At 41.7% G+C, this 72089-nt stretch overlaps 2 protein-coding genes across 2 annotated transcripts; one reads left to right on the forward strand and one right to left on the reverse strand.

Moving 5' to 3' along the window:
- Positions 1-4643: 4643 nt before the first annotated feature.
- Positions 4644-16736, forward strand: LOC121869668. Its single transcript, XM_042371205.1, has 4 exons — positions 4644-5078; positions 6931-7591; positions 8773-8848; positions 13145-16736. Exons 1-4 carry the CDS (start codon positions 5013-5015, stop codon positions 16188-16190), a joined length of 3849 nt encoding a protein of 1282 aa, XP_042227139.1. The 5' UTR covers positions 4644-5012; the 3' UTR covers positions 16191-16736.
- Positions 16737-26448: 9712 nt separating this feature from the next.
- Positions 26449-36101, reverse strand: LOC121869495 (bestrophin-2-like). Its single transcript, XM_042370850.1, has 9 exons — positions 35992-36101; positions 34698-34869; positions 33911-34054; positions 33234-33472; positions 31902-32135; positions 30835-31032; positions 28889-29057; positions 27917-27990; positions 26449-26609 (listed from the first exon to the last, which is right to left on the reverse strand). Exons 1-9 carry the CDS (start codon positions 36022-36024, stop codon positions 26577-26579), a joined length of 1296 nt encoding a protein of 431 aa, XP_042226784.1. The 5' UTR covers positions 36025-36101; the 3' UTR covers positions 26449-26576.
- Between the last annotated feature and the right edge of the window lie 35988 nt (positions 36102-72089).

Here is a 72089-nt window from a genome sequence, read left to right on the forward strand (position 1 = left end):
GTGCAAGCGAAAACATGTTGAGGTCGGTTCGTAAGAAGTTCGTTAACCGAATTGAAGATCCTTATGGAAGGCAGTTCGTTAATCGAAATTACGTTAACCGAGGTGTTCGTTAAACGAGGGGTCACTGTAATGTATTCCTATATGGCAACTCATCCACTTCCATGGTTACTGTAGTCCAGGTGTGTGGAACATTTAATACAACATACAGTTTAACTTATACTGACATTCTCCAGTCATATGGTAACAAAGTAATTCAATATTGTCAAGGAAATAGCTAATTTAGGCCTACCAAATTAAGTACGAAATGTCTCGCATTCAGGCCTACCAACCCTCGTGAGATAACGGGAATGTTCAGTATGAAAATCATGGGGCCCCCACCTGTACGGTAGTTGTTTTACCGAGTGTACATTGCTATTTTATATTATCCATTTCTAAAATAGAATTTTAAGATACATTATTGAGATTGACAACCTTATCTATTGTTTATTTGTAATTTATTGAAACAAAAAGTAATATTTGTAATAAACATGAAGCATTGATAATTGAAATTTTATATAGTACAATACTGTACTACAAGTATATAGACCACATGTAAAATACATTACAGTACTGTACTGCTATTTTCAACATGTGAAACACAATTTATTAAAGTTTGGATGAGGCAGCTTAGTAGTTGAAGAAAGAATAAACCGAGAGGAAATTGAAGAAATATAGAGGTAGTGGTTAGTGGGCCGACCATCTAGCTGAACTAAGTGTGTGGGTGTAAGATAATTTTTAATTTACATTTGTACTGTACATATTCAGACGTGTGGGCGTATGTTAGTACATGTTCAGGTAGTTTAAAGAGCCTGTACATACCCAGTACCTGCCAACAGGGGCTCTGTACATAGTAATACAGTAAGTCTTCGCTTAACGTCGTCCCGCTTAACGTTGTTTCGGTACTATGTTGCTGAACTTTAGAGACCCAATATTCGTTTAACGTCCCAGTGATCCGATACTACGTCATTTTGCGTCGTCACGGACTACTTTCTATGGCGCATCACCTTCTCTTGTCTGGCCGCGCTACGCTCTCTCGGCTCGGTGCGCTGCCCTCGCTCGCAGAACGTCACAGCATCCCCAAGCGACGCCAAGCCAGTCTCTGTTACGACTTCACATCATTCATGTGTACTTAAGTGCTTTTGCTCTAAAACTGTATTCCAACCATTCGAAATGGCTTCCAAGTGCCCAACAAGTGCTACTGATGCTAGTGTAGTGAAGAGGCAACGTAAGACCATTACCCTTGCTAAGAAATGGATGTATTAACCCGATTTGATAAAGGGGAATGTGCTGTGGACATAGCCGCTGTGCTTGGTCTAACCCCCACAACGGTGCGTACTATCTGGACTAACGCTGACAAGATTAAGGTTATTGCTGGAAGTGGTTCTTCTCTGAGTACTACTCAACCCCCCCCCCCCTGCCTCCTTTTCATCATAAAATTCCTTTACTGTATTTTTTCTTTAATGCAATATTGTATCAGGTGTTTTTGTATTGTAAAAAGTAATTACTATTGACCTCAAAATATCTTCTTAATATCAAGTGCACAGTAGGTAGTAGACAGCTATCAAACAGGGAGGTACTACCACTTGGGAAGATATTGGAAGCATAATGTGTTGCCTAATGGTAGACTCTGCTGCCATATGGCATCACAAAAATTTTTACCAAGTCCCAGGTTGCTGATCTGACTTTCTGCCTCATTTACACACAATTGCAGGATCTCAATTGTTTCTCTTACTTTGATAACACAACATACATATATTGTTTCTCACTGTTATTCTTTTTTGTAATTATTATTATTATTATTATTATTATTATTATTATTATTATTATTATTATTATTTTGCCCCCAGGCCCTGATGTGCGTCATTGACCTGTGCCCTGGTGGGCTATCTCGTTTAAAAAAATAATGGCCTCAAAATATCCATGATTTTGGTCAGATTTAAAAAAAAATGGTGGGGGGGGGGGCAGCTGGGTGGGCTCGCTGTGCTTGCCATGTTCCCCCCACCCACAACTTCTTGAATATTCCTGGATCCACCCCTGGATTAGTATAACACCACTCAACCATGGCAGTGATCACACCATTTGACTCCAGGTAACTTTCTAGAAAAAATTAACTTTCCCTATCTCTTATCTGGGTTGCTATTGACATCTGTTCTAATGCACTTGTAGTAAGATAGATATTAAGTAAGATCACCAAACAAGTCAGCATTGGTTCAGTATGTATAGTACAATATATACTGTAGACAATAACACCCTATTGAAATTTTGAAAAGATTTGTGGAGTTGCCATATACAGGTATAGAGGAAAGAATACTAACTTAACCCAACCTGACCTTACCCTGTGGAGGTATGGGTTTGGGTTCACACTCAGGATGGGTTGGAGAAAGGAAACTCACAATGTGCTCTCTGTATACATGTTGTATTGGATGTACAATGCAGCTTGGTGCTGGGAAGTGGCAGCGTGGTTGCAAGCGTGATGTAGAGAGAGCTGGTTGGTGAGGGTGCTCAGAGGAGGACGGCTTGTGGGTCGCCATGCTCGCCGGCGGGAGCGAGGACCGCCAGGCAGCGGCGGAGGAGGAGGTGTAGCTTGCTGCGGCTGTAACTAGAAGAGGAGAGAGGTCACCACGAGGTCAGGTCTTAAATAGCGGGGGTAGGCGTGGCTTAGTAGTTGACCTCCGTGATGTATGGCAGCGCTGGTTGACCCAGACCATGAGGCACACACTGTGGAATTCGCGGGGCTGCTACTCAGCGACACACAGCGTTTGTAGGGGAGAAATCCACTACAACCCAACGTGTGTGTGTGTGCGCTCCTGGTCTATACAGTTTTTTCTGTGGAAAAACACCATTAGAAATTTATGTACAGTACACTGTATACCGACATTGTCTATACATTACACATGCTAAACTGTATACTATACCTGTATAGTCTTAATATGTTAGTGTCGGAGAAAAAACCCTCAGACAAAGCCCTCTAGCACAAATAATAATAAGCATTTTGTATTTTTATTATACGTATACAGTTTATGAACCTAACCTAACCTATTTTGCACTGTAACGGGGGATTTTGTCCTACAGTACTTTACATTTTAACTGGGGGAGCTTTTGTCCTGACTCCCTTAATATACATGCCAAACCAATATTAAATCTTTATTATGATTTTACTTAAAAATAATTATTGTTCCTATCATTATACGTTGAAGTGTAGAGGGAAAAGGAATACTGTACTGTATAGTATACAGATTACAGTAAAAACTTATATATTGTACTAATGTCTAGGCTCACACGTATGAATATTCATCTGTTGACTCAAGGAACTATTACAGAGCTAAAGGAAGATTTTAATCATATACGTTTATGAAACATTGTTGTCTCATACGTTTTGCGACATGTTTTCAGTGTTGCCAATTGTGAGGGTAATCTAATCATCATATATTTGTGAATCCAACAGTGTTATTACCTCATGAAGTACACATATTTGTACGTCTATTAAATATACTTCTTCGATATATTGAAATATCAAGAAAGTGGATTACGTGTGCCAAAAGAATTTATTGGTTATACAAATTGTCAGAAGTGCCCGCAGTTTCCAGTTTAGCGCTTTTTTGTTTTTTGGCCTAATCTACCGCCAAAATTTCAAGTATTATAAAAGAAGATCTTAAAGTAAAATAGGAAGAAATGGTGAACGGTGTTACACAGCTCAGCTCCTCTTATGAAATGTTTTGTGACAAGAAAAACTGTCTTCTAATATCTTAGAGCATATCCTTTCTTTTATCCTCTTCACCACTGATCAGCTCGTAGCCGCTTGGGCGATCGGTCACGTCTCTCACGCACTGTTGGCAAGTACTAGTTGAACTTCAGCGTGTAAATAAGCAACTTGAAACTGAATTACCGGATCCAACCAAATTGCTAAGTGACCTTGTTCATCTTGTTGAAAGAAAGGAGATTTAGTACATAACTAAAATCCACATCCGTACCTAGGACACGAGTTTGAAAAGCAGATGTCACAGTGCAAGTTTCCGGATGAAATCACACGCATTGAGTTCCATTTTTTTTAGAAGCTTCATCACGTATTATGGAAACAAAACAGACAGGGATGCAACAGAAGAAAATTCCTTAAGTGACCTCTCTTGAATTAGCTTTGACAGTGGTCCATTCCAGCGCTGATGTGGAAGGCATCTTTAGTCATGAGTATTGTCGAGTCAAAACTTCAAAACAGTACTTTGCATCAAGTTTAAATACAATGCTATCAAGTGTAGACTAAGAAGGCATGGAAGTTGTTGTTAATTTTTATGATTATTAACTGCCGATCAGTGGTGAAAAAAATAAAAGTAAAGACATATGAGTCATCACAACCACAACAGGATCCTCGCATGAACTGCAACAAGCTGAAAGTGACCTAGGACAAGATAAAGACATCGAGGAGGAGATGCAGATTGGGATCAAGCAGATGTGGAATACTGATGAGTAGTATCACATCATTTGAATCAGTAATATTTGTATAATTTACCACAACTACAGTAATTCCTGGCACTTTTATTAGCTTCATTTATAAGTTTAGCGCTTTTTGAAAGGAATCTAGCGCCATGTGAAATTTTCAGTTGGCAACTATGAGTAGCTTTCGTTGGACTTGGAAACACTGGAGAAATTGGTCAATAAAGGCGCATAATTTGATCAACGAAGAACAAACACGCAAAGGAAAAAGAGAAGGAACACGTGACTGGTGCTGGTCATGTGGCACAAGGCACTGTAAGTTATGGAGACGAAGAAGATATGAGTGAAAATTAAGCCCGAAGAACAAGAAACGCAGTTCCTCCCGAGCCCTGACACATGGGTGCTGACGCTGGCCATCATCACTGCTATTACTTTGGCGTAACGAAAGACAAGTATTACTGGTTCCTGAACTAGTGTCTTAAGATCCAGTGATTTTGTCAGGTATTATGTTGAGACCCCGATGACAGGTTCTTCACGACCGACCCATGGATGTGGAGGTCGACCCGAGGATGGAGGTCGACCAGAGGATGGAGGTTGACTGCATACAGGAGGTAGGTAAATTATCCTACAATGACCCACTTAGTACAGTTCTCGGTTTAATATTCCGTGTGGTGGAACCCCTCAGCTAGGAAGTAAGGTTAGGTAGGTTTCTTGGTTAGGTTGGTGAGGTCTATTAACAATGCTTCTGCTGCTTGTTTTTCTTATCAACTAAGGTTAAGTTTGGTTTGTTTTAGAAATAACTACTTTTTAACACATTTGCACAAACTACGAAAGTGTCCACTATAAAACACACTGAAATTATAGTGTTTTTAAAATTATTTTCTATGAGAAATGGGTGGTGGGTCAGTTATCAATTATTATCTTTGCAAATCCTTGTAATATCTTCAAATTGCCTGTATAGTACTTGCCAACGGTGCGTGCGTAACAGCGACGTGACCGACCGCCCAAGTGGCTAACAAGCTGATCGGTGGTGAAGAGAATAAAAGTAAATGCCCTATCTATGAATAGAGGTTAAGGAAGGTAATTTTACCCACAGTTGATTATAGGAAATGAAAAGAGGAAAAGATTAAGGCATAATATTTTATGAGATACAGTACTGTACAGTATATGACAATGAGGCATGTGAGGGCATGGACCAACTGAATAATTATTTGTAGTAGAGTATTATACTGTACAGTAGTTGATACTGTAACTGAAGCAATTTACCTGAGTACAGTACAGTACAGTACAGTATGTTATACACTCTGAATCTGTGGAAAGGTTTGAAAAAATGTACATATAAACAGTAGAGCACACAAGACCAGAAATTTTATTTATAAAGCTCATAAAAAGTGTAACCACTAAGATGTTGCAGCTGAACCCAAAGTGATCATGGAACTCAGGAGCTGGAAACACAGGGTAATTAAGCTTATTCTAGAATGTCATCTGTCAGGATCTGTGAAAATAATGCAAAATTAAGTAGGAAAGTTTGTTTATTATAATTTAAAAAACAAAATTCTGAAGCTGTTGGTTGTTTGTTTATATGGAACATTTTGAAACGAAATGCTCAGAATGTACTGAAGGTGACATCATCAGGAGGTAGCACATAGACATACCTGTTCTGTACTGTATTAGTGTTGGGAGAAAACATGCAAAAATAGTACAGGGTACTGCATAAATTGAAAATCATAATCTGCATACTGTAGTTGGAAATCCATAACCCAAGTCATCTTCAACCTGGGGAGTGTCATGTGTTTTAATGATCAATCTGTCAGTCAGTCACTAATTCCCTGTTAAGGCAAGAAGTGAATTCAAACTTTGCTTAACCTTTAATGTTATAAAGTTTGGTACTTTGTTAGCCAGACTATTTGGCTGATGTTTTGTTAACTCTGACTCTTGGGTAAAATTTACCCCCTTGTAGTGGTGAGGACCTTGTTCCACTCTGAGCCTTGTGTGAGTATTTATGTGGCCTGTTCTTTTTTCCTACTCAGTGCCTCAGTTATAAGATCAGTTACCTTTCTTCCTGCTGCAGCTGGCCAAACTGGAGACGAACAGAAAGTAACTAAAGGCTTTACTTGCTTTGGCAGTACCTGTATAAGATCCATTTGATTGTGTGACAAAAATACAGTATACAGTACAGAAGGCTCAAGTGACAGTGCTTTTTTAATTGACTTTCATTGCTACAGTTGTGAAACTATACTTAATGTATCTGTGTTTGCTTTTTTCTTTAATCTTTTTTTGCATATTGAGTATTATTATTATTTTACAGTATTTGTTCATTAATTATTATTATTATTAATTTTTTTTTTAAATAAACTAACTATTGGTACAGTATTACTGTTATTCCTGTGATTAATGTACTAAATTGAACAATCAGAGACAGGGTTTTTGAATAGATATTGATATATTTGTGCTTTCTTACAGGGAGATAAGGGGCTGAGACGTTTACTTCCTCTCTACCAATTTCTGCAGAGCTCTTGCTTGAAAGCTGCTGTTGACATCTTTGTACGTGGTTTCAAAAGTGCCCAGTATGTTCAAGACAATCTGAATACACAAGTTATGCCTGATATGAGACTTATGGATCTATTTCATCAGATGAATAATAAAACTAAAACTAATGACAAAAAGAAAGGAAAGAACAAGGGTGGAAAAGATCCTCAACCACAGCAGCCTCATATACAGATGAGGAAATCAAAACAGTTCACCAATATTAGAGAGAATGGTGACATCCTATCGCAGGTTACAGTGAAGGATTTACTGGTGCCCAACCATGAAAAGTGCAAAATCCTCCATGAGTTGGATCTGATTTTCATTTTGAATGTGATAATCAATGAAATGTTACAGTATAAGCTCAGTGATTCTTTGCTGGAATCCCTAATCCAGATAAAAGACACTAGGACTGTCCTCTTTCATCCACGATATAATTTCAGTACGAAAAATTTTGATGAATGTCTGGAGAAATTAAATAAAGCAATGAAAGTCTTATATAATCATCTGGATTACTCAAAAGAACAACTTGAAATTGACGTGCTTCATTGCCGCCAGGAAGCACAAATGGACGATCAGATAGTCGACAATATTGTAGGTATGTATTGGATAAACTTTTATGTAAGCTGCAGGTTAATAGTCATTTAAGAGTAAAGCCATGAAAATTAATGCAGTTTATGCTGGAAGCTGACTGTGTTTTGTCCCTCTTGTGCATTGTATTCTTTTTTAATCCTCTGTTGCTCATTGTGGGCAGTTACTCTCACCCTCTCATTGAGGGGGGGGGGGGATTACAGTGCAGGTTCATTACTGTATTGGTAATAAAATATAGATGAGAAGTCAAATACAGGTATATTGCTTATTTAATATACCTGTCAGCACTGTACTAATAAAAGTTGTAACCAGATTTTGCATAAAATTTTCGCCATTTAATTAATTTTGCCACCCTCTGAAATTTATCTTGCAGACATCCATGCCTGATCAGTAAAGGTGAGGGGAATATAGACTCGGTATTTGTTCACCTAACTTGAGTTCATAATTAAGAAATATTACATACCCAGTACAGTAAGTCCTCTTTTAACGTTATGGTTCCGTTCCGGAAACAATGTTAACGGAATCAATTTTTCCCATAAGAAATAGATAAATTATGGGAGTTACGTTTCCCAGCCTCCCACTACCCCATAAAACACATTACGTATACAGAAGTTCAATGTCATTTTTATAGAAAATGGTATACAGTATATATAAATAAACTAAATCATTTTGTATTGTACTCAGTGATGGACGGAGGTGTCTGGTGGGTAGTGGAGAGGAGGAGGAGGAGGGTGGCTCCTCCTTCCGGTTTAAAACCTCCATTTTAGTAGCAAGGCTAATGGTCTTACGTTGCTTCTTCACAACACTGGCGTCAGTAGCACTTGATGGGCGTTTGGAAGCCATTTCGATGGTTATAGTACAGTTATAAGAGTAAAAACACACGCACGAACGCTGTGGTAACCTAACAAAGACTGGGGACGCCGTCTGCGGGTGAGAGTGTAGCGCGTCAAGATGTGATGCGTCGTACAAAGTAGCCCTTGATGGCTTTATACTGAATCGGCGGGATGTTATGCAAATCATGAGTATCTAAAGAATAGCGACGTTATAACGAAAGAACGTTATCAGGGGCAACGTTAAGTGAGGACGTACTGTAGGATATAGATAATTGCATCTTGTATTTTCTTGAAATTAGATTTTTACTTTGTCCTAATTTTCTTTTTCTTTATTTTATTTATTTACTTTTTACAGAGAAGCTCCGTTTTGAAATCCACAAGAAGTATGCACCGCCTCAGAACTACATTGTCCCCAATATTTCTCGGATACAGTAAGTTAATTTAAGTTTACTTTCCTTGTTTGAGTTTTTTAGGGTTGAAAATAATCTTTATTAGACTTACATTCACTCTTATTGCTGCAACATAGATTCTCTCTTTATTCACTGTCATATATTCACTCTTACTGCTGCAACATAGATTCTCTCTGTATTCACTGTCATACATTCACTCTTACTGCTGCAACATAGATTCTCTCTGTATTCACTGTCATACATTCACTCTTACTGCTGCAACATAGATTCTCTCTTTATTCACTGTCATACATTCACTCTTATTGCTGCAACATAGATTCTCTCTTTATTCACTGTCATACATTCACTCTTACTGCTGCAACATAGATTCTCTCTGTATTCACTGTCATACATTCACTCTTACTGCTGCAACATAGATTCTCTCTTTATTCACTGTCATACTTTCACTCTTACTGCTGCAACATAGATTCTCTCTGTATTCACTGTCATACATTCACTCTTACTGCTGCAACATAGATTCTCTCTGTATTCACTCTCATACATTCACTCTTACTGCTGCAACATAGATTCTCTCTGTATTCATTCTCATACATTCACTCTTACTGCTGCAACATAGATTCTCTCTGTATTCAGTCATACATTCACTCTTACTGCTGCAACATAGATTCTCTCTGTATTCACTGTCATACATTCACTCTTACTGCTGCAACATAGATTCTCTCTGTATTCACTCTCATACATTCACTCTTACTGCTGCAACATAGATTCTCTCTGTATTCAGTCATACATTCACTCTTATTGCTGCAACATACTCTCATTTTATTCAGTCATACATTTATTGCTGCACTGTGCTGTTCCTTCAGACACAAGTCACCTTGAATCTGTACAACTGTAGTCTAGACAGTAGTTATTTAGGGAAGGAGAGTTACAGTTTGTGAAGAAAGTGTTTTGAAATGATGGAATTATTGTTGAAGTGAGAAAAAAATAATGTCTTAAGAACTATTTAGTATACCCTCTTCACCCCTGGTCAGCTTACTAACTGTATCATACTGTTTCCTCTTTCCCTTTAGTGTCCGAATATTAAATATATCTTAAATGTTTTATTTTTTAGAGAAACCTTAAATATTTTCAGTATTTTACACTAAATATGTTTTTAAGTTTAATGATAAAAGAAGAAAGTGTTGAAGTGAGAGAAGTACTGTAGTATCTTCAGGGAGTATTTAGTGGGCAACAGTCCTGTACCCTCTTGCACATTCTTTCTTTCCTCCCAACATGTAACTTTTATCTTTTACTCGTTCAGCACAAATTTGCGCAGCACAAACTTCATAGGAATATATCTTTTGTGTTAAGTAGGGATTATCTGTACAGTGTAATGTAACATAAGCATAAAATAAATGGAATAGAACCCCCCCCCCCCCTCCCGGAAAAAAACAAAAAACAAAACAATAAACACAAAGACATGCACTACATCCACAAGTGCACAAGGTTTAGGATAAATGAGAATTATGTTCTCCTCCCTTACACATATGAGCTTGTGTCAAAGAACAAACATTCAGTGGAAAGTTATTGTTCAATCAAGTATTTGCATGAAAACTTTTTAGGGTATAAAAGCTTCATATACTGTATGTACAGAGTTCAGGATCTTTTCCTGAAGAAGAGCGTGCTAACTGAATTGGCCCTAAAGGGGTCATTATTCCATATATACAGTATGAGAATTTGTTTCTAAAGTCACTTATATATGATTGACATGAATGTTTCATTTGGTACAATATTGGTAAACACATTGTTGAAGTTTTTAAGTATTTATTTAACTAAATGAATGAGAAGTAAACATATGGCTCAACTCTGGGTGAAGTGAATCCTCTCTTCATCATGGAAAGAATAGGAAAGGCAGCCTGTAATGATGGTGGTGATGGATGAGATGGTAATAAGAGGTGAGGGAGGCGGTGGTAACTGGCTGTTGCTCTGCCGGGCGTTGGTGTCTACAGCCTCAAATTTGTTGTCATCAATTGTTGTCTTTATCTATGATGATGATTTAATATAGCTCTACAACAGGATGTTATGATAAAGATGTTTTAACAACAAAAACATACAAGAAAACTGAGGGGTTAGTGCCTGCCAGCACCCCACACACACACACACACACACAAAGACTGGTGGATAAATATGAGGTTTGGCAAGTAAGCTGGCTGATAGATCTGTCAGTATAAAGTGGACCTTGTCATTAAACATACAGTACAGTGTCTAATTTCAATAAAAATATCAAAAAATTTTATGGTGACAATGTTTACTTTTTCAGTAAACTTTCAAACCTTAATGCCTTTCTTAGGCAACTCATTTGTAGTCAACAGGTCCATGGGTTGAAAACTTAAGGTTTCCAAGATCTAGACACATAGTTAGAACTAAGAGAGCTCAGGCTCTCAATTGGCTCAGCCATGTCAAAATGTAGTTAATATTTTTGACTTCATATCTGTATTTTTCGGGTTAAATAAACTGTTTCAATATCAATGTCAATAATTTGAAAGTAAGTTAATATTTTGTCACCATATCCTGGTTTCTATATACAAAGGGATAGAACATTTATGATTACACTACAGGCTGAAAGCATTTTAAGTCTCACTTGCACCAGCACCAGTGTTCTTCTCTAAAATCATCATGATATAAAAAGCACTATTTCATGATCAACTTCTGTTACACCTCACCTATGTAACCCTCACTATAGGAGGAGGGAAAGAACCAGAGTTGGCTGACCCACTGACCCAGGCTCATTTACAAAATGGATTTTTAGGATCAATATCCCAATTATAGCCTTTTACTGCTTGGTTTGGGTGATTCTTGTATCTAAATCCAGCTAGAAGTAAACACTAAAAGTCTCAAGTGCTTGTGCAGTTGTGTACCCCACAATATGAGCTACCAGTAAGTTCTTATTCAAGGAAATAACCTTACAAGCCCCCAAGTGCCACACAGTCGAAAGTTGTAGTGGTCTCCTCCAGAAAGCAACTCGGAAACACTTGCCAGTGCCCAAGCTCCTCCTCGAAGGATGGATATCATTCACATCCCTCTTAGGAATGACAAAGTAGATGCAACTCCATGTAAATAGTGTGCCTTAGGTACGGAGTATCATACATCCTGGTTGAATAACTTTGGTAGTCTATTCTCTTCTATTAAATGATTATGGTTTAGTGACTTCAACTTATACAGTAGATTTGAAATAAATTCCTGCTATTGTAAATGATGTGTTCATCTTAGGGAAGATGATAATGCCTCCAACAAACAGAGTGAATGGTGAAGGCCATCCTCCAGCTTCCAAGTCTGGAAACAAATTCCCAGTGACCCAAAGCTGGGAGTCTTACTTTTAGAGTGAAACTTATTACATGATCTGAGACGAGCCCAAGATATTGCCTGCCATAAAGATATAAAATTATCAAAACTTGGAGCTCAGACAAATGTTTCCCTTAGGCAAGAGCTAGGAGGAAAGTGGCTTGTATTGTAACCATCTCCATCCTCACTGCCACTTAAGGCCCTACAGAATCCAGAAACCTAAGAACTGGTTCTAAATGTCAAGAAACCTCCATTTTACTAGAAGGATACTTAAGGAAGGAAATGTTAGAAAGATCTGCCAATAACTTCAATGTTAGGTCTAAAGCAAAATCCTCACTTATAAGACTTAACATATTAGCTCATGAACTTGGCATTTGAAAATTCCAAACATCAAAAATTCAATATCAGAGCTGTCTCAAAAGGTAACTTTCATTATCTTCATTATTATTGGAAATGATTGCAAGTAGGTTTGATTACAGTATACCGTACTGCATCAGTACATTCAGTCTTTAGTGGTACTGTAGGTGCTGTATCCATAATGGTCTCTTATAGAAACTTGAATCTGAAGGAAAGCATAAACTAGCTTTTGTACTGTTCCAGTCACATGTTAGGTCCTAGGAGCCTTGGGTTTACAACCCACAGACTAGTTTACTATGCATTGTAGTACATGGGTCACCCAATCCAAGCTTAGCTATAATATAGTATTGCAAGATGAGTCTCCATAGTTTTCAGATACAGTTTTATTTTAACTGTTCTCCATTTTATATGGTATATTGATTTGCAACTCCTCAACCATCCATTTGTGCTTCTGTTTCATCCAAGTTTGCTTGTAGAATTAAGCTAAAAATATACAGTATACTGTACAGTGATGCAATTTTTTAGGCATCTTTAATTGTGTGCTGATAAGGTTTTCAAGATGCTGGGTTGAAATTTGCTCCATTGGAGCATATTAGGTCTGAGTCACAACCTCAACTAGTTTTCTCATGTTTTCCTCAGAGAGCTGTCTGAGTTTGTGATTGAAGATCTGGTGAAATTTATTAATGACCAGCGATATGCTGTGCCTGTTGAAAAGTCCCCCATACTGTTGTGTGGTAATCGAGGCACGGGAAAGTCTCTACTACTCCAGAGCTTAGCTGCTTCATTCAGCAGGGAACCGTCATCAGAGTTCTTGCTAATACTACACTTAGATGAATGGAGCAGACAGCGGTTGTCTCATCAAAGTAGTTGGACCAGGGATGCCAAAACAGAATTCTGGGACCAAATATTCAGGTGTGTTAAAAGCCTAGCTCCAGAATTGGTGAGTATCTATGGCATGGATTCAATAAAAGCAGTAATACAGATGCATATGAATCAGGTTCTTTTTCTTATTAACTGGGACATTGATATTGTGGGTCCAATATGTAAAGAGATGAGTTATGGAACATGGGTAGTGAAGTACCACGGCCTCCACTCTCCATCAGTAGATTGGCAAGTGCTTAAAGTGGAACCGTATGGAGAAGTACAAGTGAGGGCAGCACTAAAGAGTTTAAACCTTAAAGACAGTAAAATTGTCCTTCGTTTGTATGAAGACTGTGAGTACAAGGAAATCCTTACTACTTTTGACATGATCAAGATTTTTAGTGAGATGAGAAGCACTGTTACTCATGGGACACATTTTGAGATTGCAGAATTATATGTGAAAAAAAAGTTGAACAGTTGTGGTGATGTAGAATGTATAACAAAATTAGGAGAGATTGCTTTCAATGCTATTTGTAAGAATAAACTTGTACTGAAAGAAAGTGATCTCTGTAATATTTCAAGTGAAATTAAGGAAAAATTTTTGGAACATCATGAAGAGAAGGGCACAACATTCATTCATCTTATTGCCCGGGACTTTATGGCAGCAAAGTATGTCATCTCCCAGCCCACAAAGGCTTGTCAGGAATGGCTTTGTAATGTTCATGTCTTCAAAGGAGTTTTCAAATTTGTTTGTTCAATGTGGTGTAAAGACCTTCATTGTTTGAAAGGCAATATCCATTACATAAAAACCTATCTGATTAAACTGCTTGATGTCAAGAGTCTTGCTGGAGAAGCAGCTAACAAAGAAATTGGCAGTAAAAAGGGAAAACAAAAACCTAAAAAGAATTTTCCTGTTTTTGTCAATCCATTGAAAGATCCATTCACAAAATGGGGATTCATCTTACACCTTGATGATGCATGTCATGGGCGCAGACAAATTTTAGAGCTGGTGGCCCATCTCCTCTCCCATATTCGCTGTTGGCTAATTAAGACTGAAAAATGTTGGGACGATGGAAAATTAAGAAGATTTGAGAAAATTCTGAACAATGTGGAATTGAGGGAAGATGATCCAGTTACTATTAAGCTTGAGAGTAGTACAGACACAAACATGCTTATTAAAATTTGGAATAAGATTAAAAACATTAAGAAATTGTTTCACTGCTGCCATGTTAAATTGATTTTGAAGTACAATAAAACTGTCCCATTAGTAGATCAGGATAATGTTGTAAAGCTTTTTGATGCCATCTCCAATGCTAAAAGTCCGGTGTACATCACTCATTACACCGGCCCTTTTCTCTGTTCAGATATCCCAGACATTCTGAAATGCTTTTGCTTGAGAAAACTAGTGAGGGTGAATGTAAGTGTTTATGATGTAGCTTCTCTCACTGAGATTATGTCTTGTAAAGGATTGGGCACTCTCAGAGACATGTCAGTAAGAGTTGAGTTAAAGCTCTGTGAACAGCTAAAGCTCTCTGAAGAAGCTGTCCTGCCCTCACACCGCATAGAAATACCGGATCATGTCGACCTGGACCTCACCATTAAATATTTTGTCAATTTTCAGAAATTGCTCGATAGATTTAAATTCCGTCACCGCCTCTTTTCACTGAGCATTCATGATGTATTTGTTTGGAACGGATTTAAATTAAACTTGTCAGCCTTCAAAAACCTAAAAAATTTAAATATAAGGTTTGAACCAAATATGGGAGAAGAAATTGAACAAGAGAGAAAAAAGTGTGATGTTAGAGTGGGAATTATGGAAACAGAGGAGCTTGACAAGGTATCTACCAAACTACAGATACTTCCGAGGTGCTCTTGGATGTTTAACCTTGTTGTGTCACTGTCCCTGCCTTCCAGGTTAGAAAGACTCCTGTTGAGAAATGTGGAATTCTACAATAACTCCAATAATTATCTGTTGCTAAATTTCTTTGGAAATTATAAAATAGACAGACTAGTGATATTAGATTCTCTGCTTTCCTTGAAAGGAGTCAAACAAGTCATCAGTACTCATACTGAAATTATTGATGATGACTTAGCAACAATGACAAAAAAGTTGAGAGTAGACAGATCAAGTAGTTGTGAAGTTCGGGAACTAATTGCCAAGAAACCGAGGCTCACGAAAGAAGAGCGTGCCGAACGAAGGAGTAATAAACCCCCTGGGAAAGAAATTATAATAACATCGGAGTTGTCTTTATGTACAAATTGTGAAAGTTTCCCCTGTTTGTGTACTGGAGTTGGCAGTGGAGACACCTTTGAAGATCTGATTTATGTCATTGAAGATATTTATTTATATGATATCCTGAGCTTCACCTACACAAGTAATATTGTCACTGTCAGGAAGGATATATGTGGAGATTTAAGAGTCCACTGTATCATATCTCAGCTGGATGATTCCACAGCAAGTGAGATACACTCTTCCAATACTTGGCTAAGTAAGCTATTCTTGACATTGACTCTAGCACAGTGTATCTGCTTTGACTGTACTAATCTGTCCTACAAAGGCGCCATGGCAATGGTTCATCATTTCAAGAACATTAAAAGGGATCATAGCTCTGACGGAGTGGTTGAGCCCTTTTCTTTAACGATAGAATCCATCTGCCACTCTACGACCCATGATCAATTCTTATGCCTCATTGACTTCATCAAAAGAGAGGAATGTCTTGCAGTTTTCAACTTCAGGTGTATGTGCATAAACAAATGCTTTAAAGTGAAGAAAACCTGTAGTGGTATGATATATCTGAATGATGTTGATAAAACTGACAGATAGATAACAGTACAGTATAGAAAATGAGAATTCTTACTTCTTTATTTTGTACATCACTTTAGTGTTGACATACTGTACATCTTACCCATAGTTATGTCACTGTGTTAGATGGTCTGATTTAATGCACTCTCTTAATCTTTAAAGAAGAAGATTTGTTGTGGAGTATAAGAATACCATTTTTTCTTCTGAGTTCAAGATTTTTAAGTCATGGTAGTGTTTTGAAAATAATTGGTTTTTTCAATATTTCAGATGATGGTGTCATAACTTAAACTTTTACCATCCTCCTTCAGTAATGATCTTGCTATCAGTGTAGCCAAGATACACAGAGTGAAAGTGGGCTCCATAAGAATGGCTTAAATCCCTCATTATTTTCACTCTTTCTTTTTACTCCGAGGGTTTTTGGGAGTCAGGTCTTGTAGCATATGTCCTCTGTATTACTGTTTGTGTGTTGTTAGTTTGAGGTGATGAAAAAGGTGGCCATTATACTGACAGCTTCTTGATGTTGTACTCTTGTTCTGCAACACTTTAGATTTAATTCAAAATTTATATAATATATATATATATATATATATATATATATATATATATATATATATATATATATATATATATATATATATATATATATATATATATATATATATATATATATATATATATATATATATAGTGATTATTTTTTTAATAACTATGATGTACAGTATATAATATACAGCTTTCAATTTTGTTGTGATGTTAATATGGTATTTAAGTACTGTAAAGTCACCCACAAAAGTTCTGTCACCTCTCCTACTGTTCCCTGAAGCAGTAGACATTTCTGTCCAGAAATGATTTGAATTCACAAATTTGAATTTTGGGGTTTGTGGCTCCTGAGGAGAGGCAACAGGCTATTTGTTGGTGACTGTACCTGTATATATTGTCACATTATGTAAATTATTTGTGAGGGTCAGTCAACTTTGATACATATAGCTAGTGGAGGGCTTTTAATCATCAGTTAAAACTTCCATTAATTTAATTGGACCAAATAAAGATTTTTCTCTTAAAAGTAGAATTGTGGAGATGTGACTTACCATGGAATGTTAAGTTATGAGCTTCTCACATCTTAGTCACAGATTATTGGTGTTGCAGGAGATGTTAATTTATCTTTATGATTGTTATGAATTAACCCAAGTCAACTGTTAACTACTCCTGTACCAATAGAATGTTTAGACTATGAGTGCTGTACTGTACCTGTATCAATGATTTTTTAAGAAGATGGTTGGCAACAGGTTCTGAGAGCACAGTTACCATACCAAACCTGTAATATATATTTTATAACTTTTTCTGTGTATTTTTTTATTATCACCTCAATAATTTTTTTTTAAGCATTGAAAAGAAGTTTGTTGTTTTTGTGTGATGTTTGGAAAGAATCTCGGTACAGTGCAGTGAAACCTTCATCTAATGGACTTTTGGGTCTAATGGTCCTCATTCTAACATACAGTACTGTATGTAGCAGAATCTAACAAATTGTAAATAGCACTTAATGGATTTGGAGATCTAATGGTCCTAGATCTAATACAGGCAAACCCCGTATTCATAGCCTCGGTATTCGTAACCTCGTTTATCCGCAACCAGTTTATTGTTACCCATTTCCACTATTCGCAATGGTTGCCCCATTTATTCGCAAATTCTTACGAGCAAAAATTTTGAACCGCGCGCCTCAGCCGTAGCGTAGGACAGCGTGTGTACGTATTCCTCCGCCATAAGCTTCCGCTCGCCTCGGTCTCACATGTGCTGGCGTGTGTTTTGTGTGATCTCGCAATGCCTAAGCAACCAGCTACTAAAACTCCCAGCAATGTTGCTAAGAGATCACGTGTGGCAGTTACATTGGAGGTGAAATTGGATATCATAAAAAGACATGAACACGGAGAAGGAACGTCAGTGATTGGGCACGTGCATGGCTTGGCTTCCTCTACGGTGCATTCTATAGTTAAAAGCGCCAACAAGATCAAAGAGCTGGCCGGGTCTGCAACACCACTGACTGCTACGAAGGTGACGAGGTTCCGTGATGCTGAGATGGAGAGTATGGAGCGGATGTTGAGCACGTGGATTGACGACTAGACCCAGCGACTTAAAACACCTTTATCGCAATGCATGATTCAACAGAAGGCAGTACAAATTGACAGCAATAATGAGAGTGAGGTGGCTGACGACCCTGGCAGTGAGGTGGCTGACGACCCTGGTAGTGAGGAGAGTGAGGTGGCTGACGACCCCAGCCTCCTCACATCCCAGTAAACCTTCACCCTCTCCCCTAATGTCAATTTCAGCAAGCAAGCAACACAGCACATCAGAGGTAAATTAACAGTCTACTTTTAAAACTTACCTCACACACCTACGCTGATAAACATTTAAACACTCAAACATGTGAAGTACCCCTGTATACTATAGTACTTGTAAACAAATACGCTTAATAAACTCAAAGTGTTTGTTATTTATGTTTATTTGATGTTATGCTTTTGTTTCTTTATTTATTTTATGTTCTATGTGTGACCACTCGTATCTCCCCTATTTACATTATTTATTATGGGAGAAATTGCTCCGCTATTCTCAATTTCGATATTCTCAACAAGTTTCATGCCCGTAGCCTTTGTGATAAGTGAGGCAGTCCTGTATACAGTATATGACATCTAATGGACTTTTGGGTCTAACTTGCTAAACAACCCCCACCCCTCATATACTCCATTAGGTGGAGGTTTGACTGTACTGTTATGTGATGGTTAACTCTGGAAATTAACCTCACATCAAGGTAAACTTATTCCACATCAGTACTGGTTCGATGATCCCCGACACCTCTTATCAGTTGTTGCTCTTATCTTTACAAACCCTCAACTGAAAAGGGTGTCATTGGGTGTCATATATACCGGTATATAGATACTGTATATATCATCATCATGAGTTTCTATCTTTTAATTTGAGTTTGATCTCTAAATAATAGTTAGTGTATGAAATTGCTTGAAAACGTTGCATATCAGAGACTCAATCTTGGAGTATTTCCTGGATAACTGATGAAACTACTACATGTGTTAACTACTGTATATATGTCTACCATATTCAGAATTTGGGTCAGTGTTATGGTTACTATGTGCTAAGTGCCTTTCACAGCTCAGTATATCTCAAAGTTGTTTATATTTTATACTATACTACAGTGGTCCGTCGGTTAACGAGCGCCTCGGTTAACGAGATTTCGGTTAACGAGTTACCTTCCATAAGATTCTTAACTTCGGTTAACGAACAATCCCTCGATTAACGAGTTTCTTACGAGCTGACCTCCACATGTTTTAGCTTGCATTTGGCGGTCCACCAGCTGTAGTATTAGTCCGCCAATACAGTAATCGGTTCTAGGGCTTAAATTCCTTACCCTTTTAGTAAATATCAAGAAGTTTATACTATTCAATAATTTTAAAAGTTTAATATTAAATTTTTTAGTCATTTTTACAATTATTGAACATAATTGAAGGTAGGGTTACTAGTTTGTGGCACGCCATCCAGCCTGCCAACACAGCATACAGGCGTCAGTCTTTGTGTCTTTTCAGTGGAGGTAACATCTTGCTTGAGACTCTCTTCAACTAAACGCTTTTTTTTCTGTGTTTACAAGCAAATTATTGGTCATTTTGAAATTTATTTTACATATTGACAATATATAGTGCAGTGCAGTGTTGATTTAAAGAAAATTATCTTGAATTACACCAAGAGAACTAAAATTTTATGGGTGAAATGATGCCATGGGGTGACTTCTCTTCTACCCCAATGTCTTCTCTTCTCCCTTCTCCTCCACCCCCATTCTAATTCCCATCATCATCATCATCATCATCCAGGAGCCTTCTTCATACACACCTCAAAGTAAGTGTACTTTTCTACCTTTTTTGTTGAATTTAGGCAATTGTCGGTGAGCTTGAACCAATTACCCAAAAACCCATTGAAACAATGGTTTCGGTTAACGAGCAACCTTCTAGAACGGATTGTGCTCGTTAACCGAGGGACCACTGTACTGTATATCTCATTGGTATATAATGTGTCCAAGAAAGGCCTTATAATATATTACCACAGGAGAGATTTTGAGCAGTTGTGTGATGGTTTATGTCAGGTGTGTCAGAACTTTATATTTTTCCATGAAAATATTATTGATTTAAAGTTATAGGTGAGATGCTTGATATTCCAATTGACTTTGTTGGTTAATTCTAGCCTAAGTTGCTTTCCTTTATGTGTGACATTGTTTTAAGAGATTATTGTGCATCAGTATAATAAATGACTTAAGAATACAGTTTGTGTTGTGTATTTACAAGCTGAGGATGTAACAGATAGAGAGAGAAAGAGATATTCCACTTATCTTTCCCTTTCCTGTTCGTTTTCTAAAATTATCCTTAATTCTAAAGCACTTTAACCCTCACCCCTTGCTCAGGGTCTGGGCAGGCTGTTAAATAGTGTTAAATCAAATGACTTAATTAGTTATTCATTATGCAGGTCTTTACTGTAATATAAAATTAAGCAGGACTTTAGGGAAGTGTAAAGAAATTTGTATTGAAACCTCATGGTCCCAGTTACAAAGAAAAATCTAAAGCACAAATTTTTGAGGAATTTTGTCAAGTTTAGGAGACATAAAGTTCAGTAGGGTGGATCTTTACAACAAGTGTCCCTAGAATATCAAGAATTATTCATCTGTCTTGTGTTTATAATGAGCTAAGTAATGTGGGAGATTCCAGCAGTCCAGTGCATGAAATGACTGAGAGATTATATAACAGTTTTAACTGAGTAACTTCACCATTGTGGTGGTACTAAAGATGCCCCAAAATCTTAATGTAGGAACTACCTGATATACAGTACCGGTACTTGTAAGAATCTCGGGTAAAAACTTAAATTTTGGTAATAACTTGTCATAATGACTCAAAAACGTAATTCCTTCTTTTAATATTTTGATGTTCAGTTTTGGTTTTTCTTTTATTCTGGGTATACTGTACCGTACTGTTCTATTGTACTGAACCCCAAAAATTATCACTAAGGGAGCCTCTTTCTTTTCTGGTTAGAATTTTGAGGCCAAGTTTTGTGAATTTGGTGTTTAAAAGTACTGTACTACTACACTACAGTACAGTATGTCAGTTTCAGCCAAAATTCTTTGAAATTGACAGAAACAGTATAACAAGCTCATAGCCATAGTGGTTTTTTTTAGTGTGATTTTGGGCTTAAAGGTTCTGTATACCAAGGTTATAGTGTTGCTGTTATGCTGTGGAAAATTATTGTGGATTTGGGAGGAAAGGTAACTCAAATTACTGTATACTGTATTGTATATAGCCATGGTGTCATGTTGAGACCAAAATGAACTTAATTTTGAAGTTAAAGTACTGTATTTAACCTTGTGTCATTTTGAAGGGAAAATTCTTGTGGATATGAAAAAAAGTACACCAAGGCCGTCATGTTGAGGAAGAGTCATGTAGGGAGGAATTCAGTAAATAAAGTTTGTATGTCATATAGCTCTCTATAAGACCGTGTACAGTACTGTTTTGTAAATTTTGTATGGACCTTGTAAGGCTGGTCAGTAGTACAGGGTACAGCACATACCTGTACCTTACTGTATAAAAAGCCCACCAGTTAATAATTTATAAGTTAAATTCAACCAGTGTGAATTCATTGCACAAATGGTTATACTGTATGCACAGTATACATTTACAGTACAGTATACTGTATATATATACCTGTACAGTCGAGTCTCAATAATTCTCGAAATACAAATTTGCATTCTTAAATTTGTGGGTACGCTGTACCTATATTACTATAGTACCTCTTTTAAATTTTGCAGTCAGATATTCATAATTTGTGGCACAGTGCCAACTACTGTACATCAATCAGAGCACCTTACTCAAATCTGAGGGTTGGCAATCACAGTCCTTCACTCTAAATATTTTCAGACTGTTTTTACCAATCCTACAAGACTTTGTCTGTCTGGGGACCCTGTATTTATTTTAATCCATTCATCCCAGTCTCTGCCTTCCACTTGCCCTCCTACCCTCAACTTTGTCCATCAATATTTCTGTTATTATCCCCTCATCCCTAATTATATGACCAAAGTATTGATTTTTTTCCTGTGCATTTCAAGTATTGTTATTAAAGTTTATTCTAACCTTAGAACTTCATATGTTTTCTTGTCTGTGTAACTTACTCTTAAAATTTGTTTATAACACCACATTTCAAAAGCCTCCGACCACTTTCTGGTGTCAGCTGAAAGTGTCCAGGCTTTTGACCCATACATCAGCCAAGCTATACCATTTTTCATTATGCTCACAGCTGCCTCAACTTCTGTTCCTAAAATTGGTACAGTAGTTCTGTCTTTATATTTCCTTTTCGTTTCTCACCTCTATTCTTTCCTTTTTCTTCTACATACTCAGTCCATCTCTCGTTTATGTCGCCCTTACACAGGATGTTATTATCTTTGCCTTTAATGGTCCCACCTCATGTATTTCTTTTTTCTAGTTTATATGTGCAATTTTTCTGTACATTTTTGTAGAGTTATGGCTTCTGTTATCATCCATCTTCTTGCATTTCCTTTCTTGATCATTTTCCATTGCCTGTCTACAATCCTTTTTAATTTTTTGTTAAGTTTCTATGTAAGCCTCACTTTGTTTTATAATATTTCATCTATCTATTTTCTTTAAAATTTCATTGTCATCCACTCACTTTTAGCTTTGTTCCTCCTATGACCTATAGGTGTTTCCTCAATCTCTAGCATTATTTCTTTGTAATTATTAAGTTGTTGTCCTGGTTCTTGTTCATCCAAGTCACCCTCTAGCAATGCTGAAAATATATTTTTGGTTTCAATTTCATATTCAATCCCAGCTCCTGTTTGGAGCTTACCTAACTCCCATTTGATTTTGTCCACACTTTTTTTTCTTTTAATGTTTGAAAGTTTAGCCTCACTAAACTCATTAATGGGACTTGATCTGACCCACGATTTGCCCCTGGATAGGTCTTGGTTCAAGTAATTGAATTTGTGTCTTTTCTGAATTAAATTGTAATTTATTTTATCACTGAAAGTGTTATTTACATTGTCCTGGGGTGATATCCATGTATAGAGATGCCTAGGGTGTTGTTCAAACCATGTATTTGCAATTACTATCTTGTTTACCTTACAAAAGTCTATTAATATTTCTCCTCTTTCATTTCTGTTACCCAACCCATGTGGTCCTACTTCTGGTGCTTCTTTTTCTTTCCCAACCTTTGTGTTAAAGTCCTCCGTATAATCAGACATTCATTAAACCTCACGGTGTCTTTTGCTTTCTTTAAATCTTCATAAAGTTTTTCTAAGACATCATCATCACTATCATTTGTTGGTGCATAAACTTGTACCTGTATTTTTACCAAGACCACAGGTTTAGCATTAAAGTTGACTTACAAAACTATCTGACACTGCCCAATGTGCCTTTACACTACTGCTCAACTTTTGGTTTACAAGAATGCCAACTAATGCTATTTGAACCTGTCCATCTTACTTCACTTAATCTCAGAATGTCCCACTGCAGTCTTTTCATTTCCTTACAAACATTTGCATCCTTACCAGCCTCATATAATGTCTTCACATTCCATATTCCAATTTTTATTTTGTTCTTGTTCTTATTCTTTCTGTAATTGTTTGATCTATAAATGTTTGTTTTGCTTGGATAGTACTTGCTAACTCTCGGTGGCACACTGCCCACAAACACGGTTGGATCTTTAGGTGACGATGATCCAACAGGAACTCCCAAAAATGATTTATTGTGTCTGTCCATGATGTTTAATGTTTATTTTAGAATATTTTGGAACAGTTATATTTGCAGGTATATTTGCATTTAAATAAATTAAACCATAATTCACAATTTGATAATTCACGGTAGTATCTTTTGGTTCCTAACCCGTGAATTATCAAGACTCTATTTATATAATTATATCAGCCACTGTATTTATAAACTTAGCACTCATGATAAATGCAGAGTGAACAATAATAAACACAGGACTTGTTTGGCTGTGTGTTATAAGCTAGAACATTAAAAATATAGACATGAGTATGATAGGTAAAATATAATTCATATTTTATTATGTTATTACATATGTATATATCAATATGATATATAACCCTGGTGAGTACTGGACTGTATAATAAAAGGTAAATGTATATATGAGGGCCTTACTAAGACCACTGACCTAGGTAGACTAAGAGTATATTGTATAGCAGTGGAGCATGACACCTTCAGGAGATGAACCATATTTATCACATGTACAGCTGATCATAATAACATCTGTGTTGATTATGTATACAGATGATCACATTAAAAGCTGTTTTCATCATGTACAGCTGACCACAATAACAGCTGTGTCCACCATGTACAGCCAACCACAAGCTCTGCCGTGATCACCACATCCAGTTGACCACAACATGAGGAGTACTTAACATACTGCCAGACAACATTAAGTTACTAATCTTGCATACAATAGGTACAAACACATTGGCTGATACAGTGTTATTGTCCAACTAAACATTAAAAAAAAGGATAATTTCTCCGTCACGTATTCACAATTATTTAAGATTTTTGCAACATTATTAAATCTTAGCAATGTAAAGATAATAATGACTCATACCGACTCAACTATCACAAACACCATGAAGGCTCAATGACTCACAGATTCAACCATCACTCAATGACTCACACTGACTCAACCAACACAAACACCAAGATGACTCAGTGATCAAGAAGGTACTGTACGTTACTAACTTACTGATGACTTAATCACACAATGCATAGAATTTTACATACACAGGGAGACTATTCAAGGATTTTTGTCATAGGATAGAGATGATAGTGGAGTACTGTATTGTATCATGTTCATCCTAGGTACAGAAACATGTCTCGGTCATTTCAGCTAAGTTATGTCCGTCAAGATTCTTGGAGTTAATTACCGAACACTTTTTTTTTTTTAGTCCATTGTAGCTGTATTTTTTGTTGTTGTATATAGATAAATTAATCATAGTGGTTTACAATACAGTATTCGCACAATATATTACAGCTAAGATTTTCTGAGGAACTTGCCTAAGACAGCCACTATGGGTAAGAGAATATGGTATTGCCTGTCACATAAACTGTCATTTCTCTAAGGATTACTGTCAACAGGTCTGTTATGGTATTGCTTGTGTGACCAAATGGTTCAACACTCCCAATATTCATCACTGGTTGCATTCAGTTGTGCTTGAAAGAAAAAATTATCCTTCAAGCATAAAAATTCTCCAGGAGTTGGATCAGTGTGAGGTGGACACTGGTTGACCACACAGCCAAGACAATACATTTTAGTACTGTATTATCCTCGCTCACTGGTTACACTGCTTTGACTGTATTCTCCTGCAGCTTGATGTCATAGTGCCACCAGCTTGTTCACTGATGTCATAGTGCCACCAGCTTGATCACTGATGTCATAGTGCCACCAGCTTGATTACTAACATGTAGTGCCACCATTTTGATTACTGACATATAGTGCCATCGCTTTGATTACTGACATATAGTGCCACCACTTTGACCACTGACATGTAGTGCCATCACTTTGACCACTGACATATAGTGCCACCACTTTGATCACTGACATAAAGTGCCATCACTTTGACCACTGACATATAGTGCCACCACTCTGACCACTGACATGCAGTGCCATCACTGATTCCTGACATATAGTGCCATCACTGATTCCTGACATATAGTGCCACCACTTTGATCACTGACATAAAGTGCCATCACTTTGACCACTGACATATAGTGCCACCACTCTGACCACTGACATGCAGTGCCATCACTGATTCCTGACATATAGTGCCATCACTGATTCCTGACATATAGTGCCATCACTTTGACCACTGACATATAGTGCCATCACTTTGACCACTGACATATAGTGCCATCACTTTGACCAATGACATATAGTGCCATCACTTTGATCACTGACATATAGTGCCATCACTTTCACCACTGACATATAGTGCCATCGCTTTGATTACTGACATATAGTGCCATCACTTTGACCAATGACATATAGTGCCACCACTTTGATTACTGACATATAGTGCCATCACTTTGACCACTGACATATAGTGCCATCACTTTGACCACTGACATATAGTGCCACTTTGGACAGTTCACCACCGATCTACTCAGTGACGACACACTAGAAGCAGGAAACTATTTAGGTAGAAAGCTGCCATTGTGGTAGTGGTGTGGTCTTGGTCTGGGTATACCAAGGTCCTGGTTGAGGGTGTCGTGGTGGTCATGCCAGTAAGAGTCGTCGTGGGGTGGGATGCTCAGCCTGGTCGTGGCGTCCCTGGAGCTGACTGTAACAGCAGTCTGGTTATATCTGGGTGTGGACGGTGACCTCGGCTTCCTGTGGGGCAGTGATGATGTTAGTGATACTCTTTACACACACACACACACACATACTATGCAGCTATGTACAATTTGTGATTACAGTACAATCAAATAATTCTTCCTCCACCCCCCCCCCAGGTTACAGCGACAATTGAAGAACCTCGAAAAATCATTCTTTATTGTCTAGTGAGCTTACTAGGGGCAATGAGGATAAAGTAAAGTAAATTAAAGTTCTCCAATGTCTTTTAGAGTAATTCAAGAGGATGCTGTATTGGCCTAGTTAACTGATCAGTGCTAATTATCTATAAGTTGAACCTACCCTGGATGTTAGAATTCGTGTGACCTTATCAAACACATGTTATTGATTGGACAAAATGTAGATGTCTATCACAGAAATCCAGTACCCACTTACCTGGCCTTTTGAGTGATAAAGAATCAAATGACACTAATTATGGTATTGGTCAATCTATTCTGTATGGAACGTATATACAATCATAATACAGTTGTACCCTGATTTACGCGGTCAATTGAACCCACAGGGTACCGCGTAAAGTGAAAACCGCGTAAAGTGAACAACAGAACATATGGGATTAATTCCAATAGAGACTGGCCCGACCCCCAAACTCCACTTTTTGACGACACACAACTATGTTGTAGTAAAAATATTATCTTAACTTTATGATGGTATGCACACACAATTAATAATTAAGAGAAATATCAATAATATTAGTTTTTTTAACACTTACATTAGTAGAAAAGATGGCTGGGCACACGGGGATGGGGGATTGGTTCCGAGGCAGAGGGCAGATTATTGGCCCTCACCTGTATCACTTGTATCAATTGTATCACTATCCACCACAGAGGCTTGCAGGGCCTCTTTGTCAAACCCCTCAAAGTCCATATACTGTAAGTCCATATCCTCACTATAATTATCACTATCACTGACTTGGGCCGGTTGTGGTGGGTGGCGGGTGAAGAACTCGGTAATGTTTTGATGACTGGGCGACCTTGTGCTCATCCTGCCCGCGCCGCTTCCCGCGTATATGAGTAGATGCACCGCGGAAAGTGAAAGTTCGGTTCTGGCGAGGCACCTCGTAAATGAGAAATCGCGGAAAGTGAAACCGCGTAAAGCGGGGTAATACTGTAGTTTCCCCACATACCTAATTTGACCTTACTGTGGCCTTGGGTTGACCTGAGTACTTAATTAGTTTCAAGTGTGGAGCTGGTGAACCAATCCAGCAAGTCTGAATTAATATGACCTTCGGGTATTGATTGTTCAACATACAATACATACACACATCTACCACAGGCCCTCTCACCCACCTGGCAGACTGTGAAGATGGGGGACGATGGGACGTTGCCCGCTGATCCTGCACAGCTGTCGAGTCCCCGTAATACTGTTGAAACATATAACAGGTTGAGGTGACAGGCAAAACACAGCTCTCTCCTCCCACTGAAAAACTCTCATTTATATTTGCTTGTGCCTTTATGTTATTTATAATTGCTTGTGCTTTTGTGTGATTTATAATTGCTTCTGCTTTTATGTTATTTATAATTGCTTCTGCTTTTACCAGTATATTCAAGTGTGTGTTTTATAGAGCAAGTCTCTGAGGATGGTTGAAGTGTTTAGAGGTCTGAGGAATTGTATGGTATTTATGTAAAGAAAGAAGGACTTTTTTCAGGTATACAGTGGCAACAGATAAGGCACTCTCCACGTGTGTTCACCGACAGCCATGCTTGACATCAGCCGTGTCTATGATGCAGTTTGCTTCAGCTATAGAGCGACGACACTGAGTACAGCACTTCAGGTACATTGTGTATGAAGTTTCTAACACACTAGGTACTGCATTTCAGACATACTCTTACTGGATACAATATTTCAGAGACATTAGGTACATTGTTTTAGACATATTGAGGACAGTGTTTGAGAAACATTGGGTACAGTTCAGTATTCAAGCCAGTAGTAGCAGCAACAGCAGCGGGGGCAGGTGTTGTACACTTGAGCTAGACCTTAAAAAACATATAGAAAACAGATGCTGTACACCTCGTGGCTCACATAGAATACATTCCGGGAGGAGGGATGAAATATACACTAGCAATAAAATAACAGATTTGAGTAGATCAAGACACATAAATACTGTACAGTAGTTGGTAATACATGTTGTGTCCTGCAAGCCAAGAGTGTCAACACTAGCGTGAGGGGACATGTCGGCCGTTGGTGGTCATTGTCGCTCTAAGAAACATTAAAGAGGCTTCCAGCGGCAGGCAGCAGGGTGGCAGGCGTCTCATCTTTACCTGAGGCAGGAATATCACCATATTGGGTGTGGTGGACGTCGCCGTTGTGTCTTACTGGCGAGTAACTGGTCCGTCGCAGAGTTTCACTGCATAGTCGAGATATGTTCTGGGGACGGAAGTCTCTCTCAGATTTCTCAACCACTATTTTGTTGTGCACCCCTTGCTCATCCTGAGAGCAGTAGTGCAAAAAGATTACAGAGCAGAGGTCAAGAAGGGTCTTTGTCATGTTATTGTGGTGCTGGATATTACAAAATTGACTCACTACACTAGAGTACAGTACAGTAGTGTACTGTAGTTGTATCTTATTAATAAAAATAAGATGTTGTATTATATCTCACAGGGTTTCTTCAGACCAGTACAGTATACGTACAGTACTGGTATTAACACCAAAGTGTCCGCATACACTTTAGATCTAATTTACTGTAGTATAAACTTAATTGGTGAAGGTACTTGTAGCCAAGCCTTAGTTTAGAAGGGTGAACATTGTTTAATCTGCTGACCTTGTTACTTGTTCTTAACATTTTTGAACTTGATACACTTTATTGCGATGGTCACTAGATCTGTTAATGACAATTTTATTCTTTGACTTTCTTCATATCTGCCAGTTCTTCCCTGTTAACAGTCATTAAGGTTCTGTTCAAAATCATATTCAAAAGGCTCGGTATTTAATGCAAGTCCAGCTAAGACATACCGTACTTTGAGAGGGAATCAACAACAGATTAACTTGAATCCTTTTATGAATAATATGTGCACTCTATCTGCTCCCAGAAACAAGTGTTTTACATTCTGAACTGAGAGTACTGAGGGCAAGTTAGGTCTGTCTGTCTCTGTTGTTGTTACTTCTGTAAGGTTGACAGTATTGAGTTTAACATATTTATATACTGTGCTGGTGTAGTGGATGTCTAGTTGTTTGTTCTACAGTATGTCCATTTCTTATACCAATTATTTTGTATTTTGGTTTATTTTAGCAAATTTAGTGTATTATCAATTAAAAAAAAGTTTCATCGTACTGTAGAAACTTTTGTGAATCCAGTTCAAACTTTTGATATCTAAATACAGTAAACATTTATCACTAATGTACATATCCAACTCTCAAGTCTAGTCATTATTCTTACCAATGTTAAATTTGTTGGATCCGACTTCATGACTGCTGAGGGGTACCACTACCTTAATTATTTGTTGTATGTGGAAAAGTCTCGTTAAAGCGCAGCCAGCAAGAAAAACGTCAAAAAAATTGTTTTGTTCTAAGTTAAATACAAGAAAAAAAAAATGGTTAAAATTCCTTTCCTCTTCAATACACACTTACAGATACAGAGGTACAGTTGCCTGCACTTATACCTGGTACAATGGCTGGTGCTTTTTGTGAGATGTGGCAACTCTGTGGAATGTTTATCTAGCATCTTTAGTCTAGCTACTATTGCAAGGTTCCTTAGGGACATTTCTGGGAGTTTTAATACCATGTCAGCAGACACAGAGTTGCCACATCTCACACAATGCGCCAGCCACTGTACCAGATGTAAGTGCAGGTGACTGTACCATACATCATACTCCCGGAACACTGCTGGATTATTAAAATTAGGAAATTAGTTAGAGTATACACAGGGTACATATTTACTAAACACTGCTTGGTGGGCCTTTCAAGCATCAAATACAGTGCAAGTAGTAATCTAAGGTTCAAACTACACAAAGAAATTAGGCTACATTCTACATAGTATTTTGTTTAGGTAAATACAATAATGTTAGTATGACCTTTTTTTTTTTTTTTTTTTTTTTTTTTTTTTTTGACTAGAATACAAGATTAAATTTCAAGCAGGTAGAAGAACATTTAACACTCCTATTTGACCACAAACCACCCTGGTAACTAGGGGACATACCGATACATGGTAGGACAGACCGTACAGTACAGGACACATTAGGACATACCACCAACCCCCTCTACAACCTACCTTAATAACAGGGGGACACTTCTCACCCTTGATGGATCTGTTGACAACATTGGCCTTATGAGTGAGATTCTCTTTGTTGTAAGTGTCGGTGACGGGGCTGGTGGTGGAGACGTTGAAGTAACTCGTGTCCTCCTTGGCCGGATCTGTCAGGACGTCCGGGTAGGATTTGTGCATGACATCCACGATCATGTATGAGATCTGAGGACAGGGGCAGGTGTGTGTAATGATGGGGGACACATACACACACACACACACACACACACACTGTACTCTGAGGTAGAATAAAGGTACATGTGGTGGTTTATCTAATGGGTGTTGATATATAACTCTCTCCTCTTTCCTTCTCCTCTTTATCTCTCCTCTCTCCCTCTTTCTCTCATCTTTCCCCATTTCTCTCTCAACTCCAGGATGCTGTCAGTGCCTCATGGAACTTGAGAGAAAGAATACTTTGATCTGCACTGTCCTCCTTAAGATTCCTCAGAGTTATTCAATACGTCATTTCAGGTTTATGCTCACCTTTCAACGTCTTATCCATAACTTTATTCAGAATGCGACCCCGTGCCAAAGAAAACTCTGAAACGCGTCACCATTGGTTTTAAGATCGAATTTGAAGCCGGGGAGGATGGAGATGATGTTTAAAGGCTCAAGCTCAAACAAAAAACATTATGGTATCTGTTCTTTGACCTAGTGAGGCCTCCATTTTAATAGTCCTCGATCTAGTGGATGTAGTTTGGTAAATGGGGGTTTTATATCTAAGGGACCCTTGATGTAATGGATTTCTCTCTCCATATAGTCCATCTACCTTCTCACTACTACTTGCTACCCAGTTCCTTATCTCCACCACCTAGTTCCTTATCTCCACTACTTAGTTCCTTATCTCCACCACCTAGTACCTTCTCCCCACCACTTAGTACCTTCTCCCCACCATTCACCTCCCATCTCACCACCTACCTCATCTCCACTACCTCCTCTTCCCCACCAACCTACCTCCCCACCAACCTACCTCCCCACCAACCTACCTCCCCACCAACCTACCTCCCCACCAACCTACCTCCCCACCAACCTACCTCAAGATGGCGATCCAGGAAGTCGTTGGTGTCAAAATCATCGTCATCATCACCGAATGGGTTGAGGAGCGACTCAGCCACCTTGAGCCACCCCATGTAGAAGATGAACTGTAGGAATGTGAAGATAGGCACGTAGAAGTCGATGCTGTGGTTGTCGTAGCCTTGTTTTGGGTCCAGGAATTGTCGGCCCAAGATGGAAAATGCAAAGTAGGAGTAGGTTGCCATAGTTACCACCTGCAAACAGTACACAATGTTGTTTATTTTAGGGGGTTGTTTACTCACCACCTACACAACAAAACCATGTACAGTACAGTGCACCACCTACACAGCTACACCTTATATAGAGCACCACCTACACAGCTACACCTTATATAGAGCACCACCTACACAACTACACCTTATATAGAGCACCACCCTACACAACTACACCTTATATAGAGCACCACCCTACACAGCTACACCTTATATAGTGCACCACCTACACAGCTACACCTTATATAGACACCTACACCAACTACACCTTATATAGAGCACCACCCTACACAACTCATACCCTAGCCTTATATGAGCACCACCCTACACACTACACCTTATATAGAGCACCACCCTACACAACTACACCTTATATAGAGCACCACCCTACACAGCTACACCTTATATAGAGCACCACCTACACAACTACACCTTATATAGAGCACCACCTACACAACTACGCCTTATATAGAGCACCACCCTACACAACTACACCTTATATAGAGCACCACCTACACAACTACGCCTTATATAGAGCACCACCCTACACAACTACGCCTTATATAGAGCACCACCTACATGTAGTTGATACACATACCTACCTCTACTAACACACCCTCATTTAGCACTACATAATACCCAACACTAAAGAAACAGAGCTACAGTAGTTAAGAGAAATACATATAACTGGTGATTAATTCAACTCTGTAAGAAACGATCACCATAAGGTAAGTACATATGGTGTTGACAGTACAGTGTGATGTAGTTGGATTTATTTATAGTGTCCAGGAGAGAACTATCTTAAATTTTATTAATGTAGTAGTCATGTTTATTAAGAGAATGTTTGGTAATTTTTTGTAGAAAAGAGCATATTGGGAGATACTCACACACACACACATACACACACATACACACACACATATATATAGACAGAAAGACACACACACACACGCACACATAGAACAACACACACACACACATGCACACACAGAAAAACACACACAGACAGAAAGATACACACACACACACACACACATAAAAAGACACACACAGACATGCACACACACACAGACACAGTACCTGGGTATACACAAGGGGTACACTCATGGTGTGGTATTCTTGAAGCTTGCCACAGTTGTACCGCAAGTTGGTGATTTCTTTGATCATGGCTTTAAGACCGTAGTCGTCCGGACAGCGCCCCTCCCGCCTCGCCTGCGCCGCCACCATGCTCGCCCACACCAGAGGCATCCAGATCTTGTGGTGTCTCGTCTGTTTGTCCATCATCTCGAATATCTCCTTCTCATTTGAGGTCATGTACCCTGTAAGGTGTCGATGGTGGTGGTTACCTGTAGGTTGTGTTAGGTCAGGTCAGGTTGTGTTAGGGCAGGTTATGTTAGGTTAGGTTGTGTTAGGTTGGATATGTTAGAGCAGGTTATGTTAGGGCAGGTTGTGATAGGATAGGTTGTGTTAGGTTGGATATGTTAGAGCAGGTTATGTTAGGGCAGGTTGTGATAGGATAGGTTGTGTTAGGTTGGATATGTTAGAGCAGGTTATGTTAGGTTAGGTTGTGATAGGATAGGTTGTGTTAGGTTGGATATGTTAGAGCAGGTTATGTTAGGTTAGGTTGTGATAGGATAGGTTGTGTTAGGTTGGATATGTTAGAGCAGGTTATGTTAGGTTAGGTTGTGATAGGTTGGATATGTTAGAGCAGGTTATGTTAGGTTAGGTTATATCTGATCAGAACAAAACAGCCTTACCTCCTTCAATAAATTGGTCGTAAGTAGAAAAGCGGCGAGCGACACGGGGAGCGATCCTAGCGAAAGCGAGGGCGAAGGCCAGGTTGATGTATCGAGCGAAGGACTTCCTCAGGAGGCGACCCCGCTCATCCTGCGCCACAAATAATCATGACCCATTAACTTTGGGACCTGATCTTTTCATAGTGTGATTCAATCAAATTTACACTAACCTAACTTACCCCTAACCCAATCTAACCTAACCTACCCTTAACATAACATAATTTAACCCTGGGTGTACTAAACTACCTCCCACAACCTAAAACAGTACTCAAATGGCCCTAAAATGCACTAAATTAACCACGAATGTACTAAACTACCCCCCACAACCTAAAGATAAGTACTCAAATGACTCTACAATGTACTAAATTAGCTGAATGTACTAAACTACCCCCCACAACCCCCCAAAAGTACTCAAACGCCCCTACATTGTACTAACTTAGCCCTGAATATACTAAAATACCCCACTCATATGTTTACAACCTACATATAATATTGATGAAGACCTGCCCCAGCCTTGCCCCACCCCTAACCCAGTCTTGCCCCACCCCTAACCCAGCCCTGCCCCACCCCCACCCCACCCCACCTCTAGCCCTGCCCCAGCCCCTACCCCACCCCTGCCCCACCCCCCACCCCACCCCTGCCCCACCCCTACCCCCCCCCTGCCCCACCCCCTCCCATCCCTACCCCCCACCCCTGCCCCCATACCTACCCCCCCACCCTTACCCCACCCAAGAGGTACAGTACTTACTAAGCCCTGATGTAGTGGCGACCATGATGCAATATGGTATCTGGCCAAGGATGAGCATGTACTGAGCCCACCACCGCTGCACCACAATGGTCACGTAGAACCCCAACACAAAGGAGATGGGAAGACGTTGCGGGAAATATTCACAGGACACGGCGATTTTCTCGAAGATCCTGTAGAAGTGGGAGTGTTAGTGTGTGTGGCCCCTGTGGATAATGTATGTGGCCCTGTGGATAATGTGTGGCCCTGTGGATAATATGTATGTGGCCTCTGATAATGTGTGTGTCTGTGGATAATGTATGTGTGGCCCTGTGGATAATGTATGTGTGGCCCTGTGAGAATGTATGTGTGGCCCTGTGGATAATATGTGTGTGGCCTTGTGGATAATGTGTGTGGCCCTGTGGATAATGTGTGTGGCCCTGTGATAATATGTGTGCCCTGTGGATAATGTATGTGTGGCCCTGTGGATATTATGTGTGTGGCCTTGTGAGATATGTGTGTGTGGCCCTGTGGATAATGTGTGTGTGGGCCCTGTGGTTAATGTATGTGTGCCCTGTGATGTGTGTGGCCCCTGTGGATAATGTGTGTGTGTCCTGTGGATAATGTGTGTGTGTTGTGGGATAATGTGTGGCCCTGTGGATAATGTGTGTGGCCCTGTGGAAGTGGCCTTGTGGATAATGTGTGTGTGTGGCTCCTGTGATAATGTGTGTGTGGTTCTGTGGATAATGTGTGTGGTCTGTATAATGTGTGTGTGGCCCTGTGGATAATGTGTGTGTGGCCTTCTGGATAATGTGTGTGTGTGGCCTCTGGATAATGTGTGTGTGTGGGCTCTCTGGATAATGTGTGTGTGGTCTTCTGTGATAATGTGTGTGTGTGTGACCCTGTGATAATGTGTGTGGCCTTCTGATAATGTGTGTGTGTGGCCCCTGGATAAGTGTGTGTGTCTGTGGATAAGTGTGGGTCTGGATAATGTGTGTGTGTGGCCCTGTGGATAATGTGTGTGGCCCTGGATGTGTGTGTGTCTGTGGATAATGTGTGGCCCTGTGGATAAGTGTGTGAACCATCAATAATATAAGAGCTTTGTACCAGATGTATGAACACCCCAAGTATGTAGTATACATTTTGAACCCCAATTATGAATCTCAACATGAACCCCCTGAACCCCAACCAGAACCCCAATAAGGAACCCCAATCAAACCCAATCTAGAATCCCAAGAACCCCAACTGTGAACCCCAACTATGAACCCCAAATATGAACCCCAACTATGAACCCCAAATATGAACCCAGTGACTTACCTTTATCATTATCAGTGAGGCCGAACCTGTACATTAATGAACAGGAAAATACAGCAGGAGGTACACGAGCAAGTCTGGCCACACCAGCTTGAAGACACTACCTGCCATCTGTACAGAGTATCATCGTTACATTGTAATAATTTGGATTGTAATGGTGTACATCAGTATATGAAATATTTTGATATGTTATTGGTACTCATTTGTACAGCTTTTCCTTTCACCTGTACAGCTAGCCCCTCCTCTCTCCCGTACTGCTACCCCTCTCACCTGTACTTGCTACTCCCTCTCACCTGTACTGCTACCCTCTCACCTGTACACCTACCCCTTTCACCTGGACACCTACCTCTCACCTTACTCGCCACTCCCTCTCACCTGTACCTCACCCCTCCTCACCTGTACTGCGCCCCTCCCAACCTGCACACCCACCTCCTTCACCTGTATGCTACCCCTCTCACCTGTACACCTACTCTCCTCACTTGTATAACCACCCTCTCACCTGTACACCCACCCTCTCACTTGTATAACTACCCCTCTCACCTGTACTGCTACCCCTCTCACCTGTACTGTACCCCTCTCACCTGTACGCCTACCCCTTTCACCCTGTATACCTACCCCTTTCACCTGTACAGCTAGCCTCCTCACCTGTACTGCTGCCCTCTCACCTTACACCTACCCCTCTCACCTGTACACCTACCGCTCTCACTCATGATCTACCCCCTCACCTGCACACCTACCCCTTTCACCCCACCCCCCACAGCTGGTCCTCCTGGCTCCCTAACTTTCTCACACACACACACACACACACACACACACACACACAACACCACCAACAAACACAATAACTGCACCGTGATCTCAATATACCCCTCCTTCTGTATGAATGATGCGGGGTACTTATAGGGTCCTTCAGGTGACTTGGGAAACACATGAAAAATTGTATTAAAGTTGTTCACTGCCGCCGCCCGTCAGGTATATTTAGGTCGTATGTAAATTAGGTGGATCTTTACGGGAATATGTATCTTGATGGCAGTTTGATGGTACAGTTATGAGGGTACAGTGAAGCGGGTATAGTTATGGGGTACGGTTTTGGGGGTAGTTATGGGGGTGCAGTTATGGGGTACAGTTAAGCGGGGTATAGTTATGGGGGTATGGTTTTGGGGGTGCAGTTATGGGGTACAGTTATGGGGGTATGGTTTTGGGGGGTAAAGATAAGGGTACAGTTATGGAAGCAAAATTATGGGGGGTACAGTTATGTATAATTATAGGGTACAAAGTTATAGGCATAAGTTAGGGGTATAGTTTAGGATACAGTTATGGCGCACAGGTTTGATGGTACAGTTATAAAGGTTACAGCTACATGGATTACAGTCATAAGGGTTACAGTTACAAGACTACAGTCACTAACCTTAACAATAACTTGGAGAAGCCGCAGAAACTAGTGTTAGTAACTTTCTTGGTGTAAGTGACAGTCATGATGAGATCTGTAATAATAACAACAATAATAATAATAATGACAATAATAATAATAACAACGATAATAATAATAACCGCTAATAATAACAACAACAATAATAACAACGGTAATAATAACAACAACGATAATAACAACCGCGATAATAATAATAATAATAACAACAACCATAATAATAATAATTCAACAATAATAATAAAAACAACCACCACCACCACAAATAACAACAATGATAATGTATGTGTGGGAAGAAAGGGTTAAATAACAGTGTATGATAGAGGTTGGTGAGTAAATGTTGTATAACAGAGATAAATAGACAGAGAGAGAGAGAGACAGGTAGAGAACGTTCCCCAATACATTCTCTCTTCTGACCTTCCAAAGTTTCAAGTTCCTCAATGAATCAGTGATCACTTCCTGGTGCTGGTCTATGACACACACACACACACACATACATCTGTGAGGTAATTACTACACGTGAGGTCCCTCATAACACCATCTGCGAGGGAATTACTACACCACGTGAGGTCCCTCATAACACCATCTGTGAGGGAATTACTACACTACGAGGTCCCTCCTAATAATTCATCTGTGAGGTAATTACTACACCACGTGAGGTCCCTCATAACACCATCTGCGAGGGAATTACTACACCACGTGAGGTCCCTCATAACACCATCTGAGGGAATTACTACACCACGTGAGGCCCCTCATAACACCATCTGTGAGGGACTTACTACACCACGTGAGGCCCCTCATAACACCATCTGTGAGGGACTTACTACACCACGTGAGGTTCCTCCTAACACCATCTGGGAGGGAGTTACTACACTAAGTGTTTGCTGTTCAACACCTACATTAATCTGTATGTTCACTGTAAGTTCCTTTACCTTTCTCTAATGAAGGCTTTTGTTAAACCACCAATGTTTGTAATAAGTCATTTATGTCCCATGTATATTTTCAGCCGTCGGGCTGCAGAACTTTTTTCAATAAACCGTTAATTATTATTATTATTATTATTATTATTACTGTGCATACACACACATACATACTGTACACACACACACACACACACACACATACTGTACATACACATACATACATGCATACACACACACACGCGAGATCTGACTAGGTTTGTGTGTGTTAACTTCCATGCTAAAAAATTCAATCTCTCTCTCTCTCTCTCAACACTCCTCGCTACTTCCGGCTCCCTCATTCATGAACTATAGACGTGACATAAATCATTCATGGTAACCTTACTGTAATTACCAATGAGCCAATCAGAAGCTCTTGTTGACTACTCACATCACCCAAATGCTCGTGACGTCATTGTGGGCGTGGGCGTGTCTGTGTGTGTTTGAGGAATTTTATTAAGACACCCTAGCTTATATCACGGGGGGAGGGGTAGATTAGCCTTGGGGTGTGTAATCTTCATGTGAGATAAGCTAGAATTGGCTAAACTCCACGTAAGTCATTTTTACTTTGCATTTTGATGGTATTTGCATTGTCTAATTCCTTCATCCATATTTTTATAAACTTTCGTGTGGCTGTTATCCAAGAGGAAGTGTAACGGACGTGTAACGGTCTGTCCTTAATGCGTCCTTATGTTTCCTCAAGGGACTCTGTAAACACCAACATCAAGGGACTCTGTAAACACCAACATCAAGGGACTCTGTAAACACCAACATCAAGGGACTCTGTAAACACCAACACCAAGGGACTCTGTAAACACAAACATCAAGGGACTCTGTAAACACAAACATCAAGGGACTCTGTAAACACAAACACCAAGGGACTCTGTAAACACAAAACATCAAGGGACTCTGTAAACACAAACATCAAGGGACTCTGGGACTCTGTAAACACAAACACCAACATCAAGGACTCTGTAAACACAAACATCAAGGGACTTGTAAACACAAACATCAAGGGACTCTGTAAACACAAATCATCAAGGACTCTGTAAACACAAACATCAAGGACTCTGTAAACACAAACATCAAGGGACTCTGTAAACACAAACATCAAGGTACTCTGTAAACACAAACATCAAGGGACTCTGTAAACACAAACATCTCTGTAAACACAAACATCAAGGACTCTGTAAACACAAAACATCAAGGGACTGTAAACACAAACATCAAGGGACTCTGTAAACACAAACATCAAGGGACTCTGTAAACACAAACATCAAGGGACTCTGTAAACACAAACATCAAGGGACTCTGTCAACACAAACATCAAGGGACTCTGTAAACACAAACATCAAGGGACTCTGTAAACACAAACATCAAGGGACTCTGTAAACACAAACATCAAGGGACTCTGTAAACACAAACATCAAGGGACTCTGTCAACACAAACATCAAGGGACTCTGTAAACACAAACATCAAGGGACTCTGTAAACACAAACATCAAGGGAATCTGTAAACACAAACATCAAGGGAATCTGTAAACACAAACATCAAGGGTAAACACAAACATCAAGGGAATCTGTAAACACAAACATCAAGGGAATCTGTAAACACAAACATCAAGGGAATCTGTAAACACAAACATCAAGGGACTCTGTAAACACAAACATCAAGGGACTCTGTAAATACAAACATCAAGGGACTCTGTAAACACAAACATCAAGGGACTCTGTAAACACAAACATCAAGGGACTCTGTAAACACAAACATCAAGGGACTCTGTAAACACAAACATCAAGGGACTCTGTAAACACAAACATCAAGGGACTCTGTAAACACAAACATCAAGGGACTCTGTAAACACAAACATCAAGGGACTCTGTAAACACAAACATCAAGGGACTCTGTAAACACAAACATCAAGGGACTCTGTAAACACAAACATCAAGGGACTCTGTAAACACAAACATCAAGGGACTCTGTAAACACAAACATCAAGGGACTCTGTAAACACAGACATTAAGGGACTCTGTAAACACAAACATCAAGGGACTCTGTAAACACCAACATCAAGGGACTCTGTAAACACCAACATCAAGGGACTCTGTAAACACAAACATCAAGGAACTCTGTAAACACAAACATCAAGGGACTCTGTAAACACAAACATCAAGGGACTCTGTAAACACAAACATCAAGGGACTCTGTAAACACAAACATCAAGGGACTCAGTAAACACCAACATCAAGGGACTATGTAAACACAAACATCAAGGGACTTGTAAACACAAACACCAAGGACTTGTAAACACAAACATCAAGGACTCTCTATAAACACAAACACCAAGGGACTCTGTAAACACAAACACCAAGGGACTCTGTAAACACAAAACACCAAGGACTCTGTAAACACAAACATCAAGGACTCTGTAAACACAAACATCAAGGACTCTGTAAGCACAAACACCAAGGGGACTCTGTAAACACAAAACATCAAGGACTCTGTAAACACAAACACCAAGGACTCTCAAAACAAAACACCAAGGGACTCTGTAAACACCAACATCAAGGGACTCTGTAAACACAAAACACCAAGGACTCTGTAAACACAAACATCAAGGACTTGTAAAACACAAAACACAAGGGACTCTGTAAACACAAACACCAAGGGGACTCTGTAAACACAAACATCAAGGGACTCTGTAAACACAATCATCAAGGGACTCTGTAAACACAATCATCAAGGGACTCTGTAAACACAAACATCAAGGGACTCTGTAAACACAAACATCAAGGGACTCTGTAAACACATTCATCAAGGGACTCAGTAAACACAAACACCAAGGGACTCTGTAAACACATTCATCAAGGGACTCTGTAAACACAAACACCAAGGGACTCTGTAAACACACAAACAACAAGGACTTTGAAACACCAACATCAAGGACTCTTGTAAACACAAACATCAAGGGACTCTGTAACACAATCATCAAGGGACTCTGTAAACACAAACATCAAGGGACTCTGTGGAAACAAAACACCAAGGACTCTGTAAACATATTCATTGTGGACTCTAAACACAATCATCATGGACCTGTAAAATCATGACTCTAACACAATCATCAAGGACTCTGTAAACATATTTATCAAGGACTCTGTAAACACAAAACACTATGACCCCTGTAAACACAATCATCAAGGACTTTATGCTGTACTAGAGGGACGTATGTACCAGTGTTACATAAAGGACAGCACATATGTCTTTTATAGTAAACAATAAACACACACACACACACACACACACACACACACACACACACACACACACACACACACCATTCACCCTCTCAGTGCTCGCAATTATCGGGTGTTGGTCAAAGTTAATGAGAAATGCGATACAGTGAAGCAATACCTGGTCCGGTGATCCAGGGCGTGGGGATGGGGGGCTCAGGGAAGGTGAGACGAACTACTGACGATGATAATGATGGCCATGATGACAATGATATTAATGATGAAAGATCCAGGGAAGTTTTAATCCAGTAGTGAGTTGATACAGGATAATTATAATGACAATAATGATGTAAGAACTTGATCAAGCTTTTGTCTGTACCATCGACTCCTCCAAGATGTGATATGTATTGGCTCTGCTCCCACGTTAATTGGAGGTTGCCCAGGCGCTTGTACCGAGAGATATTGAGCGTGGGTGTTCAGTATGGGGTCGGCGGAGATGTGGATGTCTTATATATTGTTACCTGTTCATTGCTACTACCAATATTATTATTTTATTAATACTACTTCTACTGCTATTTCTATTCACTGTTACTACTAATTATTACAGAATACTATTGGTTATATATGATATTACTACTTATTTCATTACGTTACTACTACTGGTTACATTACACCACAATTACTTTCATTAATAATAATAATAATAAATACTATCACCACCATTTTTGAACCTCAATTTCACCTCACCTGAACCTCACCTCACCTGAACCTCACCTCACCCGAACCTCACCTCACCCCTATATTCCTTATTAACTGAAAAATATACATATAACTTCAGTAAACTTATTAACTTTTCCTTACACATGAAACGCTGAGCATATATATGTAGTATGAATTAACTAACGAGTCGAAGATATTACATCATTAATCGAGTAATTTTCTACCTACCTGAAGCAGCATCATCACGGACAGGTAAGATGGCCATTAACTTGGTACTTTTTAAAGGGTGTTTTTCTCTTTATTTTCTAACGGGATTTTCGATTTTAAGGTTTTAGATATTGTAACACTGTTTTGGTTTTTGCTTTAAGTGTGGATAAATACTAAAGAAAATCATCCCCTTTAATTACGTGAGAATTTAATCCCGTGTTAAGTAAATTAGTTAAGTTGGTCGTGGTTTAAGAGGAACATTGGTTACAGAAAATGGAGTGAGGGGGAGTAACTATTATAAATTAATCGTTACTCTAATAATGTGATTTTTGTTATCTCTTCACATGCTATATGAGTTATTGTATTAGTCTATAGTTAACAGGTATAGGTGTAATTACAGATATAAATACAGTTACAGTCACTACAGTGTACTATAGGCCTATCCACACTGCCTATAACGTGACGTCAAGCTTATGGGAACGACTTGCACATTTCACCTATCTATCTTTCTATCTATCTGTCTGTCTATCTGTCTGTCTGTCTGTCTGTAAAATTTATAAACCGAAACAGTTCTTCTGTTCGCCGCTAGATGGTGTTAAGTGACTACCTTTAATATTAATTACAAAATATTGTCACTGTCACTTCCTTTGTGGTGTGTATGTATGTATGGATATGTGTACGTGTGTGTATGCATATATAAACACATACATACGCTCATACAAAAATAAAACTGTACAGTCACACACTATACTACCACACACACCCACACCCACACACACACACACACACACACACACACACACACACACACACACACACACACACACACCCACACACACACACCTGTAGCGTTCCTGTGGACCAGGTTTAGCAGCTCCAATAAAGGCGCGAAACCCTTCAGAGTGGAGACCTCGCAAGTTGCTTAATCTGCACCAATGGTTCTCACGCAACCCTTCTTCCTTGAGGTGGCTAATGACCTACTGTTAAAACTACCCACTCAGGTGCTTAATAACCCTGGTAGTGAACGGTGCTTAATGACCCTGATAGTTGGAGCCCTGGTGAACGGTGCTTATAGCCCTGGTAGTTGGAGCCCTGGTGAACGGTGCTTAATAACCCTGGTAGTGAACGGTGCTTAATGACCCTGGTAGTGAACGGTGCTTAATGACCCTGATAGTTGGAGCCCTGGTGAACGGTGCTTAATGACCCTGGTAGTGAACGGTGCTTAATAACCCTGGTAGTGAACGGTGCATAATGACCCTGGTGAACGGCGCTAATCACAGTACAGAGAACAATGTCTATATACATACTGAATTTATTTAAACTTGTATGTCTTTGCCACCACACACACACACACACACACACACACACGCACGCACACGCACAGTAATAGAGTCTGCTTGACGTGTAACGGTCACGTGGTATAGGGTGTGTCATCACATAACTACCACCATCAACAACAATACCATCACTACCACCAACAACCAGACATCACCACCATAACCAGGCAACCACAACACCATCACCACACCACTACTACAACCAGACGTGTACCACCACCACTACAACCACACAACCATCTTCACACCATCATCACCACCACCACCACTACAACCACACAAACATCACCACCATCATTACCACCACACAACCACCACCACCACCACTAAATCCACACAACCATCACACCATCATCACCACCACCACTACCACCATACAACCACACAACCATCACACCATCATCACCACCACATTCCCACCACCACTACCACCACACAACCATCTTCACACCATCACCACCACCACCATCACCACCACACTCCAAGTCCCTTATCTAGTTTCCTTCCTTCTTCTCTCCGCTCTCTCCCATTCCCTTCCACTCTCCTACTCCTCTCACTCTCTCTCTCCTCCTGCCCACTCTTTTCCCCTCCCACCTCCTCTCACTCTCCTCCCTCCTTCTCATTCTCCCTCCCTCCCGCCCACACTTCTCTCCTCTCCTCCTCCTAACTCCTCCTTCGCCCACTCTATCTCTCACGCACCTCTCTGTCTGTTCTTTCTCTCACTCTCTTCGTAGCCTTCTTGCATGACCGTCTTCAAATAAAACAAAATCAGTCTAGTGAAGGTCGACTGATCGGGGTAACTTGACGTGTGTAATCTTTGTGACGACGAAAAGATAAGGATTATTATTATCATCATCATCCTCTCAACTGCAGGGGCTGTCTATTGTTTCCGGTCCTGTCTATCTGTCTGTCTATGTCTGTTTATGTCTGTCTTTGTCTATCAATCTGTATCTGTCTGTCCTCCTAAATAACTCGAAAACGGGTATATACAACAAGGTCGACTTATTAAAACCTTAAGTTCAAACCGCTCCTGCAAGGTCGACCAAGTGTTGCCAGGGTAACGATTAGTGCCATGACAACAGACGATTTTTCAGGGGTTAAAGAAAACGATGATATGAGACAGTGTGTAGCGGTAACTATATTAATTTACAGTGTCACCAGTTTGATTTTAACCTTGCCATGGTAGCGGTTCACGGGATGTAACGGTTCATGGGCTGTAACAGTTCGCGGCTGTAACAGTTCGCGGGTTGTAACGGTTGCGGGTTGTAACGGTTCACGGATGTAACGGTTCATGGGTGTAACGGTTCACGGATGTAACGGGCGGGCGTAACGTCTGGTGGCTGTAATGGTTCGCGGCTGTAACAGTTCGCGGTTGTAACGGTTCACGGGCTGTAACGGTTCATGGGCTGTAACGCGTGCGGTGTAAATGTTCAGGGCTGTAACGGCTCATAGATTGTATAGTAGAATATATCCCACACCACCAATTCACATCTAATAAAGAAACCCCTGTAACTCACTCTGATCAGTAGCCAATGAAATCAAGCTAGTCGACACACTTCCACACCCCAGCCAATAGATTCTACCCGACTACCATACATGCAGGTTGAAATATGAGAAGTCGACACACCTACACACCCCAGCCAATCAGATTCTACCTGACTACCATATGCAGGTTGAAATATGAGAAGTCGACACACCCTGCCCCAGCCAATCAGATTCACCTGACTACCATACATGCAGGTTGAAATATGAGAAGTCGACACACCTCCACACCCCAGCAATCAGATTTACCTACTACCATGGGCTGAAATATGGAAAAGTCACACACCTCCACACCCCAGCCAATCAGATTCTGCCCGACTACGATACATGCTAAAATATGAAAGTCGATACACCTCCACACCCAAGCCAATCAGATTCTACCCGACTACCATACATGGGTTTAAATATGAGTGGACACACCCCAACCCCAGCCAATCAGATTCTACCACCACATGGTGGTTGAAATATGATGTCGACACACCTCACACCCCAGCCAATCAGATTCTACCCGACTACCATACATGCAGGTTGAAATATGAGAGTCGACACACCCCACACCCCAGCCAATCAGGACTTACCGACTACCAAGCATGCAGGTTGAAATGAGAGTCGACACACCTCCACACCCCAGCCAATCAGATCACCTGACTATCATACATGCAGGGAAATATGAAAGTCGACACACCTCCACACCCCAGCCAATCAGATTCTGCCCGACTACGATACATGCTGATTAAAATGATAAAGTCGACACACCTCCACACCCAAAATCAGATTCTACCCGACTACGATACATGCAGGTTGAAATATGAAAAGTCGACACACCTCCACACCCCAGCCAATCAGATTCTACCTGACTACCATACATGCAGGTTGAAATATGAGAAGTCGACACACCTCCACACCCCAGCCAATCAGATTCTACCCGACTACCATACATGCAGGTTGAAATATGAGAGAATTCGCCACATGTACCTCTGTAAACACAAACTTTTTCCGGTATATTTTCATGTGAATGTTCTGGTCTCTTGGCGCTAAGTGTTTGTTTATACAATACAGGAATGATTACTCAAGAACGCGCTTGTTTCATGTACATATTTGCCTAAGTGAAAGGAGCTATTTTTGACTGGGAGGAGCTATGTTGAAGTGGGGGGAGATATGTTGAAGTAGGGGAGTTATGTTGAAGTGGAGGAGATATGTGAAGTGGGGGAGTTATGTTGAAGTAGGGGGAGCTGTGTTGAAGTGGGGGAGTTGTTGAAGTGGGGAGATATGTTGGGGAGCTATGTGAAGTGGGGGAGTTATGTTGAAGGGGGAAGGAAGTGGGGAGAGGTTGAAGTGAGGGAGATATGAAGTGGGGGAGTTATGGAAGTAGGGGAGCTATTGAAGTGGGGAGTTATGTTGGGGAGATAGTTGAAGTGGGGAGTTATGTTGAAGTAGGGAGAGCTGTGTTGAAGGTGGGGAGATATGTTGAAGTGGGGGAGATATGTTGAAGTGGGGGAGTTATGAAGAGGGGAGCTATGTTGAAGTGGGGAGTTATGTTGAAGTGGGGGAGATATGTTGAAGTGGGGGAGCTGTGTTGAAGTAGGGGGAGTTATGTTGAAGTAGGGGACAGGTTGGAGTGGGGGAGCTATGTTGAAGTGGGGGAGCTATGTTGAAGTGGGGAGATATGTTGAAGTGGGGGACAAGGAAGTGGGGGGAGATATGTTGAAGTAGGGAGCTATGTTGAAGTGGGGGGAGCTATGTTGAAGTGGGGGAGATATGTTGAAGTAGGGGAGCTGTGTTGGTATGTGAAGTAGGGGGAGCTATGTTGAAGTGGGGGGCATGTTGAAGTAGGGGAGCTATGTTGAAGTAGGGTGAGCTATGTTGAAGTGGGGGAGTTATGTTGAAGTGGGAGGACCGATGATGGAGTAGGATGACCTATGTTGGAGTAGAGGAGCTATGTTGCAGGGGGAGGAGTTAAACTGCAGTGGCAGGAGCTATGTTGAGTAGGAGGACGTATGTCGGAGTGGGGAGCTATGTTGGAGTAGGAGGACGTATGTCGGAGTGGGGGGAGCTATGTTGGAGTAGGAGGACGTGGCGAGTGGGGGAGCTATGTTGAGTAGGGAGGACGTATGTCGGAGTGGGGGGGAGCTATGTTGGAGTAGGAGGACGTATGTCGGGTGGGGGAGCTATGTTGGAGAGAGGACATGGTCGGAGGGGGAGCTATGTTGAGTAGGAGGACGTATGTCGGAGTGGGGGAGCTATGTTGGAGTAGGAGGACGTATGTCGGAGTGGGGGAGCTATGTTGGAGTAGGAGGACGTATGTCGGAGTGGGGAGCTATGTTGGAGTAGGAGGACGTATGTCGGAGTGGGGGAGCTATGTTGCAGTAGGAGGACGTATGTCGGAGTGGGGGGAGCTAGTGTTGGAGTAGGAGGACGTGTGTCGGAGTGGGGGAGCTATGTTGGAGTAGGAGGACGTATGTCGGAGTGGGGGAGCTATGTTGGAGGAGGACGTATGTCGGAGTGGGGGAGCTATGTTGGAGTAAGTCTGAACGTATGAACTCGCACCCTGAACGTAGTAAACCATGAACTGTGAACGCCTGAGCTGTTGAGAAGTTGGATTTTGCGTAAACAGTTGACAAGTCGAGCCTGTGGGGGGGTTGGGGAGGGTGGGGGGAGGTTAGGGGGGACCTCAGTCATCACCTGCAGGTAGAAGAAAAAGATGAGAATTCTGAGGAAGTAAGAGTCTCCTTTATACTCGTGGTGGGGTGGTGGTGGTGGGTGATGGTGGTAGGGATAGTGGTGGGTGGTGGTGGGTGATGTGGTGGGTGTGGTGGGGTGGTGGGGGGTGGGTGGTGGTGGTAGGGATAATGGTGAGTGGCGGTGAAAGTGGGTGGTGGTGGTGGTGGTGCAAGCGGTGGGTGGGTGGCGGCGGTGGTGGTAAGATCAGGTCAATAAAAGCCGTCAAGTCTCACGGTGTCTCACGAACTATATATACACGAGGCGACGGAACAGCTGATCAAGATAAACACTGAGGGAAGAGAGAGGGCGGAGGCTGAAGGTACCTGGGGGGGGTGAGGGAGAAGGGGTGAGGGGGTGAGGGAGAAGGGGTGAGGGAGAGGGAGAAGGGGTGAGGAGGCCAGGGTTAATGATCAAACTTTATATGAATAGATGTTTATAGTTCAATAGGTCCCCGGTGCTAATGGTCCCCGAGCTAATGGGCCCCGGTGCTAATGGGCCCCAGTGCTAATGGGCCCAGTGCTAATGGGCCCCAGTGCTATGGTCCCCGGTGCTAATGGTCCCCGGTGCTAAGGGCCCCAGCATGGTCCCCGGCTAATGGGCCCCTGCTAATGGTCCCCAGTTACTTGCATAATTATTAGTAAAGATGTCATTAAGATTGGGACCTTCTGATTGGTGACTCTGGGATTGGATCTCCTTAACATTCTGTTTTACCAAAGACTGGTTGGGTTAGTTAGAGTTAGGAAGAGGTTAGATTAGAGTTGGTAGGTTAGAGTTGGGTTAAGAAGTTAGAGTTGTTAGTTATTGGATTTGGCTAGGTTAGGTAGAGTTGGGTTGGGTTAGGTTGTTAAGGTTAGGTTAGAGGTTAGGTTAGAGTTGGGTTGTTAGGTTAGAGTTGGGTTAGTTAGGTTAAGTTAGGTTAGGTCAGGTTGAGTTGGGTTAGGTTGGTTAGAGAGTTGTGGGTTGCTGGATTTGGGCTAGGTTAGATAGAGTTGATTGTTACATTGTGTTAGAAGAGGTACAGGTCAGGATTTTACCCATTCGATCAAATCAGAAAAACCCCAGACCAAGGGAGAGAGGAGAGAGAGAGAGAGAGAGAGAGAGAGAGAGAGAGAGAGAGAGAGATATCCAGCCCCAACACAGGTAAACAATTGACATCAGGGAGGGAGAGAGGGGGGAGGAGACGGAATGTAATGGATGAGTGGGATTTGGAGTGTGAAAGATGAACCACTGTATCAGGTGGTATCCAGTGTAGTCCAGGATATATATGTAGATGGATACATTCTAAGTGTATTTGGGTGTCCTTACATAGAGAGTTGTCCTGTACGGTTAAAACATCGTCCTCGAAGGGTTAAAACAACGTCCTCGAAGGGGTTAAACATCGTCCTCGAAGGTTAAAAACATCGTCCTCGAAGGGGTTAAAACATCGTCCTCAAAGGGTTAAAACAACGTCCTCGAAGGGTTAAAACATCGTCCTCAGAGGGTTAAAACGTCCTCGAAGGGTTAAATGTCTCAAGGGTTAAAACAACCTCTAGGGGTTAAAACATCGTCCTCAAAGGAAAACATCGTCCTCGAAGGGTTAAAACAACGTCCTCAAAGGGTTAAAACATCGTCCTCGAAGGTTAAAACATCGTCCCGAAGGGTTAAAACATCGTCCTCGGGTTAAAACAACCTCCTCGTAGGATTAAAACATCGTCCTCAAGGGTTAAAACGTCCTCGTTAAAACATCGTCCTCGAAGGGTTAAACATCGTCCTAGAGGGTTAAACATCGTCCTCAAGGGTTAAAACAACGTCCCGAAGGGTTAAAACATCGTCTCGAAGGGTTAAAACATCGTCTCAGAGGGTTAAAACATCGTCCTCGAAGGGTTAAAACATGGTCTTCAAAGGGTTAAAACATCGTCCTCAAGGGGTTAAAACATCGTCCTCGAAGGTTAAAACATCGTCCTCGAAGGGTTAAAACATCGTCCTCGAAGGGTTAAAACATGGCCTTCAAAGGTTAAAACATCGTCCTCGAAGGGTTAAAACATCGTCTCAAAGGGTTAAAACATCGTCCTCGAAGGTTAAAACATCGTCCTCGAAGGGTTAAAACATCGTCCTCGAAGGTTAAAACATCGTCCTCGAAGGGTTAAAACATCGTCCTCAAAGGGTTAAAACATCGTCCTCGAAGGGTTAAAACAACGTCCTCAAGGGTTAAAACATCGTCCTCGAAGGGTTAAAACATCGTCCTCGAAGGGTTAAACATCGTCCTCAAAGGGTTAAAACAACCTCGTAGGATTAAACACAGTCCTCGAAGGGTTAAAACACCGTCCTCAAAGGGTTAAAACATCGTCTTCAAAGAGTTAAAACACAGTCCTCGAAGGGTTAAAACACCGTCCTCAAAGGGTTAAAACATCGTCTTCAAAGGGTTAAAACACCGTCCTCAAAGGGTTAAAACACCGTCCTCAAAGGGTTAAAACATCGTCCTCAAAGTGTTAAAACATCGTCTTCAAAGAGTTAAAACACAGTCTTCAACGGGTTAAAACATCGTCCTCAAAGGGTTAAAACATCATCTTCAAAGGGTTAAAACTTCGTCCTCCAAGGGTTGAAACACCGTCCTCAAAGGGTTAAAACATCGTCCTCAAAGGGTTAAAACATCGTCCTCAAAGGGTTAAAACATCGTCCTCAAAGGGTTAAAACATCGTCCTCAAAGGGTTAAAACATCGTCCTCAAAGGGTTAAAACATCGTCCTCGAAGGGTTCAAAGATCGTCCTAAAAGGGTTAAAAACATCGTCCTCGAAGGGTTAAAACATCGTCCTCGAAGGGTAAAAACATCGTCCTCGAAGGGTTAAAACATCGTCCTCGAAGGGTTAAAACATTGACTCCACACACACACCCTCGTTACATTCACCCCACCTGTGTCATGGCAATTAAGACCATTGGAAGAGAAGAGAAGAAGAATGTTATTGGTGGTGTGTGACGCAGGTAGGTGACCCTTGACAACATCACTTGGCTCCTAGAAAACGTCCATTTAAGGAGAGACGTGTGTGTGTATGTAAGGCTGCCCCGTCACCGCCCCACCCCGTCAATCCCCGTCTTGTATCGCCCCGTCACGCCCATCCTGTTTCGCCCCGTCCGAGCCCTGTTCTCCCCGTCCAACCCCACCTGTCCCTGCCCTGCTCCCCACTCCCACCCCCACACCCCCCACCCCACCCCACAAATACTAATGTTTACTTGTATGATAAAACCTTACAGTACTAACCCCACGGCTACGTACAGGGTGAATAAAAACGAACTATTTCCCGTATTCTAACTAAAGTTGGGATAACATTTTATAACCACCCTGTAATAAAATATCTAGATACGACTGAGCGGAGATGAACGATCCTTATCCTGGGGGAAATAAAATATAAATCCCTCTGTTGATTTATTTCCATTTGGTGATTAAATTTTACGTCGACATATAACTAATTGAACAGATGAGTACGTGGCCTTTCAACTCGTTTTTGCATGATTGTATGGTTTTTTTAACACGTATAAAGAGTGTCTAATAAAAATGGATAGAGTATCTTGTGTATTTCCCATAGTTATCGTGTGAAAGGTCGTGCTGAAACGCCATCATTGTTCTCACCTGTTTGTACACATTTTTCTGAGACGCTTTGAGTTAGTTTATTATTTTAGGGGTATAGTTTGGATTATTGGTTTAGAGGGATGTGAGGAAGGAAGGAGGGAGGGAGGTGCTATCAGTGTATATCCATTTCTGTCAGAATCTTAAAAAAATAAATAAATAAATAACATCCTCATGAAAAAACATCCACCAGACATATCAAAGGCGGCGGAGGGGGGAAGGGAGGGGGGGGGAGGGTAGGCGGGAAGCATCTGCCTAAGAACCACAAAGTATTCTCCCGTGAGCTCCTTTACCTAGAGGCGATTTATAAACAGGCGTAGACAAGTGGGGGGTAAATGTACGGGTCGTGGTTTATTTATAAAATGGGGATAGTGGTCGTGGTTTATTTATAACATGGAGTATAGTGGTCGTGGTTGATTTATAACGTGGAGTATAGTGGTCGTGGTTGATTTATAACATGGGGTAGAGGTCGTGGTTTATTTATAACATGGGGTATAGTGGTCGTGGTTTATTTATAACATGGGTAGAGGTAGTGGTTTATTTATAACATGGGGTAGAGATCGTCGTGGTTTATTTATAACATGGGGTAGAGATCGTCGTGGTTTATTTAGAACATGGCATATATGTTGTCGTGGTTTATTTATAACATGGGGATAGTGGTCGTGGTTTATTTATAACATGGAGTATAGTGGTCGTTGTTGATTTATAACGTGGAGTATAGTGGTCGTGGTTGATTTATAACATGGGGTAGAGGTCGTGGTTTATTTATAACATGGGGTATAGTGGTCGTGGTTTATTTATAACATGGATAGAGGTAGTGGTTTATTTATAACATGGGGTAGAGATCGTCGTGGTTTATTTATAACATGGGGTAGAGATCGTCGTGGTTTATTTAGAACATGGCATATATGTTGTCGTGGTTTATTTATAACATGGAGTATAGTGGTCGTGGTTTATTTATAACATGGAGTATAGTGGTCGTGGTTTATTTATAACATGGAATATATGGTGTCGTGGTTGATTTATAACATGGAGTCGATCCAAAACGAATATTAAGTGAGATGGATGTTGACTTAAGCGGTTTTTTTCAGATGGGTGGTTGATGTATAGCAGGAAAGATCACTAATCTCTCTCTCTCTCTCTCTCTCTCTCTCTCTCTCTCTCTCTCTCTCTCATCGTGGTCCAGCAGCAACCATTGTATTTTATCTGAACACTTCCACTACTGTACACACGACACATGGGCCACACTATGTTGGGACGTGTCAGGGTATTGTGTCCACCCGGAGATTAAGGCTCCCAGGCTTATTTCACCTGAAGATTAACCACCCTAACCTAACGCTAACTAAACCTAACCTAACGCTAACTAAACCTAACGCTAACTAAACTTAACCTAACGCTAACCTAACGCTAACTAAACCTAACCTAACGCTAACCCGACCTAATCTAACCTACCTAGCTTATTTCACCTGAAGATTAACTAGGTAACAAGATTAGAGGAGGCGTGGTAGTGACGGGATCAGAGGAGGCGTGGTAGTGACGGGATCAGAGGAGGCGTGGTAGTGACGGGATCAGAGGAGGCGTGGTAGTGACGGGATCAGAGGGAGGCGTGTGGTGACGGGACCAGAGGAGGCGGTAGTGACGGGATCAGAGGAGGTGTGGGAGTGACGGGATCGAGGAGGCGGTGAGTGACGGGATCAGAGGAGGGTGGAGTGGATGGGATCAGAGGAGGCGTGGTAGTGACGGGATCAGAGGAGGCGTGGTGGTGACAGCCGCGGGTGGATTAGAGCAAGGAGAAGAGAGTGTGTAGTCTGCTGAGTAGTTGATCCTCTTCCATCAAAGGCGTGGGGGCGCGGGGGCGTGGGGGGAAGGTGTACCAACAGTGTAGATAAAGCCCCTCAGTGTAGAAAGAGAGGCGAGAGGGAGGAAAATATTTTAAGGTATTTTTACTTTTTTAACTTGAATTTTAGAGTTGATTTTATGTTCACGGTACAGAAATTGACTTAATACACACACACACACACACACACACACACACACACCAACGCTCTCTCCACCCTGGAAATGCCATCCCTCAGTGACCTCCACCACCAAGCACTGGAAAGGTTTGGCAGGGGACTACTGCACCATCCTCCTCATCGCCACCTCCTGCCACCGGCAGCCCCCCACCCACCTCGCTCAGTCCGCCACTACAACAAAATTCAGCCCATAAGAGCCCGCACCGATAGATATAAGAACAGCACCATCCCATCTATTGTTAAAATAATAAACAACTCCTGATTTATGTACTGTACAGCTCTGTAAATGTATTCAATGCATATTATATCATTATGTCTAAATCAACTGTAAGTCTGTATATTTTCAGCCACTTGCTGCAACTCTATTAATAAACCGTTTATTATATTATTATTATTACACATAAATATATATTTCTGTGTGTGTGTGTGGGGGGGGGGGGATATACTCGTCCGTGTATGTGTCTGGCTGTCTGTGTACACGCTTGCGATTTGGGTCATGTGTACTGGGTCGTGGAATGTTCACAGGCTAAAATTTCCTCCCACACACCTGACAACCTTCAGCATCCACACCTGTCGACCCTTCACCCTTCCCTGACATACCTGTCGACCCTCCATCCTTCCTTCACACACACACCTGTTGACTCTCCACCCTTCCCTCACACACCTGCACCACCTCCACACACCTGTTGACTCCCCACTCTTCCCCCACACACCCACCTCCACACACCTGTTGACTCCCCACTCTTCCCCCACACACCTGTAATACCCTTCCCCACTTCCCCACACACCTGTCGACCCTCCATCCTTTCTTCACACACACCTGTTGACTCCCCCACACACCTGTACACCTCCACCCTCCCACACATTTCACATCTACCACCTCCCCCACACCTGCACCACCACCCCCACACCTGCACCCCCAACACCTGCACCACCACCCCTACACCTGCACCTCAACAACCCAACACCACCACACACCTCGTAAAACTGGCTACACCTATTTCAGTGTCCATTGATCCAACCCCACCCACCCCCACCCCCACCCCTGGCACCCCAACCCACCCGAACCCACCCCACCCCAACCCACACCCCCAACCCACCCCACCCCTCCCCACCCCAACCCACCCCAACCCAACCCAACCCAACCCACCCCACCTACCCCACCCCACCCCACCCCCAACCCACCCCTAACCCACCCCAACCCAATCTCCCCACCCCAACCCACCCCAACCCACTTAAGCTCTAACAGATAGTGAATAAGTGTCCATTAATACTATATTTACCTCCTAAGCTGCAGGCGGCCACTTAAGATATTGTAGGTGTGTGTGAGTGTAGGTAGTGTGTGTGTGTGAAATTGGGAATGAGAATCCATATTATAAACGTCTTCATTACACACACACACACACACACACACACACACACACACACACACACACACACTCACACACACACACACACACACACACACACACACACACGCAACAAAGTATCGAATAAGACCTTAAATCAGATTCCAGTGGCGTAGTGGTTATCTTACTGAGATAACAACCCGGCAATAATGGGTTCGAATCTCCCAGTTCAGTAGAGTGTATCTGTCTGTCTATCTATCTATCTATCTGTCTATCTATCTGGGGAAGGTTAACACAGGAGCAGGACAGACAAACATACGGCCTGGCAGGATAGCTACAGGCCGCGAGGGAGCAGGTTTACCCCCCTAAGGCCGCGACCTGTAACCTTCCCTAACTAAACTTTCCCCGGAGAAGAACCTGACATTTTCCCCAACACTCCCCAGAATCTCCCCAATGCACCCCAGAAATTCCCCAGAATCTCCCCAATGCACCCCAGAAACTCCCCAACACCCCTAAAACTCCCCAGAATCTCCCCAACACCCCCAAAACTCCCCAGAATCTCCCCAACACTGAGAGCTGTAGGTAACAACGCCACAAATACCACGATTCATTGATTAATACTCAGAACAGCTTCCCGCTCTCTCTCTACACCTGCCTCTGTCTACCTACATCTACTTTTGTCTACCTGTTTCTACCTCTGTCTACCTACATCTACTTCTGTCTACCTGTTTCCACCTCTGTCTACCTACATCTACCTCTGTCTACCTACATTTACTTCTGTCTACCTGTCTACCCACATCTACGCCTGTCTGCTTGTATTTACCTCTGTTTACCTGCATCTACCTGTCTAACTGTCTACATAAATCTACCTTTCTACCTAAATTTAATTGTCTTCCTACATTTACTTCTGTCTACCTGTCTAACATTGACTATATCTACCTGTCTACCTTTCTCTATCTACCTATATACCAGCATTTACGCTTCATCTACCTGTCCATAATTATCTACACTTCATTTACCTGTCTAATAATATATCTACACACACACACACACACACACACACACACACACACACACACACACACACACACACACACACACACACACACACACCTCTAGTAATACCTTTTCTTACATTAATTATCTTACAACATGACTTTAACTAGAGGCTCCACTTATCCTGGACTAGAGGCTCCAATTATCCCGGACTAGGAGGCTCCACTATCCTGAACTAAAGGCTCCAATTTCTATCCTGAACTAGAGGCTCCCACTTATCCTGGGGCTTCAGAGGCCCACTTTCATCCTGCAAACTGAAAGCTCCACTTATCCTGGACTAGAGGCTCCACTTATCCTGAACTAGAGGCTCCACTTATCCTAAACTAGAGGCTCCACTTATCCTGTACTTGAGGCTCCACTTATCCTGAACTAGAGGCTCCACTTATCCTAAACTAGAGGCTCCTTTTATCCTGAACTAGAGGCTCCACTTATCCTGAACTAGAGGCTCCACTTATCCGCCACACCTGAGGACCGTGACGTGATACTCTTGCACCGCCGAGTAAATTAATTTCACCTCTCGAATTTACACCGTTGATGTAAACAAGATGGCGAGCACGGTGACAAGAGATGTTTGATAAGATGAGTGTTTGCCATGCCGTAATGACTAAAACAATAAACACTAAAACACTAAAACATAAAACATAAAACACTAAAACACTAAAACACTAAAACACTAAAACAAAACATAAAACACTAAATACTAAAACATAAAACATTAAACACTAAAACACCAAAACACTAAAACATAAAACACTAAACACTAAAACATAAAACACTAAACACTAAAACACTAAAACACTAAAACATTAAAACTAAAACACCAAAACACTAAAACATAAAACACTAAACACTAAAACATAAAACACTAAACTAAAACACTAAAACACTAAAACATTAAAACTCCTCAGCCAGCAAAGGGTGTTCACCAAGCCATATTTAATTCTGTTTCTTAATCTCCTTCACAGAGGCGTTAATTTCCACCCTCCATCACCATTACAGGATTATCTGGCGGTAAACTCAAAGCCTTTTAAAACTCATTTCAATAACTCCTGGCACACCCTTGAAGACAGTGAACACCTGGTTGACTGTCATGAGGCGCTGACGTGTCTTAACGCTGTCATACATTCACGGTGACTGACGTGACTATGGTGACAGTGTATAGATAAAACCTCCAGCATCACAGAACACAATGTAGACGGCGCTATATAACTCCCTTGTGTCAGTATGATGGGTCACGTCACCTTCAGTATGATGGGTCATGTCACCTTCAGTATGATGGGTCACGTCACCTTCAGTATGATGGGTCACGTCACCTTCAGTATGATGGGTCACGTCACTTCAGTATGATGGGTCACGTCACCTAGTATGATGGATCGTCACCTTCAGTATGATGGGTCACGTCACCTTCAGTATGATGGGTCGTCACCTTCAGTATGATGGGTCATGTCACCTTCAGTATGATGGGTCACGTCACCTTCAGTATGATGGGTCACGTCACTTCAGTATGATGGGTCATGTCACCTTCAGTATGATGGGTCGTCACCTTCAGTATGATGGGTCGTCACCTTCAGTATGATGGGTCACGTCACCTTCAGTATGATGGGTCACGTCACCTTCAGTATGATCGGTCACGTCACTTCAGTATGATGGGTCACGTCACCTTCAGTATGATCGGTCACGTCACCTTCAGTATGATGGGTCATCACCTTCAGTATGATGGTCGTCACCTTCAGTATGATGGGGTCACGTCACCTTCAGTATGATGGGGTCGTCACCTTCAGTATGATGGGTCACGTCACCTTCAGTATGATGGGTCACGTCACCTTCAGTATGATGGGTCGTCACCTCCTTCAGTATGATGGGTCACGTCACCTTCAGTATGATGGGTCGTCACCTTCAGTATGATGGGTCGTCACCTTCAGTATGATGGGTCACGTCACCTTAGTATGATGGGTCATCACCTTCAGTATGATGGATCACGTCACCTTCAGTATGATGGGTCACGTCACCTTCAGTATGATGGGTCACGTCACCTTCAGTATGATGGGTCACGTCACCTTCAGTATGATGGGTCACGTCACCTTCAGTATGATCGGTCACGTCACCTTCAGTATGACAGATCACACTCACACTAGTCCTCTCACCTCAGTATACCTGTGAGTGTGTCTTGGGGACTTACAATGACGAATAGTTTTCTAATATAAGTAAAATTATAAATAGATACGTGTTTTACCTATGATATATACGTGTTATATAGAAGACCTTGTACGACTCACATGTACTACTATACCCAGGTTGTCTCGGCTATATGACACGTTATATTATCTATCTATTTAAATAACCTTTTCGGTGTTAGAGGTGAAGCCATGGAGATCTAAAACTATGAAACATTACCAAGTGTCAACAGATCGATTGAAACTTCGGTCAATTGATACAGCTAAGTTTGTCTCTTGTCTTCCCTTACGTGTTTAAGATGGACACACGATACGTTTATATTTGGATCAAGAGAACAATGTTGTTACGACTCGGGGCATCTCTTGTGTTGGTAATGCCTCGTGAATGTTCTCTGACGTTCAACAACAGATGTATTTTAATTCTCTCTCTCTCTCTCTCCAGGTTGTGTCCAGTTTTTCACCTGTAAAATCTGAGACTTCAATTAACGTGATCTACAGTCGTCTCAGTTAAGCCAGGTTGTATTTAATTCTCGCCAATCATATCCCAGTTTTAGCGACGATATAATCATTGGCTGGGATCATTTAACTCATGTTCGAATTTGAAGCTTTCGCTTTTAATACTAGACAGCTCAGCCAATGATCATCTGTTTAATAATTAACCTGGAATATGATTGGTGGAGCTTAGATACCACTTTAGTAGTTAAATATTAGTGATATTAGTTAGTCGCCATCTTGACTAGTGTTTACAAAATGTCAAGTGGATACAGTGCTCGCTTCTGTCTTAAAAGCCGTTGGTTCGATCTCAGGGCACCCTTAGTCCACCCAGCTGTAAATGGGTACCTAATTTAGCAGTTGAGGACGTGAAGGCTGTCGTGTGCAGTGTCCGAATTATTACAGTAGTGTTTGAGATGATAGGCAGACTCTCTCTCTCTCTCTCTCTCTTTTTTTTTCTCTCTCTATTACTTCCGTCAATCAATACCTGAGTCAGCTGGCTACCGTCGCTCTAGGCTCCAAGGTTCATAATAGTGTACCTGTCATCTGGGTAAATTGTCTGGGAAATTTCTGACTTGGAATTTCTTACTTGGGAAAAAATGTCTTGGAATATCTGACTTGGGAAAATTTTCTTTTGGGGAATTTATGATTTAGGGAAATTTTTTTGGGAATTTCTGACTTGGGGAAATAATAATAAACTCTAGAATTTTTTTTTTTTGAAATTTTTTTTACGATAAATTAAAGAACTAGAGAAATAATACAGGGTTGTGAATCACTACCAGAGAGTTAGAGAGATTAGCCTAATCGTTCATAACCTGGATGTAATGACGTTATGTAGATCACCTGGTAGATTAACACCCTAAGCGCTGTCTGGGGTTAGGTTAGGTTTAGGTTTATGTTGGTTAAGTTTGTGTTAGGTTTATGTTACGTTTGGTTTAAGTTAGGTTAGGTTTATGTTGGTTAAGTTTGTGTAGTTTATGTTACGTTTGGTTTAAGTTAGGTTAGGTTAGGATTGGTCAGGATAGATTAGGTTAGGTTAGATGATGTTAGGAGGTGAGATTAGGTTAGGATTAGATTATGTTAAGTGAGATTAGATAGGATTAGGTTAGGTTAGGTTAGGTTAGGTTAGGTTCATATCAGGGTGCTTAATCAACAGGTGAATTAAGCTGGGGCGTCTAATGTCACTTCACTTAACCCTAAAAAAACGATTAGTACTTGACCATGATTGGATAACTAACGAATCCTTCCTGGCATCTGATTGGTCGAGAGGATTACAGAACCAACATCCTTACAACTAATAACCCAATTCCCCTTATGAATCCTCACAGCCAATTAGAATGCGAGCTACGATTTGACGATTATCTGATTGGCTGAGAGGCTTAAGGGTAATTAACTGGACTACGGAAGATGTACCTTTAATGAGGGTAATTACCGAGTGTTTGTCTGGTGGAGAGAAGAGGATAAAGAGGTCACCTGAAGAATAGACACCCCAGTTTATTTTACCTGATGATTAGACACCTGGTGAAGATGGTGGTGGTGGTGATGATTGTGGTGGTGGTGGTGATGATGATGTTGATGATGGTGGTGGTGATGGTGGTGGTGGTGATGAGATGGTGATGATGGTGGTGATGAGAGATGGCGATGATGGTGGTGGTGATGATGGTGGTGGTGATGAAGATGGTGATGATGGTGGTGGTGATGAGAGATGGTGGTGGTGGTGGTGATGAAGATGGTGATAATGGTGGTAAAGATGGTGGTGGTGGGTGGTGATGAAGATGGTGATGATGGTGGTGGTGGCAGTACTGGTGATCATGGGTGATGGTGCCGAAGATGGTGGTGGTGGTGATAAAGATGGTCGTGGTGGTGATGAAGATGGTGATGATGGTAGTGGTGATGGTGGTGGTGAAGATGGTAACGAAGATGGTGGTGGTTTAAAAAAATATTTAATTTCTATGTTAGAGTTAAATGCTAACTAACGAGGTCTTTAGAATCTCAGTCCTGATCTTCTACACACACTGTTGACTGAAGCTGGCTGACGTCACAACGCCAGTCGATAGTGCGTCATGTCAGGCACTATGTCAACACCACCTCCCGCCTCGGCAAGCACTGAGCCCTCCGCGTTAACTAGTCCCCTGATTATACTAAGATAACACGTGATGTGATTGGCTAATTTGAAAACCAGAGAGACTTGGGTTAAATATATTCAATAAATTTACCTTTAGATTAATTATTCATAAAATTTTATATCAATGACTACATTATTTTTTCATATTGTCAGAAATTGTAATGAAATAACCACAAAGTAAATAATTAAAAATTAAATTAAAAAGAATATAGTATTTATTTGTCTATTTCTTATTCTAAAAATCAGGATAAGTTTTCCCTGAGTTCAATTGGTTAAGGGTTTAGCCAATCAGATGTCGTTGTTCCTCCAGCACGGCGCCGGTTTAACACTTCTCTGGCTTCAAGAGATTCCCGCCCGTACCCGGATCACGTGCTCACTGCTCGTACCCGGATCACGTGCTCACTGCTCGTACCCGGATCACGTGCTCACTGTTCGTACCCGGATCACGTGCTCCCTGTTCGTACCCAGAATACGTGCTCACTGTTCGTACCCGCACACACACACACCACACACACACACACACACACACACGCACACACACACACACACACACACACACACACACACACACACACACACACACACACACACACACACACACACACACACACACACCATTATTAAATCAACATCTTCAAAAATATCAGCCTTAGGTTAAGGAAGAACAGGTGAGTGGTGAGGAAGGGCAGGTGAGTGGTGAGGAAGGCAGGAGGGTGAGGAAGGGTAGGTGAGTGGGTGAGGAAGGGTAGGGGTGGTGGGGAGGAAGGGCAGGTGAGTGGTGAAGAAGGGCAGGAGTGTGAGGAAGGCAGTGAGTGGTGAAGAGAAGGGCAGGTGAGTGGTGAAGAAGGGCAGGAGTGGTGAAGAAGGGTAGGTGGAGTGGTGAGGAAGGGTAGGTGAGTGGTGAGGAAGAACAGGGAGGTGAAGAAGGCAGGAGTGGTGAAGAAGGGCAGGTGGGTTGAGGAAGGGTAGGAGGGTGAGGAAGGGGGAGGAGGTGAGGAAGGGCAGGTGAGTTGGGAGGAAGAACAGGTGAGTGGTGGAGAAGGTAGGTAAGTGGTGAGGAAGAACAGGGGAGTGGTGAGGAAGAACAGGAGTGGTGAGGAAGGGCAGGTGAGGGGAGGAAGAACAGGTGAGTGGTGAGGAAGAACAGGTGAGTGGTGAGGAAGGGCAGGTGAGTGGTGAGGAAGAACAGGTGAGTGGTGAGGAAGAACAGGTGAGGGTGAGGAAGGGCAGGTGAGTGGTGAGGAAGAACAGGTGAGGGTGGGAGAAGGTAGGTGAGTGGTGAGGAAGAACAGGTGAGTGGTGAGGAAGGGCAGGTGAGGGTGAGGAAGAACAGGAGTGGTGAGGAAGGGAGGGTAGGTGGTGGAAGAACAGGTGAGTTGTGAGGAAGGGCAGGTGAGTGGTGAGAAGGGCAGGTAAGTGGTGAGGAAGAACAGGTGAGTGGTGAGGAAGGGTAGGTGAGTGGTGAGAAGGGCAGGTGAGTGGTGAGGAAGAACAGGTGAGTGGTGAGGAAGGTTAGTGAGTGGTGAAGCCCTTGTACTCGTCACACCCACATCAGCACAAGCCTTACAAATAACCTACTTTTGCTAACTTGGTCCTGAGATATACTGTGCTAAAAACCGTTGTAGTTGTGGTGGTTGTTGGTGATGGTGTGGGTGGTGGTTGTTGGTGGTGGGTGGTGGTGGTGGTTGATGGTGTGATGGTGGTGGTGGTTGTTGTTGGTGATGGTGTGGTGGTGGTGGTTGTTGGTGGTGGTGTGGTGGTGGTGTGTTGTTGGTGATGGTGTGGTGGTGGTGGTTGTTGTGGTGGTGGTGGTGGTGGTTGTTGGTGATGGTGTGGTGGTGGTTGTTGTTGGTGGTGGTGTGTGGTGGTGGTTGTTGGTGATGGTGTGGTGGTGGTTGTTGTTGGTGGTGGTGTGGTGGTGGTGGTTGTTGGTGATGTGGTGGTGTTGTGTTGGTGGTGTGTGGTGGTTGTTGTTGGTGATGGTGTGGTGGTGGTTGTTGTTGGTGGTGTGGTGGTGGTGGTTGTTGTGATGGTGTGGTGGTGGTGGTTGTTGGTGATGGTGTGGTGGTGGTTGTTGTTGGTGGTGGTGTGGTGTGGTTGTGGTTGTTGTGTCATGCAGCTCGTTAACTCAGGGTGTGGTTGTTGTGTTGGCGACAGCTTCTACACCTTAAATAAATTCACGCCAAAGTGGCCCTTGGACCGGCCTGTGGAGGAGGGGAGGGGGAGGGGGGGGTGGGGGCAACACACCTTTTACTCCCCACTAGATTCCACCTGAGGGCCAACCAGGACGAGGTCTGCCCCAACAGGTATAGGAATGGTAAGCTCTTGAATTGTCCCCCTTACCGCCGTGGTTTACAAGGGGTAGGGGAGGGAGGGGGAGGTAGGGGTAGGGGAGGGAGGAGGGTAGTAATCATAGTGAGGAATGAAAGGTTGAGTTGAGGTTATTCTTATCATTGTTAGAGCTCTCACCTGTTGTGTATACCTGTGTTGGAGGGGGGGTCCTCTGTCTGTCTGTGTTTTTTATTCATCTGTCTATCTCTCTTTCTTCTTTTCGAGTTCTCTTCTCAGTTTATCATTTTTATTAAGCTCTCTCTTAGCTTTGTCTTTATTCAGTAAGTTTGTGAATAAGTAATTAAGTTAGTTCATAATTAACCCTTTCACCAGGTGTCACGCACTGGCCATTTTATTCCGGCTTCCACCAGACAATTTTATTCAGCTTAGGGTAACCTCCCGCTGTGAAAGGGCTAACTAATTAAGTTAACCAATAAGTAAATAATTAAATAAGTAACCCAAACAAACAACTAAGAAAAACAACATCAATTCGGAAATAAAAACAAAACAACTTTCTCCTCTCGACCAAACAACTGTTGCCACGTCATCTACGTCACCGTCTCAGTTTTATAACAAGATTTCCATTTCTATGTAAATTCAGTTAAAAGTTGTGAGGGAAGGTACATCAACTGACACACGTACACTACATGCACACACACACATACACCATAACAATATAAATAATGGTTGCCCTCGTGTAACGAGGATGGCCGGCCCAAGGACCACCTAGGCCAACACAACAACCACACCCTGAGCTAACGCCTGCTGTCAGATAGTCGTGAAGACCGACAACTCGCCAACTGCACTGGCTAACCATTACCCCGGAATACGATCCGCAAATAGATTAACATCCAGGTTCCCAATTACTGCTGGGTAGACAGAGGCAAATGGCGTAAAGAAACTTGCCCATAGTTTCACCCTGCCCGGGGATCAAACCCGGACCCAGTCGCTTGCAAGAGCATGCTGACCATTACACCACAGGTCGCCATTGTACGCTAAATAAACATACACACGTACAGTACACACACACACACACACACACACACACACACACACACACACACACACAATTAGAGCTAACTCATATTCTACTGCTACCTATTAGAACGAGGGCCGTTTAGGACTGGAGGCCATTTCGCTTACATCCGGGTGACAAAAGTGTGGTTGGTACAGCGCCCTCAGCAGTGTTGACAATATTTCAGGGTTAGGTTAGGGGTGTGCGTGTAAGAGGGAAAGAGAGAGAGTGTGTGTGTGTGTGTGAAAGAGTGTGTGTGTGTGAGAGAGAAAGAGAAAGTGTGTGTGTGTAAAAGAGTGTGTGCGTGTGCGTGCGTAAGAGTGTGTGTGTATGTATGTATGTCCCCCTGTTTAACTCATTTCTCTTTCCAATTTTCCCCCACGACTATATATAGTTGTGACTCTCCATCCTCATGTCTGGCTGTGCCTTGAGCCCCAGCATGCCTTCCACCCCTTTCCCCCACTTTAACCTAAAAAAAAAAAAAAAAAATGTATGTATGAGCGATAGTTAAATCATAACGGCATGAACATTACCCCTAAGCTTAGTTCACCTCAGTGGGTCATAACCTAAGCTTAGTTCACCTCAGTGGGTCATAACCTAAGCTTAGTTCACCTCAGTGGGTCATAACCTCTTAAAAAAAATTCTGAAGCCATTTTTTTCACCCATACTGTCTCTCTCACCATCTGAATCCCAGGTGAATTTCCCTTAATGGTCTCTTGATCTCATACAGGTGAGAGACAGCGCCCTGGAGACTCAACCTGTGTCTCAAGTCTCACTGGGTTATTTTCACCAGCAGGGTCTTGCCTATTGAGACGTAAAATGGAAATTAATTGAGGTTTTCAATGCCACTTATATACGGATAGCGTGACCAGGGGTTAATTGTGAACTGACTCCGTTCATTGACTGACTGAGTAACTGACTGACTGACTGACTGACTGACTGACTAACCTTAACCTAACCTACAGCAGCTGTCCTGATGATAACATGACCAGGAGTTAATTGTTAACTGACTCTGTTCATTGACTGACTCACTAACTAACTGACCAGTGACTAACCTTAACCAAACCTAACCTCACAAAACCAACCTAACCAACCTAACCTAACCAAACCAAACCTAACTAACCTAACCTAACCTAAACTTAAACCTAAAACCTAAATTCGCTGGATGACCGAAACGACAATAATACCAAATTAATAAATGTCTTCCACACATTCAATTACCTTTTAAGAGAGTAACTGTGTCATAACGTCTTCCTACTAATGACATACAGGACGGCTGCTTCGGGAGTATTTGACTTCGCGAAAATGAGTTAAGTCTTTGCCGTCTCTACCATGGTCATAAACTTTGTAAACAAGACCTCTATACTCTGGCCCTCATTACGCGTGCGCAAATCTGTGTCGGGTTAAATTCTCAATGGATCAATAATAATAATGATGTTAATAGTAAATATAAATATACATAATACCTGTAATAATAATACCACCACAGCAATCCCCACACACACACCTTGCTAAGTCAGTTTTTCATTTCCGTTTAGCTTGGGAATGCCAGTCATGTCAGCTTTCCGTGAACCCTATCGAGCATGAGGGAGCGTGGTGCATAGCCTGACTGGGGGGGCATCAATTCAACTCTCTCTCTCAGTAACTCTCAGTTCTCAGTAACTCTCAGCTTTCTCATCATCTCAGTAACTCTCAGCTCTCTCATTAACTCTCAGCTCTCACAGTAACTCTCAGCTCTCTCAGTAACTCAGCTCTCAATAACATTCAGCTCTCATTAACTCTCAGTAACTCTCAGCTCTCGCAGTAACTCTCGCCTCTCAGTAACTCTCAGCTCGCAGTAATTCTCAGCTCTCTCATTAACTCTCATCTCTCACAGTGCCAAGTTGACGCATAACCTCAGCCATTTTTTGAGTAATTACACAAATTTACGAGAGTGTTTTCTCAGATATAACCTACCACCACACCCAGAGCTTAATTTTACCGCCTTGTGTGTATGTATGTATGTATGTATGTATGTATGAAATGATTTATTCTTGTCTTTGCTGTTTATTATAAGTATACGAACAGATATATACAAATAATACAGTGATATCTACGTGAATAATACTCTACAGTACAGTCACTACCTGGAAATGAGTCTACCTGTAATTTAAAGCTATTTATGTATTTCAACATTACAAAATTACATATCTAGATTTTAATTTGTTCTGCCCGACGATTGGAAGACACCTAGCGACCCGTGACAAATAGACTGAAAAAATAGCCCGTGACAAATAGCCCGTGACAAATAGCCCAAGTGGGAATCTTGTAAAGGCTAGAGTTTCCATTAGTCGAGAGTCCAAGCCTTGCTAAATTTTTTTCCTGATTCGTGACTGACACATTTAACCCCTTGAGTATGATGATTTAACCCCTTGAGTATGATGATTTAACCCCTTGAGTATGATGATTTAACCCTTGAGTATGATGATTTAACCCCTTGAGTATGATGATTTAATCCCTTGAGTATGATGATTTAACCTTGAGTATGAAGATTAACTCCTTGAGTATGATGATTTAACCCCTTGAGTATGATGATTTAACCCTTGAGTATGATGATTTAACCTTGAGTATGATGATTTAATCCCTTGAGTATGATGATTTAACCCCTGAGTATGATGATTTAATCCCTTGAGTATGATGATTTAACCCTTGAGTATGATGATTTAACCCCTTGAGTATGATGATTTAACCCCTTGAGTATGATAATTTAACCTCTCTCTCTCTCTCTCTCTCTCTCTCTCTCTCTCTCACCCTATAACGACAGTACATTAATGGTTCCTATTAAAGAGTTCGAACCCTCAAGCTAGCGATGTTATACTGAACATGTATCCAGATGACCAGCGGGCCCCCCCCCCACTCACCTTAGAAGGTCAAAGGTTAATTATTTCAACGGGATTAACACACCTGACGCGTTCTACCTGTGTTATTTACCTGTTGTGTACCTGTGATGTATTGCTGTGTTATGTGTGTGTGTGTGTGTGTGTGTGTGACAGTCAAGAAAATAAGTCAATCTAGAAAACAGCTGACAGTCTAGAACACAGCTGACAGTCGAGAAAACAGCTGACAGTCGAGAAAACAGCTGACAATCAAGAAAACAGCTGATAGTCGAGAAAACAACTGACATTCTAGAAAACAGCTGACAATCAAGAAAACAGCTGATAGTCGAGAAAACAGTTGACAGTCAAGAAAACAATTGACAGTCGAGAAAACAGCTGACATTCGAGAAAACAGCTGATAGTCAAGAAAACAGCTGACGGTCTAGAACACAGCTGACAGTCTAGAAAATAGCTGACAGTCAAGGAAACATCTGACAGTCTAGAAAACAGCTGACAGTCGAGAAACGGCTGACAGTCGAGAAAACAGTTGACAGTCGGAGAAACCAAATGGAAAGCAAGAATAAAACTCACAGTCAAGGGAAAAAAGGGAGAATATTGGATCCCATGGGTTGTGTGAGAGAGAGAAAGGGAGGGAGGGGAGAGAGACACAGAGAGAGACGGGAGGAGGGAGAGACAATGAGAGAGAGGGGGAGGAGGGAGGGAAAGATAGGAGAGAGAGGGGAGGGAGGGAGAGAGAGACATATAGAGAGAGACGGGAGGGAGGGAGAGGAGAGACATAGAGAGAGACGGGAGGGAGGGAGAGACATAGAGAGAGAGATGGGGGAGGAGGGAGAGGACAATGAGAGAGAGTGGGTGGGAGGGGAGACATAGGAGAGAGGGTGATGAGGAGGAAGGAGAGACATAAGAAAATAAGGAGCCTGCACAGTTTGGCTGGCCTGCATTGCGTGAGGCCCTGTCGAGAGTTGGCCACCACTTATCATCCGCTTAGAATCTATCCAGCCTTGAATCCTCCAAAGGTTCCCCACTTACCACAAAGTTGCTAAGCTTGTTCCACTCGTCCACCACCCTATTTGTGAACCAGTTCCTTCCTATCTCCCTCCTAAACCTAAACTTATCCAACTTAAATCCGTTGCTAAGAGTCCTATCCTGCTCGGATATTATAAGAACTTTATCTATATCTCCTTTATTGATTCCTTTCACCCACTTAAATACTTCTATCATATCTCCCCGCACTCTTCGTCTTTCTGGGGGATGCAAGTTTAGTTTCTTTAACCTATCCTGATATGGAAGGTTTCTAAGTCCCGGAATAATTTTCGTCATTCTTCGCTGCACCGATTCCAGTGAATTGATATCCCTTCTATAATAAGGGCACCAGAACTGAACCGCATAATCGAGGTGCGGCCTGACTAGCGCAAGATATAGTTGCAATAAGACCTCTGCTCTCTTATTACTTACACTTCTAGATATAAAACCTAATACACTGTTTGCCTTATTTCGAAGCCGTAGTTCCGGGCTTACAAGTACCCCTAGGTTGATGTTGTGAAGGCTGTATACATTGACAGTATTTGTTCTTCCAATATTAAGTACGCTGCACTTGCTGGTTTTGAATTTCATTTGCCATTTTTCTGACCACTCCTGCAATTTATTTAAATCCTCCTGTAGTGCATTTGCATCCTGCCCTGAATTAATCTGCCGCCCTATTTTGGTGTCATCAGCAAACTTGCTTATGTCACTGCTGATCCCAGTATCTAGATCATTTATGTAGATTATGAACAAAAGTGGGCCCAGTACTGACCCCTGGGGAACCCAGCTGGTCACACGGCCCCACTCAGATTTAACACCATCTACGCTGACCCTCTGTGTTCTATCAGTGAGCCATGATTTTATCCAATTTAAAACTTTCCCGTCGATACCATGAGCCTTAACTTTTCTCAGAAGCCTCTAATGCGGTACTCTGTCAAACGCTTTGCTAAAGTCTAAGTAAATAGCATCGTAATTTTCGTCATTATCTACTACCTCGAAGACTTTCCTAAATAACGTCAGCGGATTTGTTAGATAATATTTTCCCTTTGTAAACCCATGTTGACAGTCGTAGATTAATTTGTTTTTCTCTAAATGCGATCGGATGCTATTTGCTATAATTGATTCAAGAAATTTCCCCACTACTGACGTCAAACTGATCGGCCGGTAATTTGACGCTGATGCTCTGTCTCCCTTTTTGAATATGGGTACAACATTTGCCTGTTTCCACAAGTCTGGCACAACTCCCGTGTCTGCTGATTTTGTAAATAAATTTACTAGGGGTCCACTAATCTGTTCCTTACACTCTTTCAAAACTCGAGGGAAAATTTCATCCGGCCCTGGGGATTTTGTCTTCTTTAATTTATTTATTTTCTTAAGAACCTCCTCTTTTCTGATAGAGATACTCTTTAATATATCTTCTTCATTTCCCCTAAATATCAGTTCCACCTCTGGAATTTCCTCGTGAATTTCTTCTGTGAAAACTGATAAGAAGAAGCTGTTTAATGCGTTGCTTATTTTCTCACTGTCATCGATCACTTCCCCGATCACATAGAGAGGGGGGGAGAAGACAGAGGGATAGAGGGAGGGAGGGAGAGACATAGAGATGGGAGGGAGAGAGACATAGAGAGAGAGAGAGAGAGGGAGAGACATGGAAAGAGAGAGGGGGAGGGAGGAAGAAAAGACAGAGATAGAGAAAGAGAGGGAGGGGGGAAGAGAGAAAATATGGCATACTCACACATCAGCATACTCTGCTATTTCTGAGAGAGTAAGTGAGGGAGGAAGGAGGAGAGAGAGAGACATATAGAGAGAGGAGGAGGGAGAGAGAGAGAGGATCTATTCTGGATTTTCGACAGATTATTTTTGACAATGATAAATTCTCGGAAGACTCTCTCTCTCTCTCTCGACAATGCAAGGACCAACAGGCAGAAGAAACCCTCAGTGTGTGACAACCTAACCTAACCTAACATGGATGACTTAGCACTGTGTAAAGCTCACTCGGGCCCCAGACTTATAACACCTCAACCTGGTTTAAATCATTGAGGTTGGGGCCCAGTAGGACTTATCCCCAGTTTTAATGTTTAGGTTTTGGAGGGCCCATTAGGACTGATCCCAATTTTAATGGTTAACATTGGGTGGGGCCCATTTGAACTCTTAAAGGTGTCACGTTAGGTCAGATTGATAACCCAATTATGACTGGGACCTATTAAATACAGGAAGCCACTAGCACAGTCACCTATTAACACTAGTCACCCTATTGTAATGTGGTCTTACCTGTGTGAAGACTGAGGCCAGGTAGTGGTGTGTCCAGCCAGCAGCACTCACTACACACTATATCCTTTGCACTGTACACTAGACCTTGGGTGACGCGGCCTCTTAGGGTATCGATAAATATCCTGGATTTTTTTCCTATATATTTCTGGCTATATTTCAGAGATGATGTAAACGCCAGGTGATTATATTTCGTGAATTATTTCTGTATCTATGTAATTCCTGTATTTTTAGGTTCTCTCTGTATTCATGGGTTAAAACACAACCTTTATCTATGGGTGATTAAATATGGATAATTACTGTATTTGAGATGGGTTTTGTTTTCTGAGGAAGGTCGTGTGTCTGTTGTCTCATTCACTGTGATGCGTTGTGGTCCAGTGCTTTTATCTAACACGGTGGCTGGCTCAGGTTCAGCGTGTGTCTCTTCAACACTCTGGTTAGGTTAGGTTTAATATAGAGACGTGTGTGTGTGTGTGTCTCTCTCTCCATCACTAGGTCAGGTTCCTGTGGCAGCGCGCGTGTGTGTGTGTATACAGCGGGCCGTCGCGCGGAAATGTGCGCTTGAAAGCCCTAGTATCTCACCTTCCTCCCTCACTCGCGCCTGCTGTTCCCGCCCCTCACTGAGAGCTGGCAGGCGCCGCAGCTGGCAACACTGACATACAGTTGCCACACGTGATCCACAGCCAATAATTCGCTAGTTTTTCCCTCGCGCTGTGTTTTACGGTGTCGTCAGGAAGCTGGCAGATTAAATTAATGGACGATATGGTATGTTCCGTAACCTTGGTGGACAGGTAGGGTGCATGTGGGCTGACGAACCCACGGCACTCGCCACCAACTTTCCTAGCGATCCATTCAGCCATCTTTGAGAGAAAAAAAATGAACCCCGGACGGACATGCAGCAACTGATTCCTATATCCCTCTTCAGGTGGAAAGATCGGGCGGGGGATAATAATTTCCCCCCCCCCCCACTAGTAAACATTTCTGACTGCTCTGTTTGTGTTGGGGGTCCAGCAGCCAAAACAACGACACGTTAACAAAATTCTACCACGAGGTCAGATACCCCCAGAGTTAGTCAAGACATACTGTAGTTTAGTGTATTTGAGCACGATGACTTAACCCCTTGAGCACGATGACTTAACCCCTTGAGGACGACGATTTAACCTCTTGAGGACGACGATTTAACCTCTTGAGCACGATGACTTAACCTCTTGAAGACGATGACTTAACCTCTTGAGGACGATGACTTAACCCTTTGAAGACGATGATTTCACCCCTTGAAGACAATGATTTAACCCTTTGAAGACGATGATTTAACCCCTTGAGCACGATGACTTAACCCTTTGAAGACGATGATTTAACCCCTTGAGGACGACGATTTAACCCTTTGAAGACGATGATTTAACCCCTTGAGGACGACAATTTAACCCCTTCAGGACGACGATTCAGTCATCATCTTCGAGGGGTTAAGTTATCGTCCTCGGGGGGTTGAGTCATCGTCCTCAAGGGGTTAAATCATCGTCCTTAAGGGTAAAGTCATCTCACCCTCACTATCTCCCTTTTGTCTCACCCTCACTATCTCCCTTTTGTCTCACCCCTCAACTCCCTCTCACCTCACCCCTCATCTCCCTCTC

Source organism: Homarus americanus, unplaced genomic scaffold (assembly GCF_018991925.1).
Source record: "Homarus americanus isolate GMGI-L3 unplaced genomic scaffold, GMGI_Hamer_2.0 scaffold23578, whole genome shotgun sequence".
NCBI lineage: Eukaryota > Metazoa > Arthropoda > Malacostraca > Decapoda > Nephropidae > Homarus > Homarus americanus.

Bases quoted from the DNA above. Each gene is read 5' to 3' on its own strand.
- LOC121869668 (XM_042371205.1), top strand. From the start codon at position 5,013: ATGGATGTGGAGGTCGACCCGAGGATGGAGGTCGACCAGAGGATGGAG. The intron at 5,079-6,930 runs GTAGGTAAATTA...GCTTTCTTACAG, and splicing joins AGGTTGACTGCATACAGGAG to GGAGATAAGGGGCTGAGACG. The intron at 8,849-13,144 runs GTAAGTTAATTT...TGTTTTCCTCAG, and splicing joins CCCAATATTTCTCGGATACA to AGAGCTGTCTGAGTTTGTGA.
- LOC121869495 (XM_042370850.1), bottom strand. From the start codon at position 36,024: ATGTACAGGTTCGGCCTCACTGATAATGATAAA. The intron at 33,473-33,910 runs GTAAGGCTGTTT...GACACCTTACAG, and splicing joins CGACCAATTTATTGAAGGAG to GGTACATGACCTCAAATGAG. The intron at 31,033-31,901 runs GTAGGTTGGTGG...CCCTGTCCTCAG, and splicing joins TCCTGGATCGCCATCTTGAG to ATCTCATACATGATCGTGGA.